General features: G+C 37.7%; 2 protein-coding genes, 1 non-coding gene and 1 pseudogene across 3 annotated transcripts; all 4 read left to right on the forward strand.

Annotated features, from left to right (window-relative positions):
* Positions 1 to 19,231: 19,231 nt before the first annotated feature.
* LOC132600820 (mitogen-activated protein kinase homolog NTF6) lies at positions 19,232 to 24,690 on the forward strand. Its single transcript, XM_060314230.1, has 6 exons — positions 19,232 to 19,577; positions 21,581 to 21,710; positions 21,829 to 21,966; positions 23,102 to 23,434; positions 23,828 to 24,011; positions 24,111 to 24,690. The coding sequence occupies exons 1-6, from the start codon at positions 19,417 to 19,419 to the stop codon at positions 24,281 to 24,283; spliced, it is 1,119 nt and encodes a 372-aa protein (XP_060170213.1). The 5' UTR covers positions 19,232 to 19,416; the 3' UTR covers positions 24,284 to 24,690.
* Positions 24,691 to 25,062: 372 nt separating this feature from the next.
* LOC132643825 (geraniol 8-hydroxylase-like) lies at positions 25,063 to 25,617 on the forward strand. Its single transcript, XM_060360351.1, has one exon. The coding sequence runs from the start codon at positions 25,063 to 25,065 to the stop codon at positions 25,615 to 25,617; it is 555 nt and encodes a 184-aa protein (XP_060216334.1).
* Positions 25,618 to 26,788: 1,171 nt separating this feature from the next.
* LOC132600819 (geraniol 8-hydroxylase-like) lies at positions 26,789 to 30,701 on the forward strand (annotated as a pseudogene).
* Positions 30,702 to 47,885: 17,184 nt separating this feature from the next.
* On the forward strand, positions 47,886 to 47,992 carry LOC132600953 (small nucleolar RNA R71). Its single transcript, XR_009567407.1, has one exon. It is a non-coding gene; the product is annotated as a small nucleolar RNA R71 (small nucleolar RNA).
* Positions 47,993 to 72,089: the final 24,097 nt, after the last annotated feature.

Raw genomic sequence — 72,089 nt, forward strand, 5'->3', positions numbered from 1 at the left:
AGCATTGGAGCCCTAGAGAGATATTTTCGTCCTTAGGGTTTTTGAGAGTGAAAAGAATGGAAGAAAAGCTAAAATTTTGCAACTTATATAATTTCAGCCCGTCAGGCACAAAGTCAAAGTCATAGAATAGATCGACGGAGCATCGATCTGCTCCGTCAAAGTCATAAAATTTCCAGTGAGCAACTTTCTCTTCCTTACTTTCTACGGTGCAAAGGACGGAGGATCGAACAGATCAACAGTACAAAGGATGACCGTCAAACCTCCTTTTCGTGAAACTGCAGTGAATTTTCATTTTGACCATCTCCTCTTAGGTCTTTAGCCTAAAGTCATGCACGCAACCCAACATATAAGGTTCCAAAGGACTCATACAATGCTTTCACACTCTATACGGATTTACGGGATGTTACACATAGAGTGAACAACTTCTTGAGCAATGATAATATTATCCACAATTTGGTGTTCCGGAACAAAGCTAGTTTGCGTCCTACCAATCAAAGTAGGGAGACAAACTTGCAACCGATTGGTAAGGACTTTCATTAAAACTTTAAAGATCACAGGAAGCAGACTAGTAGGTCTGAAATTAGAAATAACAGAGGGACTATCTTTCTTAGGGATAAGAGTAATGATAGCCTTACACATTTTATCTTCAGATTCCTTGTGTTATACCCCGTAATTTTATACGTCGAGTTATTCGCAAGAGAATCGACTCAAGTTAAAGACGGGATCATTTTCGGGCACGAAACAAAAATCTTTAATTTCCGGTCTCTATTAGAAAATGAATTGCTTATGAATTTTACTTAGTGTAAAAATATTAATGGAAAGTTGGGATTAATTTACCATGATTAGATTATTAAGTGGGGATTAGTGATTAATTAATCTAATTATCGAAAAGTGGGCCCTACGACACGTGGCGAGATTTGGTTGGACTTGAAGAAAGATGGACACATGTCATGAAAAATTGACACATGTCCACTTTGTAAAGATAAAATATATAGGCATAAGTGGAAGACTAAGTCATCACTTATACCACAAATTAGTCTTGCAAATTAGGTCTTAGAGAGAGGGGCTCTCAAGCCTAGAGAGAGAGAGAAGATCGCGGGTACTGTTCCGGCCACTGTTCACGGCGGGGCTACTATTCACGGGCGGCGTTACTGTTCACGGCGCACTATTCACGGCGGCGCTACTGTTCACGCCGCCACTGTTCACGGCCAGCCCATTTTTGCCCCCTTCTACACAATTAATTGGAGAGATTTGAAGATTAAGAGGAGGAAAAAGATGGAGCTCATGGTAGCCATGGCTTTCTTGAAGACATTTCATGGTGAAAAATTAGAGCTTGTTTCTAAGGTAAGATTTAATTCTTTTCTACATGTTTTGGAGGTAGTTTAGACTTGTATAGCTTGGTAGATGTGTGTTGAATACAAACGGGTTATGTATGTTGATGTTGAATTATAAATTGAGCCGTGTAAGGGGGGGTGTTTTGAGTAAGAATGATGAATTGATTTTAGTAGCATTATGGAGGAATTAAATGGTTAAATTTAAAGTTGTGTTGTTTTATGGACATGTTGTTATCCTTGCTGAATTGAAAGGATTAAGGGTATGATTATGCTCATATGATTATTGTTGTTGTTATCATGGATTATGTGATGAGAATGAAGGAATTTAATGGTTAGAGTTGGAGTTAAATTTGTTGTGGGTTGTTATAAGGATTATAATGATAATAATGTGGTTTACTTGCATATGGATAGATGATGTAGTTGTGGTGTAGCTGCTGCAGTATTTCATTAAATTTGCTGAAAAGATTGCATGAAATACGGTATAAGAAGTGAAAAGGGGACTGCTCTACGCTAGGGGGCTGTTTTCGGCCATAGATGGAAAAATTGTGGATTGTTGGAAATATTATGTGAATTGTTTAGAATGTTCTTGGATGTTGTTAGTATGGGTTTGGGTTAGTATTTGAATGTATAAGTGTTGATGTTGGCTTTGAGGTAAACCGTTGAATTGAATATTTGGAAAGTTGTCGTATGGTGTAAAAAAGAGCTATTATTATTTTGCCTTTCGAATTGGTTATCAATGTTACTAGGTTGGTTATTGTGGTTGATTTTGGACGAGTTAAATTCTCGGGTTGGCCTATTTACAGGGGAAGTGCTGCCGAATTTTCTGTAGAATTTAGAATTAGTTGGAATAAATGACTTAAGTACCTATGGCTAATGTTTGATATTCGTTGGCGTATTCATAGGCCTTGGGGAGCCCGAGGCGTAGGTTGGGATTAATTTTAGTTGGGAAAACTTGGAGCGCGTACGAGGTATGTAAAGCGCAACCCTTCTTTCTTTTGGCATGCCTTAGTTTTCAATAGGCTAGATTATAAACTTTGAGGAAACTTCTAAGATTCGAAATCCGAGCATGTTATAAGCCTTATAAATGTTCCTTGGCACTCTTATGTATGATTTGATGAAATATGAACCATTATGTCTTTGAAATAATCGCTTTCCGAACTTTGCATAAAAAAGTTTCACTTTAAAGAATTTCGTAATTTGTGAACGCCATATCTTTCACCGAAAGGCTCGGATTGCTTTAATATTTTTGTAGAAGTTTATATGGCATATAATGAGTATATTTTTCATAGGCGGGCCCGATTCGGGTCAATGCCCGTCCGTGGGTCCCGCGACTTTTCTTTATGTAATTCGGACGACTTTTGAAAGAATTTGGTATGATTATCATTTCGAATTTCAAGTATGGTCATTTACTTATATTTGAGTCTATGATAATGATTTTATGCATATGGTTACTCATGACTCTGCTCGTGCGTTCTGTTATATCTTTCACCGGTTCCCGGGCTGGTTCTGTTATCGTGCGCGCTTTGATATACTCCGAAGTTATGCTGTGTTTATGGTTCTCCGAGCTACTCGCAAACGAGGGTCGGGTTCCACATATATTTGGTGTTATGCTGTGTATGGCGTTATGTTGTGATGTGATATGTGACGGGGATACGGAGATTTGAAACTTTCTGGTGTTATGCTGTGTTATGGCGCCATCGACGGGTGGGCGACCATATTCTTCTGTACCTTATGCATGACTTATATTTTGAAAGTAAACATTTTGATATGTTGGATTGGTACTTATGTTTGGTACTTCCATTTCGTTTATGTCTCAGATTTGCTTTCTGTATATTCTGCTTTGCATACTCAGTACATATTTCGTACTGACCCCCTTTCTTCGGGGGGGCTGCGTTTCATGCCCGCAGGTACAGACGCACAGTTTGGTGATCTACCCATTTAGGACACCCTCTTCTGCTGTTTGGAGTGCTCTTCTCATTTCAGAGCACACATTTTGGTATATATTCGTTCGTTATGTATATATGTATTTGTTCAGGGGCACGGCGGGGCCCTGTCCCGCCATATGATTCGGTTTGTCTGTTTAGAGGTCTGTAGACGTATTTGTGGGTGTGTGTGCCTACTTCTGTACGGATGTGTTTGCATGACTCTATTCGTTATGGCAGCCTCGTCGGCGTGCATTTGTATATGCGTTTTGGGCCGTTGTGCCATTTGACAGCCTTGTCGGCTTTTGATACATTTGATAGCCTTGTTGGATTTTGATACATTCGATAGCCTTGCCGGCTTTTTGACATCTATACATATATATCCGCATACGGTTGCGTTGAGATGTGTTTGAACAGTTTGATATAGTTTGAGACGGCATATAGTAATTATGGCCGTATATGCTATTTGTGTGTGATCAAATATGGATAGGTATGTCAGGGTGCCGAAGTAGGGCGCCAGTCACGGCCTACGGGGTTGGGTCGTGACACCTTGCCATCTAGAGTCTCCTGCACAAATTTACATATAGAACGTTTAACAATCTCCCAATTGGATTGGAAAAAAGCTGCACAAAATCCATCAACACCGGCCGCCTAGAATGGTTTCATCTCAAAAAGAGCATTATGAACTTCATCAACCGAAACCTCTTTATTAAGAGATATCATGTACTTATCAGATATAGGAGGAAAACAACCCCTGATGGGATAAGGAGGGGCAATGGCCGTATCCGATGTATAAAGTGCACTAGAAAAAACCACTGCATGCTTCTCCAAAATAATTTTATCAAAGCACCACTCCGAGTCATCAATATTCAAACAGTCAACTATAGCCTTTTTGCGCCGTACCTTAAAATGAGCATGAAATTATGACGTGTTTCGATCCCCAGAGACCAACCAGTCAGCATGAGATTTTTGTTTCCAAAAAATTTCCTCCTGATTCAGAATAGTTTCGTATTCAAAACGCAAATTAATTTCAAGATTAGAGAGGTACCTTGAGTCCTTGGTTGCTAAGTATCTCTCAATACCTTGAAGACGAGCTGAAATGTGCTTCTTCCTTTTAAAAATATTTCCAAATACATTTTTATTCCAATCAGAAACTTTATGAGCAAAAGAAGAGAGATCCTCATTGATATCCACAAAAGAATCCCAAGTCGCCGCAGTAAAATTATGGAAGTCTTTATGAAGAAGCCATAGAGCTAAAAAATGGGAAGGAGCAGGGCTAGATCGCGACTGAACACCATTCAACTGCAGCAGGAGGGGCCGATGATCAGATAGAACTCTTGGCAAGTGAACAACCGAAGCATAATCAAACATCAAACGCCAATGTAGACTGCAAAGACACCGATTCAATCTTTTCTTGACTAGTCCCCTGTGCCAAGTCAAATTATTTTTAAATATAAAAATGTATCATTTTTTTTTATAAATTAAAAAGAAAAGTGTATCATATAAATTGAAACAGAGGAAGTACAAAATACCAAACAAGAAGCAAAAAATGAAAATGAAAAAAGAAATTAAATACGTAAATGATTACGTGTTGGCAGTAGCTAGTAGTAATACTAGAGATTATGAGAGTGAAACTCGTTTACCTTACATTAGATGTTTGGTGTTTGAAAATTAAGAAGCTTTAAATAGAATGAGCATTTTTTTTAGATGAGCTTTATGCAGCGTAAATCTAAATAAATCAGATGCATATATTCAAATATAAAAAAAATTATATAAAACAACATAAGTAGGAGTATAAATATTTGGTAAAAATACCTAAGAGTTATTTTTCAGAAAATAATTTTTTTAGTATTTTTTAAAAACAAAAAAATCAAACGTAATTAACAGTAGCATATGTGAGCTAAGCCAACTGTCACCATACTTGGCAACTAAGTAATCGAGTAATTTACAATTTAGCCCCTCAACCCATTGAAATTTATTATTTAAAGGTGGACACCCTTCAGCAAATCATAAAAAAAATTCTCTCATTTTCTTTACTCTTTAAGTCTCTGTTTTTACTCTGTTCTACCCAAACAAATCATTTTTTTTTCACAATCTCAAAATTAGAAAAATGGAATTGAAAATGGAAGAACAATACAAGAGCCTTCCACCTCCACCAAGAAGAGGACAAATAAAGATGAAAATCTTGAATTCTCTTATAAAATCTGCAACTGAATTTGTTTCTGGTGGATCCACAAACAAAAAAGGGAGTGGAAATGATGAATCATGCAGATGATGGTGATGTTTTTTGAATTCTTATGAATCTGGGGGAGTTCTAAGTAAATAATTAAGACTTTGGGGAATTATGTTTCCCCTGTTTTCTTCCTCAGCTTCAAGCTTGTTAACTATATATACCTTTATTTGTTTATTCTCTTTATTTTTCCTTCATTTGTAGTTCATTTTTAATTTCAGAGTATAATTGTAGTAATTTCTAGGTGTATGATATATTGATATTGAAATAGCAATGAGCCTTTTTGTTGAATAAACCTATTGTTTGTTGGTTTAATTGATAATGGCAAAGTGTAAATTTGGAATTTATTTTCTTAATTTTACTGTTTTTATAGTGAGGGGATTAGAATGAATTAATTTGGTTAACTCGCTGGATAGACTGAAATTTGGACTCTGGCAATTTAATCTTCTGATTAACTACCAAAATGTTGAAGCTTTTCTTATTTACGAAGAATTAATCTAAATTGCTGCCCAACTTAAATTAAAATAGCTGCCCTGCTTAAATTAAAAATACGCACAGGATGTATGATATATGTATAATTTATGTATAATATGTGTATAATTTATGTATATTAATTAAAAAAATATAAAATCTGGGACTATTTGTGTAAAGTCGACCGATTTTTTTATTTTTTTTTTGGTAATTTTGATCATAAGCTAGTAAGTAAACTTCAATGAGTATATTTTGTTTTTCTATTTCAAGATCAATGGTGGGAAGAAATCTTGGAATTTCTTCTATTTTTGACTGGCACTAGCTTCTATTTTAATTTTAAATTTCTGATTCACCAATCACCATGTGACAATATGTGAAAGTTACAAGACTAGAGGGTAAACTTAAACCATATTTAATTTGTGAAAGTCTCACTTTGAGATGAATTCTCCTACTACTATTAATTTCAATACTGGTTTGACGTAAGCTTGCATTATTTTTAGTACTAGTGGGATAGTGACTTTAATAATAAAATACGGAAAGGTGACAAACTTGCAAACTTGTCTTATCCACGAAAGGCCTCGTTTGGATATGATAATTCGGCTAAGATAAGTAAATAGTAAATTTAATTTTTATGTATATGGGTACAATTATCTCCGCTCTCAATGTGCCTATGATGTAGTGCTTGTAGTGTGTATCATTTTTCGAGAATAGAGGATGGTGTGGATCAACCAGAAGAGGTATGCATAAAAGTATTTGCTTCCAGGAGGAATTCTAGAATTCCGTCTGTTTTCTGGGTTTGGAAAAGTGTAAATTTTCAAGAACGAGAATCATATGATAAGTTGGGAATCTCTTATGATAATCATCCACGCTTGAAACGTATCTTAATGCTTGAAAGTTGGATGACTACTTGTGTAATGCCCCGAATATTGAAATTTTGTGAGTTAAAAAAAAATCCAATTAAAAACTCATGTTCAAAAAACTAACTAGAAAATCATTGTAATGTGTAAAGTGATTATACATGTTTATAAACATACATGGATTGACATATTTTATACCTCCCTCTAATATTTTTAGTTTAAGCGATTGAGCGGACAATTGCTTAAGTTAATTCTAAATTTTTTTCAAGTAAATGCACCATCAAATACAATTTCAATTTTTAGATATTATTTTTCAACTTCAGATACTAACTTTTCAAATGTCGCTCAATTCATGTGTAGACGTGCGCCGGCTTAATTTCAAGACGTTTATTTTTTTTTGCACTTTCTAATAACACCTTCACATTTTTTTCTATGATTAGATGGAAAGAAGTTACAAAAACCTACAACGAAAGTTTTATAAGTCGTTTTCATTTCTTTTTTCTGTTATTTTCTTCTTCTTTTGAGTTTTGATTGTGGTATCAAAGTAATTAAATTCGTCAATTTTTGGTCGGCTCCCCTTTAATTAGCGACTAAGATAATGATAACTCATTAGAGTCCGGAACTAAAATGCCCCAAAAAAAATCATTTTGAACCAAAATACCCAATAAAAAATATATTACAAAACTACCTTTAGCGCAGTAATTTACTGCGCTAAAGCAGTTCACGGAGACGGAGCCGTTAACTGCTTTAGCGCAGTATTTTACTGCGTTATAGAAGCTGTTAAAAAAAAAAATTCTATAACGCAGTAAAATACTGCTTTATAGAAACAGTACCAAAAAAAAAAAATTGGCCAATTTTAATTTTTGCAACACTTAGTGTTTTTTTTCCATACTTTGACCAATGATTAGTCGTGTGTCAAGACTCCGAAACGTCAATATTTTATATAAAACCTGATATTTTTTTCTGCGTACAATAATTTAGGCTCAATACATCAAGGATACGTAAATGTTCGGATCGTCATTTTAGGGGTTGAAAAGGTGTCCAAGTAAGTTTTGTTTGTAAACTTTAAGTTTAAGTGTTCTATATACAGAGATGTCCATTTTTGTTTGAAGACTTGTTGTCATTAGCTTAAAGCTTTTTATTTTTAGGGTTTAGATTTTAGTGTGTTATTTTTTAAAGCGTAACTTTATTTCGAATATACCCGATTTTTTGCGCTCGAACGTCCGATTTACGCAATTTTTTTTTTTGCAACATATTCGAAAGAAAGTTACGCATTAAAAAATAACACACTTAAGGAACTTAGTGTTTTTTTTTCCATAAAAAGATCGCAACATCTTATTTTAATAAATCTTTTCTTTGCAGCACTTAGTGTTTTTTCCATACTTTGACCAACGATTAGTCGTGTGTCAAGACTCCGAAACGTCAATATTTTATATAGAACCTGATATTTTTTTCTGCGTACTATAATGTAGGCTCAATACATCAATGATACGTAAACGTTCAGATCGTCGTTTTAGGGGTTGAAAAGGTACCCGAAGTAAGTTTTGTTTAAGGTTTAAGTGTTTTATTTTTTAAGATTTTGATTTAAGCGTATTATTTTTTAATCAAGACATAACTTTCTTTTTGAATATAAATATAATTCTAAAAAATATAGGGAGAAAAACTAGTTGTAAAAGTGATCAAACTTTAGATGGTCATAACTTTGCGCTCGGACGTCCGATTTACGCGATTTTTTTTTTATTTTGGGTATTTTTTCGAGATCTACGCGGACAAACAGCCACAAGGCGGTTTGGCCGAGCCAATTTTAAAAAAAAAACACCTTTTATCTCATTCAATTTCTATTTTCCCCCAAATTGGCGTAAAATTTTCAGTTTTATTTACTTATAAGATGATGATACGCAATAGATTTCAACGTAAAAATCCCGGGTTAATATAGCTGTGAATGTCAATTTCACTTCTGCGGTTTCAATTTTTAAAAATAAAGCTGACTAATTTTCTCGGCATATAAAGTTGACTAAAATAACCTTACAGTCAAACACTAAGTTTTTTCAAACAAAACTTACTTCGGGCACCTTTTCAACCCCTAAAATGACGATCCGAACGTATACATATCCTTGATGTATTGAGCCTACATTATTGTACGCAGAAAAAAATATCAGGTTCTATATAAAATATTGACGTTTCGGAGTCTTGACACACGACTAATTATTGGTCAAAGTATGAAAAAACACACTAAGTGTTGCAAAAAAAAAAAAATTGCCAAAATTTTCTTTTTTAGTGCTCGCTATTTTACTGCGCCATACAAACCAAAAAAAAAAAAAAAACTTTAGTGCAGTATAAGCAGTTAAAAACCTTTTGGCAACGGCTTTATTTTCAATAAATCTAAACCCTAAAAATAAAAAACCTTAAGCTAATGACAACAAGTCTTCAAACAAAAATGGGTGTCTATGTATATAGAACACTTAAACCTAAAGTTTACAAACAAAACTTACTTCGGGCACCTTTTCAACCCCTAAAATGACGATCCGAACGTATACGTATCCTTGATGTATTGAGCCTACATTATTGTACGTAGAAAAAAAATATCAGGTTCTATATAAAATATTGACGTTTTCGGAGTCTTGACACACGACTAATCGTTGGTCAAAGTATGAAAAAACACACTAAGTGTTGCAAAAAACAATTTGCCATTTTTTTTTAGTGCTCGCTATTTTACTGCGCTATACAAACCAAAAAAATAATAATTCTTTAGCTCAGTAAAATACTGCGCTAAAGCAGTAAAAAACCTTTTGGCAACGGCTTTATTTTCAATAAATCTAAACCCTAAAAATAAAAAACCTTAAGCTAATGACAACAAGTCTTCAAACAAAAATGGGCGTCTATGTATATAGAACACTTAAACCTAAAGTTTACAAACAAAACTTACTTCGGGCACCTTTTCAACCCCTAAACTGACGAACCGAACGTTTACGTATTCTTGATGTATTGAGCCTACATTATTGTACGCAGAAAAAAATATCAGGTTCTATATAAAATATTGACGTTTCGGAGTCTTGACACACGACTAACCATTGGTCAAAGTATGAAAAAAAAAAACACTAAAAACACTAAGTGTTGCAAAAAATAAAGTTGGCCAATTTTTTATTTTTTTTTGGTATTGTTTCTATAACTCAGTATTTTACTGCGTTACAGATTTTTTTTTTAACAGCTTCTATAACGCAGTAAAATACTGCGCTAAAGCAGTTAACGGCTCCGTCTCCGTGAACTGCTTTAGCGTAGTAAATTACTGCGCTAAAGATAGTTTTATAATATTTTTTTTTGTTTGGAATATTTTAGTTTAAAGTGATTTTTTTGGGGCATTTTGATTCCGGGCTCTTACTCATTACGACATAGCCCAGACCTTAACGCAAGCAATGACCTAAGTCAAGTACAGTATAATGTAACAAAACAGAAAAATTAAAAAGAAGAAACTATGGTACTATTGCTGTATAACGATATTCCTGTCTCAAAGTTAGCAAGTGTCAAATTCCGCAACTTAAATGACCAAAAAGTGGGGTTTGTGATCAAAATAACCCATTAAAAAAAGTAATCAAACTACTCTTTGCGCACTAAATCAGTGGGCAATAGGACTTAACTGTAAAGTTCTATTGCGCACTAATTTAGTGCGCAATAGAGGTTATATTTTTTTGGCACAATTTTAAAGTTCTTGAATTCACGTTTTTTTCATCCTCTGATCAAAGATTAGTCATGTTTCAAAACTCTGAAATATCAATATTTTATAGAACTTGATATCATTTTTTGCTCACAATAATGTCGGCCCATTACATCAAGTAAATCTAAACGTTTGGATCGTCATTTTAGTGGTTGTAAAGTGCCCCGAAGTAAGTTTTGTTTGTTTGAATGTTGTTATCTTTAGGTTTAAGTGTTTTATTTTATAAGAGTTTGATTTAAGTGTTTTATTTTATAATCAAGGCATTACTTTATTTCGGATGTACAAATAAAAATATTATATTAAAAAATAATTTATCCAATATGAGAGGTTCAAAATAATTCAAAAATAATTCATTACAATAAAAAATAATACATCATTCTGTACAATAACAAAATATTTAAAACAATAATTCAAGTACGAGCCGCTCTTCCACTACGAGAAGTATTTGCACCACCACGGCCTCGTAGGCTACACAAATGCTTATCATGGCCAAACTTCTTACACGTAGAGCACCTGCGAGAGTATGTCCTATCATTGACATCCATTTGACTGTGAATCCGACTTCGTGCTTTAACGCCCAATTTACGGATGTACTCCTTGTTAGCAACCATTGAAAATAGTTCGTTTGCCCAATAAGCTTGATCATCAAGTGGGTAGAAGTGGCCGGCATATGCTTTAAGGTAATTTTTGAAGCTGTATTCCCATGCCACATAACTTGATACTGTTTTTCCCATTGCCTCGAAACACTTGACGGCATGAGAACACAACATGTGGTATGTTTTCCACTTACCACAACTACACGTTCTCATGCCCTCATAAATGGTATGTAAGTTTCATCCCCTACCTTCATAATAACCTGTCCTGACTTCATACACACGTTCAACATGGTTATACTCGGTCATCTTATGCAGCTCACATTTTTTCCTGTTATGCTTCATCATTTTTTTAGGTTTTAGCATCCATATCCCACCCTCTGCTAATATGGCTTTGGCATGTTTTGTTCTTGTCACAAACCGCTCCACAACTTGCATGAAAGTCATTCTCACCATTGCATTAACGGGTAGTCCCTGAGCAGATTTTAGCAAACCATTGAATGACTCTGAGCTGTTTGTTGTAAGCATCCCCCATCTCCTGCCTTCATTAGCATGTAATATCCATTTTTCAACTTCAATTTTCTTCAACCAAGTATATGCTTCTGGACTCACTGCCTTGATCATCTCCATCCTTACACGCTATTTTTTTTGTTGATGCTCCATCGCCCACATCAATTTGTTGATTGTGTTGTTTTCAAACTTCGTTTGAAAATTTTCCTTAATATGCCTTAAACAATAGTGATGGTAAGCAAAATGAGCCTGCCACCCCTCCAAAGTAGACATATTGTGCAATATGCCTTGATGTCGATCAAATAGCACGCATATGCCCATACGATCCTTAATAATATACAGCCTCAAATGTGTCAAAAACATTCTGCATGTCTCGTTGCTCTCATTAGCGGCAATTGCGAAAGCAAGAGGGAATATCGACCCATTGGCATCCATTCCTACTGCAATCAGTAGCTTGATGTCGTATACACCATATACATGCGTGCCATCTATGGCTATGACTGACCAGCAGTGAGAAAAACCATCAATACATGGTTTGAATGTCCAAAACACAAAGTTAAAAATATTACCGGGCAAAAGCCTCCACTCTACAACAGTACCAACATTGAATTTTGTAGAGCTTCCATATATCTCGGCAACATCTGGAAAGAGCCCTCCCAATTTCCATAAATCATCTCAAACGCACGCCTACGCCCGAGATATCCCTTTCTCTTGCTTATCGTTTTATGATATACTGTCTTAACGTTTCTAATGCAATCTTTCATGGAGATCCTGCACAAGTTTAAACAAATAATATTTAGTAATGATAATTTAATTGATGTAAGAATTATAATGAACTAGGTCGAATAGGTTACCTTGGGGTTTCAGCAACGTCTTTAAGTAGCACTTGAGCAATCATATTTATATCTAAATTAAAATGATCTGCTCGATTCTCTCCCATATCACAAGTGTGACGTTGCTGGAATTTTGTGATAACCCACATACCATCAGGCTTAACAATTCCCCGAAGCATCCATTGACAGCCTTGATACTGTCGTCTACAAACTAGTCTCCATATTTTTCTAGTTGAATCTTCAACCCTATACTCCCTCATTCCCTTGTAACTATAAATTTTGACTGCCCTTTGCAATGCCATTTTTTATTCGAACATCATGCCTTTTTCAAGGTAGCAATCATCTTTCATAAGATCGGTCGGTTCTTTTCACACCTTTTGGTGACTTTAATCATCTTCTCTGGTGAAGACAAAGACATCAGCACAACCTTAAAGATTGTCAAGCTATGGAATATTGTCAGAATGCCACTGCATTGGGTTTTCGGGATTTGGGTTTTTCGGCATTGGACTTTGCATCGTTTCTATTAAATGTGCTTGTTGCATACCAGATTGAACATCGACCTCTTCGTCATCATCATCATCATCATTGGTTATTTTTGCATTATTCGGTTCGCTATCACTTGATGATGTCTCAAAATAATTTGGACAATCATCACCATCTAAGAAAGGCCTCTTCCTACACGAAAAGTAACATATTTTAAATACCAACATCAAATATATATGGATTATTTAATATCAAGGTGATGAACCTACCAATATTGATTTATATTGTCATGGTTTGGAGAAAGATCAACTCCACCGAACTGAGAGGATTGCCCAAAATCAACGTTTGGTACTACTGGCGAGTTTTGTGAATAATTTTCACAGTAAGTTAGATTAAATTGTTGGTTTGGAGAAAGATCAACTCCACCGAACTGAGAGTTTTTCCCAATATTACTCATATCAGGCGTATAACCCCTACAAAGATACCAAAAATGAATATTTACCAATAAATAAAATAAGCACATGCTACTACGCAAAATAATAATTTAAAAATGGATATTTATCAATTTTCAGTGTAAGTTTGATTAAATTGCTGGCTTAAAGTTTTCAGCGGCACTTAACCACGTAAGATACCTCCATAAGAACTAAAGTCCCATAAGTGTTATCATGAGTAGGCTGGACTTGAGGGACTTCTTGAGGTATCTTTTCAATATACATTTCAAGAACATTAATGGCGACTAAATCCCTATATTCTTCTGGCACCCTCAAATACTCCCTCAAAGAGTCATCATCATTTAATTTTCACCAGCCGCCAGCTGTGTATATAAATAGCGGGATTCAGTTAATTTTATGAATTATTCTCATTCTCATAAACCCTAAGGACGAAAACCTTTTCTCCAAGTCTCTAAACCTTAAGGTAAGAACATTTTTAACAATATTAATCAATCCTAGCATTAAACCCATGATTCTTGAATGAAAAAACTAGGGTTTGCAAAGTAATCCTTTTCAAGGTGACTCAAGCTAGGGTTTTGGGTGTTCTTTGTTGTAAAAGTAAGTTGTTGAATTACGTAAGGCTTAATTAAGGTATGTCTCTTTTTTAACATACTCTTTCTAATGGTTTTATGAACTCATTGGTTGTGGTTTGTGTGCGTGAGGGACAAGTCCATATTAAACCTTGTTTGTACTATATTATATATACATATTCATGATTGTATTCCTCTCTAAAGGATGATTGAAAAATTGAGATATAAAGCATGGTGTTTGAATTCGAATTACCCTATAAGGGATGTTTAAACTTGATAATTGGAAAGCTTGACTATCTCATGGGAATGATCTATGATAGTGTTGAACTTGAAACTTGTTTAAAGAAGTGAATTCGGTTTCTAAAAATTGAATGACTTGATGTACTCCTATAATGGGATGATGAACATGATCCTTAATGAATAATTTGACTATCATGATATGACTTGTGACTCGGCTTCCATGCCATGATTTGAGATTCGGCTTCTATGAGATGATTATAAATTGGCTATTTTGCTATGATTCTCTGTTGTTTGTGTTTGGCCTAGCTACTCGGGAGGAAGGATAGTTACTATGGATCCTAGTGTGGTAATTTCCTAGCCATTCGGGAGGAAGAGTGGTCACTACCGGGTTCGCTACCCGGAGTGATGTTTATGCATAGCTATTCGGGAGGAAGGATAACCACCGAGAATTACATATTCCGGTGTAGTGCGCTGTGACAAGGAAACCTGTACGGTCATCCCTTTGATGTGCTTGATTCTTGGGCATGTATTGGCATGTGTGATATTCTTATTCTCTCATGGAATTGTTGTTGATAATCATGATCAATTGAAAGACATATTTGAAGTTGTAACTTGACAAAAGGCCTTATAATCGGTTTTGATAATTCTTATTGAGATATATAAACTGAATAACTGTTCTTACATTGGTTTCACATGATTTTCAAGACTGATTCTTTATGTATTATTGTATTTTCTTATTACTTATTGTCCTCGAGGCACTCATTGAGTACGAAGTACTCAGGCATACCATTGTTGTTTTTTATGGTATGTTAGGTAATGGAGAAGAGCAGGTTCTTGATACTGATTTGGAAGTACTTGCTGTTGGTGCTGATTTGGTGAGCCCACACGTTCATTCGTGGGACACCCTATTTATTTATTTATTCATTATATTAGTTTTCCGGGCTGCGTCCCGATGAGTCAAACTATTATTCCTTTATCTTAGAAGCTCTATAGTATACATTCTTGTGCGTAGCTGTTGAGTTATTGATTAACTCTCAGGCACATTATTACGTTGACTAAGTGTTTGATTAATAAAGACTTCCGCTGATTTAATTCATATATTCATGATTTGTTTACATTTATTTTATAAACTGTTGGAGGCGAATATTGAACCTGGCGGGTTCAAGTATTGTTATTGCATCTTTTAGGTTCTTCCGATGTTGTTCATGATGTCGGATGCCGGTCACGTCTAATGTGGATTTTGGGGCGTGGCAATCTTGGTATCAATAATTTCAAACTAGACGATTTGAAACCCCACCTTCTTATAGACCGTAATGATGATTTTTGCAGCGCGAAATATTCAGATCCATGAGAATATTATTGCGGGTTACGCCGAGAATGGGCATATCGACATGCCGAATCAGAACATCTTGTTCGTGACTTGAAAATTCTCAACGCTCAAATCCCAACAAGGTACTCAATAACCATGCCTCGAGTAGGTCCAGAAACTTGCGAGCTTGCCGTACAAAGGATTAGAAAAGAATACAACAGAATGCTAGCAAGACGTTGTAGATTTTACATGCTAAAGTTGGCCGAAGAACAAACATCATTAACAAGTAGAGAATTAACATCTACAGAAAAAAGATATGTCTTAAGAAACCCAAAATATTGTTCTGAGGACGATATTGAGGACTTCTATTATGATGATGATTAGGGGTTATTTTGGTTCACTCTCTTAGATTTTAGGTCATTTAAGTTTCGGACTCATGCGGTTAATTTGTATTTTTAGTTTATGATGAAATCATCAATTTGAATATTTTTAGTATGTTTTTAATTTGCTTGATTGTTATAGTCTATTATTAATTTATATAATCTTCTTAGAGTTAATAATACATAAAAAGTTCAACAATTCACAATTTAAAAAAAACACACAAATAAATTAGTACATAAAGGGTGCAAATTACATAATAAATGAAAAAGTGCAACTAATACAAACAAAGTACATAAAAATAACAAACTAAATAGAAAATACATACAAATATTAAACTTAATAAACAAAATACATAGAAATAATAAACAATAACAACATAGCAGAAATAATCTTCCAAAATTTCAGTTTTTCTTTCAAAGCATTTTTCTCGTGTTAAGTGTCTCTAAGGTTAGCCTTGAAAAAACTTTGTTTTTCTTTGGATTCTTTTAGCAAGACCTCCGAAAGGTCAATCTTTTCTTGAGCTTTCATAAGCTTAAACTGCAAGTCAAACTTCATTGTATCTCTAGTGATACGTGAGGTCGGGGTATCTCTACCAACAGAAGTTTTCCGCCACCGTTTTATCCACGGACATGCTATCTTCCCAACGAAAATGTTTGCAACCGCCCATATCCTATAAACATTACAAGAAAATCAGTTTTTAAAGTAAAATATGTAGATAATGTAAACAAAATTTAAACCCAAAAAAATTGTAAAAACACTTACTTCGGGCACTCTACAACGTCAAAAACAACGCCCCGGATTATCTTGGGTCCTTGATGTTCTTAGCTTACAATAATGACCACATTCACAAACATCGGGTTCTATAGCAAAGCTTGACGTTTCAGAGCTTTGAGACATGATTTTGGGAGGGCTAAAGTGTGTTGAAAGAGTCAAGATGGAGAAGGTGAAGAAGAGTAAATTGGAAAAATGAAGCTGGTAGGGTTTTTATTAACCTCTAAATGGTAATTTGTTTTTTTTTTTTTAATGAGTTATTTTGATCTCAAACCCCACTTTTTGGATCATTTAAGTTGCCGACTCCAAATTTCTCTCTCTCCTCAATCGATTCTAAAGTTTCTCGATTTAGGCATTATTTAAAGTACTGATCACTTTGAAATTTGTAACAAGAATAATGAAAGCGGAGAGACTCATAACACTTTGGGGTCGTTTGGTCACAGGGACAAAGAGTTATCACAGTGTAAAATTTGCAGTTAAATTTATTTAAAGCTTAGTTATGGCCTATGGGTATCAATTATTAGTTAAAATGAGAAAAATCTATTCCCAATTATGAGATTATCCATCTCATATGGAAGATGAAATTATAATCTTGAAATAACCTATTTAGAACCAAACTAACCCTTTGTACCTTGATAAATTTTTCATGTAAAATTCTGACTTCTGATGTGATTATTACTGAAACTAACAAATTTCAATTGGGAGACATAAATTCTACTTAAATAGTTGCCGTTATGAAATTATTTAATAACAAGGATAAAGTTTAAAAAATCGCTCTCGATTTATCAAAATGAACAAGTAAAAGTTTTTTTTTTTTTTTTATACTTGACAAATAAAAATAAATTGTGGGAGCAGTAACTGAGCTAATTATAAAAGATAAAAATATTTGAAAAGACAAATGGAGTTTACTTGGTCATTAAGATTAAGTAATTTAATGGTAAAGAGTATAAACAAGAAAGGTTGTTGAATCTTGAACTGATTTAATCAGATTTTACTTAATACAATAATTTTGAACTAAAGACGTTGACTGGCTAAATGACACGTTTGATACATTTGTCATTTATATATATATATATATTACAAAAACGTTCATTGTACTGTGTACAATGGTTATGTAATAATTAAATCATAATTGTGGTATTATTTATACCAATTTTAAAGTGGGATAACAATACAAGATTAGTAATCACAAGATAAAATAATAAAATGACACATTTTCCATTCTCCAAGCTCTATTTTCAATGTCTTGTAAGAAAGTGAAGGTTAATTTTGAAAATAAAAATTTATCTAATATAAAAACTAAATACATATTTATATTATATCTCGACATCTTGTATATCTCATTTTTGTCAAATGAACCAAACACACAATAGTTCACAAGCCGTGTAAGGGTGAATACAGCATGAAAACTATGAGTTCACGTGAATTGAATATCTTTTAATGTTATTTTTTTATTTTTATTTTTTTTTATTTACTACTATTTATTTATTTATTTGGTTAGAGTTGTGTACATTTTGATTCTTTACTTATTAGAGTATGAAAATTTTAACTTTTAGTATTTGCTTGTCTTGACTAAAATGTCTTTTCTTTGATAATTAATTAATTAAGGGGATTGCTTCTGCTTTTTTTTATCAACATTTTAAGATGTATTTTTTCACCAAATTCGTATGGGAAAAGTTGCAACTTATAGTACTTTTCGTGTAGTTTTCAAATATATAATTGTAATGTTATAATATTGAGTTAATCTAATCAAATTTAGCTTTAAAGTTTAGTCAAATTGATTTTTGAAAAACAAAAAGTGCCACATAAATTGAGACGGGGGAGTGATAGTCTTAAAGAACAAAAATCAAAATTATGCTACCGAAATTTTCAATACCGTATTTACCATGAGCACCCCTAAACCAAACATACTATTACAGTCAAACCTCTCTATAACAACATCCACATATAACAACACCTCTCTATAACAACTAAGTTTTTTCGGAACTAATTTTTTATGTTATATTTTACTTTACTAGAACAACGTTTTACCAATAACAGCAACAACCATCTTTATAACAACACGATATTTATAAAATTACCCCCATATAACATTTATTCTTTTTTTTTGGTAATATAATAATTAACCATCGTTATAAAAATAGAATATCTATGATTACCACTAATAAGTGTAGAGATTTTGACAAAATATTTTGATACTTTAATAAACTATTTATGATAAAGATTATTATATGAATATATAATTTCCTCATAAAAAGATTTTCATTCATTATACAAGGTGTCATTAAGCTTATGATTCGACAATTAAAAATGAAAAATTAGATATTATGGATCTTTTCTGCCTATAACAATGAAATATTACTTAAATATCAATACTGTTATAGGTATATAACAACCATTCGCTAAAACAACAAATAAATTTCGGATACAGCTATACTGTTATAGAGGAATTTGACTGTACTTCCCACGTGGCCCGAGCCCCCCACCCCCGTTCCCCCACCGAAACCCCAAACTTTATACTAAGGTGGGAAAAGAGAGAGGGGAGAAGCGAATCCCATTCAAAATTCAAACTCAAAAGCCCAATCACGCTAAAAGACCAGCTTTTTGTCCGTTACACACTTTCCCTCCCACACCTTTTCACTTTGCTATTTCTTAAACAGAGAGATCACCCCTTGTACTAGATTCACATTCCAAATCAAATTCTGTCAGAACAAAGAAAAAAAAAGAGAGAGAGAGAGAGAGAGCAGAAATGGAAAGTGAAAACATTGAAACCTTGGTGGAAATAAAAGGAATGCCAACACGCGATGGGAAATACATTGAGTACAATGTAGTTGGTAACTTATTTGAAGTCACCTCAAAGTATGTCCCTCCAATTCAACCTGTTGGTCGTGGCGCTTACGGAATTGTCTGGTACTTCTTTCATCCCTAAAATTCTTTATTTTGAATGTTATCGAGATGAATTCAGGATTTAGAGTAAGTGCGTTTGGCTATAGAAATTTGAATTTCTTATTTGAAATCAGCATTTGTTTATGAAATGTGAACCAAATATACTATGGAAAATAACACTCTATGTCTATTTTGGAGAAAATATTTACCCGAAATCAACCTGTCGGTCATGGCGCTTACGTCATTATATGATAATTCTTTCTTTATTTCGAATGTTACATAGACGAATTCAGGATTTAGAGTAAGTGAGGGGTTTTTTTTTTTTTTTGGGGGGGGGGGGGGGGGGGGGGAGCTAGAGTATTGTTAGGGGTACATTTTGGCAAAAATCTTGTATTTATGTCAAGAAGTTCACTTAATATGTTAAATAGTTTTTGCAGAACACAATAAGCCGCCTTTTTCTAGAATTCAGAACCCATAAATTCAAAACTCTGAATACGCGTATGCATGTACATACATTTTTGGAAAAACTTGGCATGTCTATACATAATTGGATCGAAATCAATGAGTGCAGTTGAACCTGCGGCAAGACTATTTCTTTGTGTAAATGTTGGATTTTGAGTTTTGTGTGGTACACAGACAAACATGATCTGTGCTGATAGAAATGAATGCAATAATCCTGGATGAGCTCATAGGTGTGTAATTTGAAATCAACATTTCCTAAAATTTGGTGCTTTTGTTAGATCTTTTGGGCCATGGTTTATTCGCGCCCGTTATTTCTTTTCCATATTGCTTTGCACTATTTGTCCTTATGCCGAGGGTCTATCTGCCTCCCAAGGTAGAGGTAAGGTTTGCGTACGTTCTACCCTCCCCAGACCCCACTTTGAGGGATTTCACTGGGTATGTTGTTGTTGCTGTTGTTAGATCTTTTGGGATTCTGTGTTACTTTCATAGCTCAAATGTCTATATCCATATCTGATAAGCATAAAAAGAATAGAAAAAACTGTGATTATTTGGTGATCTATTGAGACCCTTTTCTGTTATGAGTAAGTAGGCGTTTGGTCATAGGATTTGAGTCTCAAATTTGAAGTATTGATTTGAAACATAAACATTTGTTGATGAAATGTGAACAGAATTTCAACTTCAATTTCAAATCATGATTTGAAATTCCATATTCTCCAAAAAGTAAGGATTTCAAATTTCAAGTTGCGATTTCAATTTTTTTTAAAAAAAATGTAAAGCTTGACCTTTTAGTCTATATTTTGCAATAAAAGACCCATCATTTTAAATTTGCAAAAAAAGACCAATGCTTGAGTTGAAGAGATTATCCGTACCATGGTGGAGGATTATATTAAAAGATAACTAGTTACCACTAGTGTTGATTTATTGGATCAATGGATCTTTATAAAATAATGTGTATTTGAAAGTTTGTAATAGCATGTAATCGCAAGCATTTATTTATAAAAAGAACATGGAGATATGTGATTTATTAATGTGACGCTTTAGGATACACCAATAACTTGTCTATGAACTATGGTTTGCTCATTTGGTTATATTGTATAAACGTTGGAGAAGTTTTGATACTTTTCACAAATTGTGGATTTTTCATGTTTATAAGAAAAAGTACAACTTTTGAGATTCAAATTGGATGTCTAAACAAAATTTCAACTTCAAATTAACCTTATTGAATCATTGGTGATTTGAAATCATGGCCAACCGGACCCTTGGTTTCTTTGGGTTCCTGTGTGTACTTCCACAGCTCAAATGTCTATATGCATGTCTGATAAGTCTCAAGAGACTAGAAAAACAACGATGATTGGGTCATCTACTGAGACCCTTTTCTGTTGTGAGTGACTTGTGCATAATTTTGAAGTCTTTTGCCTTAGTGAGATTGAGAAACAAGTGTCAGTTACACAGGATTTATTTATGTTAAATAGGATAACTATGGTGAATTATTGATTTGATTTGGATTTCTATTCTTGTTAGTCTTATTGGGTGGCAAATTGACCTTTTGTTGTGTTCCCCCGCAGCTGTGCTACAAATTCGGAGACGAAGGAGGAGGTAGCAATCAAAAAAATTGGGAATGCATTTGAAAATAGAATTGATGCAAAAAGGACCCTTCGCGAGATCAAACTTCTTTCCCACATGGATCATGAAAATGTACGCTCAAATTAATCGCCAACTAGTATAGTGGTTTATCTTCGTGTCTTTTTCAGTACAATTATTAATTTGGTTATCAGTACTCCTAGATTTTGATGTTGATATACTGGTTCTGCAGATAATCAAAATAAAAGATATAGTAAGACCACCAGACAGAGAGGAATTCAATGATGTGTATATTGTGTATGAACTAATGGATACTGATCTGCATCAGATTATACGCTCTTCACAGGCCCTCACAGAAGATCATTGTCAAGTATGTGTACTGTACCTTCTCTACTTATGCTCATTTTTCATTAAGCTTTAAATAATGTATTGCAATCTCTCTGTGACAAATAACAAAATCCAATTTTCATGTGAATAGAATGTATTAACAATATGTTATTTTGATGCTCGATGAAAACATCAAACTTGCTGGTTATGCTGCTTGTTGATTGTTGATTCTTTGTTCATGATATGCTATTAAATTGCACGCTGTGGAGTAACATTTGCATGGTTATAAGGCTTTTGAAACTGGTAGTCTTAAACATGTTATAAATTTGTTGTAGCTATAAAACCTTCTCATTAAGGGAATATAGAAATGTACCATTCTTTTTGGAACGGACTATGAAGGAAATAGTGCCAAAGAAAGTGGAATGGAGTGAGTAACTCCTTTCACTAGCATGTTTGTTAGCTGGTTTGTTTGTGGTGTTTAAGGGGGATCTATTTGGTAACATCCTGTATCTGATGCTATGTGTAATCTATGCTTGTTTCCCAAACAACTTCATGACTTCTAGTAACACATAGGAGAAAATTTGATTGAACAATCTTTGTCCTTCTAAATCAGATATGGTTATGTTTACTTGCATGCTGAAGCCTCAAATTGGATGTTTTATCTAAGTTCAGCTTTTCATTTTTCTCTTTTGTGTTGGGGTGATGGCACCACAATTTGTCAGTTTCTATACCCTCTGCTGTATAACAGGTTTTCACCCCCAAAAGAAAAACAAAAAGAACTACTTATTGCCTGACCAAGCTTTACCACATTCGTGCTGTCATAATTTACGCTTCGGCCAATTTCGATTGAATCCGTTTTTATTTACTTGTAAACCGAATGACAAGTAGTTAAGTTGCTATAGTTTTAATATGATATTTTCAGTGGGGCCGATCATCACTGTGTTTCGAACCGTGCACCACTGGCAGTATCAAAAAAAAAAAAAATTCAGCAAATGATCTCACTTGCAACTGTTTTTAGCTGTAATTTTAAATAATTCAATATTAACTCCTATTTAACAAATTCACACTTCATAGTTTTAATGTATGTGCTAGTTACATTGTGTATATTGGCACAATGAAAATATTCACTTTTGGTTCGGCAAAGTTTTGTAACATCCTTTTTATGATTTTTTTTCCAGTACTTTCTCTATCAATTATTACGTGGACTCAAGTATGTACATTCTGCTAATGTTCTACACCGGGATCTGAAACCTAGCAACTTGCTACTCAATGCAAACTGTGACCTCAAGATTTGTGATTTTGGGCTTGCTAGAACTACTTCAGAGGCAGATTTTATGACAGAGTATGTTGTTACCCGATGGTATAGGGCACCCGAGTTACTACTTAATTGTACTGAATATACTGCAGCAATTGATATATGGTCAGTTGGTTGCATTTTGATGGAACTCATTAAGAGAGAACCTCTTTTTCCCGGCAGAGACTATGCTCAACAACTGGGGCTTATCATTAAGGTATATCTGCTTACACTGATATGTAGTTATATCTTATCCTTCTAAATTAGCCGGACTAAATAGTTTAATGCCATTTTGATATTAGTCAGAGGCGGATCCAAGTTTATATTTAATGTGTTGTAAGATTTTTAGCGTTAAACTCATTGTACTTTTAAAATTATGGTTTCAAATCTAATATTTCTTGATATTTTAGTAGATTTTACATATATATCTATATTCCGTGTAGTAAGTTATGAGTTCAGATGAACCTGTAGCCAAAAGGCTTCAGCCACCTCTGATAATAGTATATACTTTCATTAACCAACACTGAGGCTCATTTACAGTAGATCTACTTTATTGTCATTGTCGTTATAGACCAACAATAAAACCTGTTTGTTCTTTTCTGTAAAAAAGTTATTAGGTTCACCAGAAGATTCTGATCTTGGATTCCTAAGGAGTGACAATGCTAGGAAGTACGTTAAGCAGCTCCCTCGAGTTCCAAAACTACCCTTTTCCGAGCATTTCCCGGATGTGTCCCCTTTAGCCCTTGATCTTGCAGAAAGGATGTTGGTTTTTGATCCAGCTAAACGCATAACCGGTACGCTCATTGGCAATCAATGCGTAAAAAAGTTTTTACTTTTCTAAACTAGTTTGGTCTTTACTCATAGATTTTTCTGTTGATGTGATGTTCATGCAGTTGAGGATGCATTGAATCATCCATTCATGATAAGTCTCCATGAGATAAACGAGGAACCTGTTTGCGCTTCTCCTTTTAACTTTGACTTTGAACAAGCATCTCTAAGTGAGGAAGACATAAATGAGCTCATATGGAACGAGGCTCTAAAGTTTGATACCGATACAATGAAGTAATGATGATCCATACTATATTTCCTCAATAGCTTGTTTCATCAATATCTGGAGTGTGATTTGGTTTTGACAGGTTAGCCATTTGTAATATCTGTTTGATTATTCTTTTAAGCTGAGATTGGACAGTTTGGTTTTCCTCCCTTCATACACGGGGTTGTTATGGGGGGAGCGCATGAACGGGGGTAATCAATGGATTCATATTCTACTCAAGAATCCTGGCCCCTCAAAATTACTGTAGAAAAAAGGCTAGTCGTGTTCTGTTTACAAACTCGAAGCTGTTTGTAAAACAAATCATAGGACAGAAGACCAATAAGGATGAAATAGAAAGAAATGAGGTGATAATTTGCGAATATGCTGTTGTATAAGAGTTTGATAATATAGTGGTATTGATATTTCAATTTTGTTGTTTATTTTTGCCTTGAATTTATGTTGATCACTTTTGAGTTATGTTTCTCTTTCCTTATCCTGCTTAAGACAATTTTTCATGTTACTATTTCTCGTTATCTCATAAATCTATTGCATTACTATTGAATGATTATGAATCATCGAGCGATAATATAGAAACAGTTTGTCCCCTTGGTTCTCTAGAGAAGATTTCCTACCCGGTACTGCAAAATTTTTCATTGCTTCCTGTTTGTAAAGCTTATGCTCAAATTAATAAATTGATAATATCCTTTCACATAAATGTTTGCCCTTCGTAGAAGCCATTGAGCAAATATAACAATCTTTACTCAAGAAAACTTGCTTAAGCAACATATACAATTGTTGCTGAGTGTGGTACCATGGAAGAGGCACTGAGGCAGTCACTGGAAATAATGGATAAAGCACAAGCAGAGCTTGCAAAAGTCACTGGAAAAGGAAAATCGATAGAAGTTGATGTTTCCCGATTGTCTTACTTAGAGTGCATTATTAAAGAAACCCTAAAAATGCAGCCACCGGTTCCTTCCTTAGTTCCGCGCAAAGTGGAACAAGATGTTGAAGTGTGTGGTTATATCGTCCCCAAGGACTCACAAGTACTAGTTAACGGGTGGGTGATTGGCCGAGACTCAACATTTTGGGATGACCCTTTAGTATTTAAACCTGAGAGGTTTTGGAATTTGAATTTGGACATGCGAGGACAAGATTTTGAATTGATTCCATTTGGTTTTGAACGAAAAATATGCCCCGGATTGCAACTAACAATGAGAATGGTTCCAGTAATGTTGGGGTCGTCGTTGAATTCCTTCAACTGGAAACTCGAGGCAGGAATTTGGCCGAATGATTTAGACATGGAGGAGAAGTTTGATGTCACCTTAGGCAAGAACCATCCTTTGCGAGCTATCCCATCTCATAGTTGATTTTGACCAAGCTATATGATGCTTATTCACTTGTTTACAATTCATTCTCACTGTTCTAGCTTGGTCTCATTTATAGTTTTTGCGACTTCTAAAGAAAAGGAGAATAAAAGTAAGAAGATTGTTGTAACGATCTAAGAAGAGATTTTTATGTAACATTAGATAGCATCATGCTGAAATCACTTAAATAAAGAAACACAAAAAACTTTTGAAGCTACAGAGAGTATCCAACATTTTGTATTCTTATTTAACACTATAGTGCAACTGGTCTACCTTTTTGCTTTGGGGGGGGGGGGGGGGGAACAGGGGAATAATTATTTTATGTGTGAACAAAGGTGGAGTCTTGATGTTTATGAGTTTTAGATTCGAACTCTTTTAAGTAAATATTACATGAATTTTTTAAGGAAATTATATTTGAGTGGGGTAACTTCAGATCCTTCAATTTCTTGAGAGATTTAACTTATTACGCTCGAATATCGGGTCTGTCGAAACCGCAAACCGCATTGTGGCTCCACCCCAGCTCTCTCTATCTATCTATCTATATATATATATATATATATATATATATATATATCTTTTCGTGATCTCATTATTATCAATTTTATATTCCAACTTTCCGTCTGAATAATTGAACACCTATTAATTATACCTAATTACTAGTACTTCAATATTGGCGTTTTTTGCAATTGGAAGTTAACCATTATGAAAAAAAGTCAATGATACAATTAAAAATAATTTAGACAGTGCTTGCGTGCTACACATGTTACGGTTACCCCTAAAGAACTAAATTAAATACGACAAAGGAAGTCAGTGATAGTACAATAATTAGAAAAGATCAACATCTCATATGTTCCCTTTAATTGTTATCTCCATTATTAGTGAGAGATTAATGTCAAGATCTACATAGCGATTTATTTATATAATATGTTTTTCTATTATTAGTAGTACAAAGTCAAGATTTCCAATTGACTTTGGTATTATTGTACTTTAAGCCCATGGTCAGAACCTGCAGATTGGCAGAATGATCAAACGTTGTATTCTACTCACAACGGGAATAATAATTCTTATAAAAAGAAAACATAAATAATACTAGTACTAGTACTATATTACAAAATATGGAGCAAAATCCCATATACCTACTTCATTATCTCACCTGCAAAATTCTTAACACATCATGGATTACTATACACTTGTTTTGGGATCATTTTTTGCCTGCAGTTTTCTTTTTATTGTTGCAAACATATGTAACAGAGGCAACAAAAAACTTCCACCAGGGCCATCACCATGGCCAATAATTGGAAACCTTCAATTATTAGGTGCAAAACCCGAGTCCGGAGCCTAAAGGGTATAAAAATACATGGTATTTACTAAAAGGGGATGACCAAAAATTTATATACCAAAAGGGGTATATCGTGGATCAGCCCACGATATACCCCAAAAAATTTTTGCGGCTGTCAACAAAAATTAAAAAAAAAACAATTTAAACGTATAACGTGGACTGATCCACGTTATACAATATATTTTGTATAACGTGGATCAGTCCACGTTTTACAAATATATTTTGTAAAACGTGGACTGATCCACGCTTTACCTCTAAATTTTTTTTTTTTTTCGAGCACTAAAAAAAAAAATTTGGTAAACTTTTTTTTTTTTTTGCAACACTTAGTGTGTTTTTTTATACTTTGACCAATGATTAGTCGTGTGTGAAGACTCCGAAACGTCAATATTTTATATAGAACCTGATATTTTTTTCTGCGTACAATAATGTAGGCTCAATACATCAAGGATACGTAGACGTTCGGATCGTCATTTTAGGGGTTGAAAAGGTGTCCGAAGTAAGTTTTGTTTGAAAATTTCAAACTTAGTGTTTTTCATACTTTGACCAATGATTAGTCGTGTGTGAAGACTCCAAAACGTCAATATTTTATATAGAACTTGATATTTTTTCTGCGTACAATAATGTAGGCTCAATACATTAAGGATACGTACACGTTCGGATAGTCATTTTAGGGGTTGAAAAGGTACCCGAAGTAAGTTTTGTTTAAGGTTTAAGTGTTTTATTTTTTAAAGTTTTGATTTACGCGTGTTATTTTTTAATCACGACATAACTTTATTTTGAATATAAATATAATTCTAAAAAATATAGGGAGAAAAACTAGTTGTAAAGTGGTCAAACTTTAGATGGTCATAACTTTGCGCTCGGACGTCCGTTTTACGCGTTTTTTTTTTTGAACTTGCGTATTTTTTCGAGATCTATGAGGACAAATGCCGTAAGGCGGTTTGGCCGAGCCGATTTTTAAAAAAATGCCTTTTATCCCATTCAATTTCGATTTTCCCCCAAATTGGCATAAAATTTTCAGTTTTGTTTACTTATAAGATGATGATACGCAATAGATTTCAACGTAAAACTCCCGGGGTAATGTAGCTGTGAATGTCAATTTCACTTCTGCGGTTTCAATTTTTGAAAATAAAGCTGACTAATTTTCTCGATATATAAAGTTGACTAAAATAACCTTACAGTCAAACACTAAGTTTTTTCAAACAAAACTTATTTCGGGCACCTTTTCAACCCCTAAAATGACTATCCAAACGTCTACGTATCCTTGATGTATTGAGCCTACATTATTGTACGCAGAAAAAAATATCAGGTTCTATATAAAATATTGACGTTTCGGAGTTTTCACACACGACTAATCATTGGTCAAAGTATGAAAAAACACACTAAGTGTTGCAAAAAAAAAAAAAAAAAAAGTTTACCAAATTTTTTTTTTTAGTGCTCGGAAAAAAAAAAAAAAAAAAACTTTAGAGGTAAAACGTGGATCAGTCCACGTTTTACAAAATATATTTTTAAAACGTGGACTGATCCACGTTATACAAAATATATTGTATAACGTGGATCAGTCCACATTATACGTTTAAATTTTTTTTTTTTTTAAATTTTTGTTGACAGCCGCAAATTTTTTTTGGGGTATATCGTGGGCTGATCCACGATATACCCCTTTTGGTATATAATTTTTTGGTCATCCCCCTTTTGGTAAATACCGTGTATTTTTATACCCTTTAGGCTCCGGACTCTGCAAAACCCCATATATCACTAACTACACTTGCCAAGATCTATGGTCCAATTATGAGTTTAAGACTAGGACAAATAACTACAATTGTCATTTCTTCACCAGCCATGGCAAAACAAGTCCTTCAAAAACAAGATCAAGCATTTTCCACTAGATTTATCCCAAATTTCATGCAAGCACACAACCACGACAAATTTTCTGTGGGATGGCTTCCTGTTTGTCCTCAATGGCCAATTCTTCGTAAAATATTGAACACAAATATCTTCTCTTCTAATAGGCTTGATGCAAATCAACATCTAAGATCTCAAAAGGTTCAAGCATTGCTTGCTTATTGTGCAAAATGTAGTCAAGAAGGTGAAATTGTGGATGTAGGTCAAGCTGCTTTCAAGACTATTCTCAATTTGTTGTCCAACACCCTTTTCTCCAAGGATTTGGCTGATCCTTTTTCAGATTCAAAGGTATCGTTGTGATCCCATTGTTCGACTTTTTCTGTACTAAATGATGCATGTATTGAATATGTTACACTGTTAATATAATGTTTAAGACTTTCTTTTTGGATTCTAAGGTAGAGCTGAAGGACGTGATATGGAACTTCATGGTCGAGGCTGGAAAGCCTAATCTAGTGGATTCTTTTCCGATACTTGAAAAAATTGATCCTCAAGGAGTAAGACGTCGCATAACTTCTCATATTGGTAAGTTGTTTAGGATATTTGATGGCATAATCAACGAGCGATTGGAAGTTACAAGAAGCAGACGTGGTGAAAAAAAAAGAAGTGATGTTTTGGAAGAGTTTCTCAATATTAGCGAAGAGAACCCTGAAGAGATTAATCATAATCACATCAAGGCTTTGCTCATGGTTTGTGCTCCTCATTTATCGGTTTTTTTTTTTCTTTACTATCAAAAGTTCAAAATTATTTTAAAGTCCTCTACTAAGCATTTGAAGGGGAGCCTTGACGTAACTGGTAAAGTTGCTGCCATGTGACCAGGAGGTCACGGGTTCGAGCCGTGGAAACAGCCTCTTGCAGAAATGCAAGGTAAGACTGTGTACAATAGACTCTTGTGGTCCGGCCCTTTCCCAGATCCCGCGCATAGCGGGAGCTTAGTGCACCGGGCTGCCCTTTTTTTTTTTTTTACTCTGCTAAGCATTTAAGAAAGAAAGATTGAATGAAAACTTAGTAATAGAAGTAGTTTTAACTGCAAACTAGAGTCTTGATGGACCATTAACGCTCAAGTCTCAAGAAGAGAAGGAAATATTAAAATTTACTGGCGATTTCTGAAAGAAATGAGCAAAATAACTGCAACCTTCACGACATAATGGAAATAGACAGTATGCACGATTACAATAAGAAAATATCTTACTAGGTTTAAGATGTTATATACTTTAGTTAATTAGAAATATTGTAGGACGTCTTTCTCGCGGGTACGGATACTGCGACAAGCACATTGGAATGGGCTACGACAGAATTACTTAAACAACCAGAGATTATGAAAAAATCACAAGCTGAACTTGCAGAAGTCATTGGAAAAGGAAAACCAATAAAAGAGGCTGATATTTCCCGATTTCCTTATTTGCAATGCATTATTAGATGAACCCTAAGAATGCACCCACCGGTTCCGTTCTTAGTCCCACGCAAAGTGGAACAAGCCGTTGAAGTGTGTGGCTATGTCGTCCTGAAGGGCTCACAAGTACTAGTTAATGCGTGGGCGATTGGACAAGACTCGACTTTTTGGGAGGACCCTTTAGTATTTAAACCTGAGAGATTTTGGAATTTGGATTTGGATGTGCAGGGTCAAGATTTTGAGTTGATCCCATTTGGTGCTGGACGAAGGATATGCCCTGGCTTGCCACTAGCATTAAGGATTGTTCCAATAATATTAGGCTCGCTCTTGAATTCCTTCAATTGGAAACTTGAGGGAGGAATCAGACCAGAAGACTTGGACATGGAGGAGAAGTTTGGCATCACCTTAGCCAAAGCTCATCCTTTGCGAGCCATCTCATCTCCGATTTGATGTTGCTCAGGCCATATGATGCTTCTAAGTGAAATTAATTATTGTTTACAATTTATCCTCACTTGTTTAAAGGGTTGTTTTAATTGTGTGTTCATATTGTATTATATTGTGTTGTTACTTTAATATACTTAATTGTATTGTTGAAACTATTTTGACATAACAAATGAATACCATTTTACGTAACAACCAATTTAGTGTTATCATAGATTGTTACATTATTATTATTTTCATTTTGCCCTTACTACTGCTTAATAATCTCATTTTACACTTTAGTACCTTATTTTTCTCTTTTAACTCCATCTTTTATCATACCATATTGATACGCTCAAATTACACCTATTAATGGTATAATGCGGACGTTGTCAAATATAGTAACCCAACGAGGTTGGGATCGAATCCCACAGGGAATATGGTGTGAAAAGGTTACTATCGTAGAATGCTTAATTTAGGTCTAATGTCTTAATCCGATGATTTCTGTAAAAGTTGGGTTTTTATGACTAATTTCTAACTAATTGCTTTGGGTTGTAATTTATGGTAAAAGAAGCCAAGGTTGTGTCCCCTTTAGATGCTGTGTATGATCATGAATATTGATCTCGATATACTTCTAATGGATTGTGATAAGAATGCACTTAACCTCTATGCTAATCTCTACTATTTCCCAATAAATAAAGACTATTTCTTTCTATGATTTTCCCAAATATAAGCAAGTGATATGAAGAACGGTTAACTATGCCAAGTAAATTCTTCTTATTCCTAAGTGAATTTATTAAACAAAGTTTAAAGCTTTGAGTTCTTGTTATTTATTCTTACCAACCCTAATTATTTTCCCAAATAAATCAAGGTTTATGGCTTTAATAAATGTTTGGAACCATTAATTATGAATGAAGAATGAAGAATAAATAAATCCTAACAATCCGTTATGCGTATATCAATCACAAAACACCCATCATTGGGTTCACAACCCTAGTAAGAAAATTTAGCTACTCATAGAGAAAGAAGAACAATTAGAAATAATTGGGATCATAATGCTTACGATTTGATTGCTTGGTGTTGAGGAAAAAGTAATTGCAATTGTTTCTAATCCAAAAGACTTCCAAAACTATGAGTATTTAGTGCTAAGAAGAATAAAAACTGAAATCTGATGTCCATCGTACAAGAAACCGATATCAGGTATTTATAAGACCTAAGTCGTGAGAAGTGAAAAGACAAAATTTCCCGTCGGGTTCATTCTACGGACCATAAAATTGTTATGCGGACCGTCAATTTGCTGCCCTTCAACCGTTAAACAGTCTCCTGCGTTTTTCTACGATGCACTTTGACGGACCGTCAAATATTATGTGGTCCGTATAATTGTTCCGCAGGATGGACCTTCGGTGAACTGCTTACTGTGATCATTATACGGTACATTTGACGTTCCGCAGAAAGTTCTGTGGGCCGTCTAATTGCTCTGTAAAAGTGCCTCTTCAGTGATTTGTTATTTTCTCCACTTCTTTCTGCATTTTCACCTAATTCTCCAACTTTTGCCATCAAAACACTTAATACCTGTAATCCAATAAAAACACGTAAAATCACATAGACTTGCTTAAAAATAAGTAAAACTTATAGCCGAAAAGCATCGATTGTGGCGTAAAATCACGCCGCATCAACACCCCCAACTTAAAGTATTTGCTTGTCCTCAAGCAAGTCATACAAAACAACAACTCAATCTAACACCTAGATCTCACAGGGTAAGAATGTCTACATTGGTTTTGACTCTCAACTACCGGCATGCATGTTTTTTTTTATTATTTTGTTTTCGTACAAGAACCACCCCATTTTTCGATTTTCAAACCATATACACAACCCAAAACGCTATGACTAACAATGAAACTTCAATGCATGACATTACATTATCGAACATATTATGATGCACACAAACGCTACTTTAGGTGGTTACTTTATTTTGCTCAATTCTCATCCTTATGCCCTCACATAGACCAACGAATGTCCCAACACACATATATACGACAAGAATGGGACGGAGACGAAAGAGAAGAGAAAAACGCTCACACTTTCAAAGAAATTCATATATACACATGCAAATACCATAGGCTTGAACTTATTTTCTATGTTTTCATCCTAAGCTCGTTCGGTTGTGATCACATTAGGACTTGTTTTGGCTTGTAATGTAGGCTTAGGGACGGGTTGGATATTTTTTTTGGATATTGGTGACTCACCCTCCTTAAATACTACAACATTTCTTCACCTTAATTCACCTCTTTTCTTTCCAAACCCTTTATTTTCTTTCAAGTTTTTCGACCTCGATGTGATTTTATTCCTAACAAACTTATAAATCTTTTTGTGTTACAATTTTCTTCTTTTTTTTCTTTATTTTTTTTAATTATCTGCAACTACCATATCGAATTTCTACTAGAAAACTCCACCACCCCCAACTTATGTTTTTAACATCTACTCCACATTTAATTCACCCCCAACTTAGGCATTTTGCGCCATCTATCTAGTAGCATCAAGGAGGGAACGAGTGTGAAGATGGATTAATTGCACAAAGGGTAAGGTTTCAAAATTGGCTAGCCAAGAAAAAGGTCAAAAGGATCGAAAAGGGAAACTAGGGATATTTCTAATTTTTGGTAAGGCTTATTTAGGAAAATTAACTATTTACACAAAGAAAACCTAAGATCATCTCACAATCAAACTAACTTTCGGATTTCAAACAAGACTAACCGGGCAAGTTCTAGATTATATATGCATAAACATAACCAGACTAACAACTCACACACACATTGGCATAAGGACAATTATTTTTACACTTGTGATCTCCTAAGTAGTCATTCATCACACACAATACCCCAATAATCATAATGTCAAATAGAGAATCAATCATGTCAACCACTAATTGTTCTAAGTATGCATTTTCCTATTTATTTTCGAGGGGTCCAAAATTTCCAACAAACCATAACAACATGCCATCGGTTACAGAGTAGCACCAAATAAGTCAAAACTACTCTATTCAACCTAAGCAATATCCTAAACATGCCAGTTTCAACAAAATAAATGACGCCCCTCAGGAAAAGAACTCTGGCAAAGAAAAGCCGAGGGGGGGGGGGGGTCCTAAACACATACATACACCATTCACAAGAAACACATAGCCCACCCCCAACTAAAGAGCATGCATTGTCCCTAAGGCATGAATATAAGCAAAACAAAGGGAAAGGGCTACCTGAAATGCTCTAGGAGTTCTGCACGTCTTGAGGTGTGATCACCTCAGTGGTGGTATCCGGTGCCTGCTCCGCTGCTGGAACTGTGGTACCAACAGCTGACTCTATTGGACTCTGAGAGCGCAGTTCCTCCTCAGGACCCGTGGTACTGGCCTCTGCCGATATCATAACCCTAGGCACTGTCACCTCAACAGAAGGGGCATAGCTGGATGACCCCCCCGTAAAATGGGTCTCCTCAAGAGAGCGTCGCTGAACCTTTCGAAATTGCCTATCCTCCTCATCATTATCCTCTCCTCCATCCCTAGGCCTTTTGATCATAGCCTGGGGCGGTGAATCATCTCCTAGCAAATTAACAACTGGCAACAGAGAGGCTAAGTCTAAAGTCTATGCTGGTGGCAGGTTTGCAGACGCAAGTCCCTCTTTAACCTTCAATGCTAGCCAATCTGTCTTCAACTGCATCAATTCTCTGTTTGCATCGTCCCCAAATTAACTGTGGGGCTTACCTTCTCAAGCTCAAGAATCCGCCGCTCAAGTCCATCAATCCGAGAATGGATGAGGCTATATGGGAATCCTCCCACTTCTTCCTTGCGGGCTCCAAGGCTGCTGTCACCCTTTTATCTATATATCCTTGCAGCTGACCCATCACGTTAGCTACCTGGCGGTCTGCCCTGTCTGCTTTAACAAACGCATCATGGAAGTTTTGAGCATTAAACTGTATCATAACGCCTCCAGGCAAGGATGTAGATACTGAGGCCACCTGGCTGCTCTGAGAGGTCGGAATGCTGTAAACAACCGGAGCAGCATGGGTAGAGGGCCTTGTAGATGTAACCGGGGTGCTTGAAATGGACTGAGCTGCTGTTCCCGCGTCAGTCGGCCCTTCCTGCGACGTCTCGGGGGCTTCCTGCTTATTCACCTGGGATGCTGGGGCAGGCTGCCCAGCTGTTAGCTCTGTGGGAACATCGGTAGCATATGAATATCCCCATCTTTGCTCTTCCAGAGATCACACACACTCTTGACTAGTAACCGGTGATCTCGGTGTGCATAGTGATCAAGATTTTCCCGTAAGCATAACGCTGTAATGAGGCAAGGACATGCGAGTGACAACTCCTTGGTCAATGCTCTCTGATGAATTTGTTGAACCACCAACTCCCCCACATTGATGTTGTACCTCGACATGATCGCAGCAACGGGTATGGCCCGCTCAACTGGCAATGTGTTATCTGACTGAGTGGGGAACAACCTGTGGATCAATACACTCCACCAAAATTTTCCTTCAACTGACAAATCTGCTTTCTTTACCAGTAATGAGGTATTTCTACTCTACTCAGGGGAACCCTTGCTATAACTGAAGCAACCCACGACAACTCAGACAGCTTGTCTTTTCGATCACCACCCAACCTGTACTTAAGCTCATCTGTGTTTGGCAGTGGTACATAGTCGGGGCCAAAGTAGAAACGATTGATTGTCTCGCTAGAAATATTGATTCTCCGGCCTCGGACTATCACTTCTTCCAACGGGGGTGGTTTCTTTTTTTTAAGCTGAACCGACTTGTAGGCATTTTTTACCTCCGCAGCATAATTAGCATAGAATTCCCGCACTAGAGACGAGATGTATTCACCTGGAGAGTGGCTAATAAAGTTCCACTTATGGTGGTCAATGGTAGCAAGAATTCGTGGAAAAACCTCCAGTCTGTCTAGGCTGATTTTTTTCTCCTCATGGATGCTTTTCTTCGGACCACCCCCTCTTTCTCTTCAAGCCCCTGATCATATATTTCTTTGGAGCCTGACATAGAAAATCTGACGCTGTGCTCGGATCTTTCTTTCATCCGGATTTCCCGTAGCCTGGAAGCTTCCACTTCATCTTCCGAGCTACTAGAGGATGTAGAAGTGCTCCTCTCTTCAGACTGGGAGGACACTTGTACTTGAGTAGCACCCCTAGCTCAGGTGACTCTTGCTAGCTGCCAGTGGCTCGTCATCCCCTGCGCCAGTGGCCCCTTGTTCAGGCTCATCACGGAGCCCCTTACGACCTTGCGCTCTGTCCCTACCTCTACCTCTTGAAGTAGTTGGAGCACCTCCTCGAACCTTGGGAGGCATACCTGTGGAAAGCATGTCAATATCACCTTCAAATTATGTTTTAAATGCAATGTATTTTCTGCACAAAAATAAAGCGTCAAATGTTTTGACGGGCTGTATAAATATTTACGGGTTGCACAATTGGCCGTCAAAAGATAACTGTCGACACTTTTACAACCAACTATTTGACGATGAAGTTTGATGCTCCGCAGAATTTTCTGCGGTCCGTCAAACCTACCGTCAAATGGTTACAGTGAACTAGTTTGTGTTGAACTATTTGACGATGAAGTTTGATGCTCCGCATAATTTTCTGCGGTGCGTCAAACCTACCGTCAAATTGTACCAATACATCATGTCTATTGAGGACTTTTGACGACACTTTTGATGGACCGTCAAAAATTTTATGGTCCGTCGACCTTGTCGTCAAAATTCCCCGACTTAGTTCTTATCTTTCAGTGTTACACTTGACTCTTCAATTCAAAACACATGTTTATACATCACACACACTTTTAGAACTCATATAAAGCCAGGGTTACTCAGACTTCACCCTTTTTTTGTCAATTTTTATGATTGAGGCATTTCATTGAAAGTTTGGCGGGAATAACAATGTTTGAATCCACAAACTTGTACACAACCATTGGAATGCCCTCCAACCCATCATACCATCATTATGAGTTCATCAATATCTAGCCTTTTGCATAAACCTCACCCCCAACGTAGATTATCAATTATGGAATACAAATCCCATTGAGAGATCATGGGAAATATATAATCAACCCATACTTTAGAAAATTGAATAAGAAAATCTTGGGAATACAAAATCACATATCTGACTTTCTTGTTGGAGTGGAGAGTTAAGCACAAACAATAAAAACTTCTTGACACAGGGATCTTGTTCTCGCTTTTCTACTTTTTTTTCTTAAAGCTATTTGAGACGGTTGGGGATTTTGGGTAAGGGAAGGAGAGAGTTATACATTGAAGGGAGTAGTGAGGGTTAGTGGGGCGTGATTCTAGGGGATGGATGGGAGGATTTTTAGGGATATATGTTTGAGTGGGAAAGGGAAGGTGACAGATTTATGTTAGAGAGGTTAAGTTTGAAACGATTTCTCAAGTTTTAAACCCAGCCACCTTTTATTAATTATACTATGGAAAAAAAGATTAAAATACCTACCGTTAAATATTCTTACGGGCCGTAGAAAGTTCTACGGACCTTTCTACGGTCTGGGTACTTACCTGGGATATTGAACTGGCAACCTTCAAACTATGACACTTTTACGCTTCGTTTGACAGACTGTACAAATTTTTACGGTCGTCAAATGTTGGCGTAGATGCGTCACAGTGAGTCGGTTTCTCTTGGACCATTAGACGTTCCATTTTACGGTCCGTCAAATTGTTGACGGTCCGTATAATGTAACGTATAACAGTAACAGTGAGTCCTATTTGCTAACTTAATTCGCGCTTTCTTTTACGGTCCGCATAAATTTTGATGGACCGTAAAATTTGGCACAGAATTTCCATCGGCGTTTTTTTTTTTGACTTTTTCCTCCAATTTGTTCATATCCTGCACCAAAACAAACATTACCCTATATGTTTTGACAAAAAAAAAAAATAACCATTACACTTGGGTTGCCTCCCAAGAAGCGCTTGAGTTAGCGTCGCGGCACGATGGTGGTACCCATTCACTCCTTATCAGCGAACATCGGGTCAGTGTTCGTTCCAAGGTGCTTCAACCGGTATCGGTCAACAATTCTATCTCCCGAAAACATCCCGTGATAGTGCTTCACCCTCTACCTATTTACCTTAAATGTCCGAGTTCCATCTCCGGACTTCAACTCAATCGCCTCACAGGGTGAAACACCTACTACCTCAAACGGCCCAAACCACCTTGACTTTAGTTTTCCCGGTAGCAACTTCAACCGAGCGTTAAATAGCAAGACAGGATCACCCTTGTAGAATTATCACTTTAGGATTTTCTTGTCATGATATTGCTTCATCCTCTCTTTATACAATGTTGCGCTCTCATATTCCTAGTACCGAAACTCATCCAACTCATTGAGTTGAAACAACCTGAGCTTGGTCGCCTTTTCCCAATCCATATTCAACTTCTTCAAAGCCTACATAGCTTTGTGTTCAAGTTCAACCGGCAAGTGACAAGCTTTTCCGAACACAAGCTTGAAGGGTGAAGTCCCAATCGGTGTCTTGAAGGCAGTCTGGTATACCCATAGAGCATCATCGAGCTTGCGGGCCCAATCAGTCCTATTTGCATTCACCGTTTTAGCTATAATACTCTTGATCTCCCGATTGGATACTTCAACTTGCCCACTTGTCTGAGGATGATAAGGCGTTTCCACCCTATGTTTTACGCCATATTTCTCCATCAATCCCGCGAAAGCTCTATTGCAAAAGTGGGAACCACCATCACTGATAATAGCCATTGGGGTACCAAAACGAGTAAATATGTTCTTCTTGAGGAACCCCATAACACTCTTAGCCTCGTTGTTTGGTAAATCCACCGCTTCTACCCATTTCGACACGTAGTCCACAACAACTAAGATATATTTCATGCCACCTGAACTCACAAAGGGTCCCATAAAGTCAATCCCCCAGACATCGAACACTTCTACCTCCATCACAAAATTCATAGGCATCTCTTGCCTTCTGCCTATATTCCCTTGCCTCTGACATTTATCACAAGACCTCACCAATAGATTTGTATCATGAAAGATAGTCGGCCAATAATAACCACATTCAAGAACCATCGCAGTAGTCCGGTTACCACTGTGATGACCCTCAATAGGAGAGTCATGGCATGCCTTTAGAATCGCCATCACTTCGTTTTCGGGAACACAATGCCGAATGCTATTGTCAGCGCAAGTTCTGAACAAATAAGGCTCATCCTAATAGTATTGGCGAGAATGTCATGACCCAAACCGATGGTCCGTAACAAGTGCCCGATCACTACTGGCCAAGCACTCCTGTGCTTGCATTTACTTGTCACTGACTGTCCTGGGCCCATATACAATCGGTAACTGTGCTATACTGTCTCCCGAACATTCAACATAAAAGACACCGTATCGGGGACTCACGACCAACACATACATATAAACATAAACACTGAGAATAACAGCGTGAGCCGATTTGATCGCCACACATATATACTGTACAACAAAATACACGCCGACGAGGCTGCATAATACCATGGCTACATATCACTGTCTACAGACCCCTATGGAATACAAACTGTAGAAATGACAGGACAAGGCCCTGCCGTACCCATATATGTACCTAATGGAATAGCATACCCAAAGGGTTATAGCTCCGGAACAATGGAGCGTACTGACTACTGTTGAGGAGAGGTCCTATTGCGATGGATCGTCCGACTGGCTACCTAATCCTGCGGGCATGAACGCAGCGTCCACAGGAAGGGACATCAGTACGAATAATGTACCGAGTATGTAAGACATGAATAATAACGTAGCAAAGGATACAAAGCATGAAAAGTAACAGGATGGAAATATAGAGCATATCATGGGATAAAAGAGTAACCAGTATATCTGAGTGCCTTTTAGGCGGGTACCATGCATGCTTAGTGCTACGGAACGTGCAGCCAGATCCATATATATATATATATATATATATATATATATATATATATATATATATACACTATATTGCTGCGGAACGTGCAGCCCGATCCATTTATATATATTATATTGCTGCGGAACATGCAGCCCGATCCATTTATCCATATATCCAGCGTCCGGGACGATACCATGTTATATTATACCAACTGATCAGGTGGTTACGCGTATATAACGCTCTCGCCTTTTTTCCCATATTACCCATATATATATATCATATACATATATCATATAAGCAGCATGCAGGAGAGCCCAAGGAAAGTTATGTCTCTATCAGAGTGACGTAAGGTCGGTAACCTCCGATTATATTATGGAATAATCATGGTCGCTTTGTCTCACCTTGAAGGAATAATTATTATAAGGTGAGACTATCAATGAAGAATAACATCAAGAGAAAACATAGAATAAGATCATAAATCTCATAAGGCGTCAATTCATATACTTTGGAATCTTTAAAAATAGTCATCATCCATGAATAAAATTGAGGAATCAAGAAATAGCTCAACATTCTTATATCGTCATTGAAATCGTAAACTTGGAACCTTTAAACCCGAAATCATCATCATCATAATCAAAGTAGGAAAATATTCTCATCTCTGACATCATAATTATGATTGTGAAAACAGGTTCATCGTTATTATCATAAGAGCTCACAGAGCCATAAATCTCTGATTTAGAAAATACGAACATTTTGGAAAACAACTATGAATTATTAGGAAAGGAATTATGCCTTGGAGTCATAAACATCTAACTTTTGAAACGAGCAAGATATGGAAACATTTATGAAGCCATAACATCGGAATCATGCCTTTGAAAGAAAGGGACGAGCTGTAACATACCTTTTTGGTCGCCTTAACTCTAACTATTCAACGCTTGGCCTCCCAGGCTCGTAAATCTATATTCAAGAAAATTTATACCATTGTTAGACTCATCTTCATAGGCCTGTCTTAAGCCCTCAAACTAACTCTTTCTAGAATCTGCTAAAATTTCGGCAGCATCTCCACTGTTTATATGCCTAGTCCGAAATTATAATTCATCAACCAACAACAACAATGACAATCACATCATTTCCAACACCAATATGTACCATAAAACATCCCACACGATGTTTTCCAATTTCCACAACCAACCAACTCGCTATACAATTATTTAACGACTTTATCTCCGTAAATAAACCAAAATTAACATTAATAATAGGAGATTCATACCTTATTCTTGTTAAAACAGAGATATCTTCAATATCTACCTTGAATCCACCACAAAACCATACTAGAATCACATCTATGCGTTTATCTGTGCTTCGATTAATACTCCGTCACTTGAAAATTGCTTACTCTTTGTTTCCCCCCCTCTCTCTCTCTTCAATTTCTAGAAATTTCTGGGCTAAAATCTGGTGAAAAAATAGGGTCTTACCCTTTTTATAAGGGTCAAATTCGGGTCAAATCGGGGTCGGGTTCACTGTAGCATTTTACTGTAGCAGCGCTGTAGCAGATCAGTTACTGTGGCATTACTGTAGCACGCGTTTCTGCTCTGTCAGCTGAACTTGTAACATCCATAATTCTCTACACCTATGTCATATCGACAAGAGATTTGTTGCGTTGGAAACTAGACTCGACGAACTTCATTTTAGGCTTTTGTTTCACCTTAAAACACTTCATATGCTAAGAGATAGGCGTCCCCCAAGTTGGACCAAAATTTTCACACAAAACATTACCCATCCTTTCTCCGAAGTCGTGCTACTTCATTTCTTCCACTCATTTCCTTATAAAACCTTCCGGTATACCTTATATACATTCTTCACTCATTAAATATACTTAATAATGCTTGCTCCTTATATTCCAAAGTGGTTTTACTTAACCCTAACTCAACGTACTTATGTTTCAAATTTGATAAGTGCTTTTTGAAGATACGGGGTGTGACAGAGAATCCCGCAGAAACTTTTTATTTTGGTAAGCTTTGATCTCTTCTGGAACTATGCCCGTTACCAAATAATTGGAAATGTCAGCATACCACGGTGCTACCTCCATTGACACAACCAACACCCTCTCATCTGGAAAGGCATCATCTATATCGAGCTCATCAGAAGGTCTCCCAGCTTCTTCAAGCCAAGAGAGATGGTCAACAACCTGATTTTCAGTGCCCTTGCGGTCCTTCACCTCAAAATTAAACTCTTGTAGCAATAGCACCCATCAGATCAGTTGTGGCTTTGCTTCCTTCTATGCCATAAGGTATCTCAATGCCGCATGATCAGTGTATACCACGACTTTGGACCCCAACAAATAGGCCCGAAACTTCTCAAAAGCAAAAACTATGGCATGCAGCTCTTACTCCGTCACTGTGTAATTCATCTGGGAAGCATTTAGTGTTCTGCTTGCATAATAGATCGGGTGCATAATTTTATTATGCCTCTGGCCAAGCACAGCACCTATCGCGAAACCACTGGCATCACACATCAATTCAAAGGGCAAGGACCAATTAGAAGCAACAATAATATGAGCAGTAGTGAGGCGCTCCTTTAACTCATCAAACGCCTTCCGACACTTGTCATCAAATACAAACATAGCCTCATTTTTAAGAAGATTGCATATCGGGTTAGTAATCTTGGAGAAATATTTGATGAAATGCCTGTAGAATCCAGCATATCCCAAGAAACTTTAGACACCTTTGACTAAGATAGGTGGAGGAAGTTTTGCAATCACATCTATTTTCGCTTGATCGACCTCAATTCCCTTTTCAGAGATTTTGTGACCGAGGACGATCCCTTCCTTCACCATAAAGTGGAACTTCTCCCAATTTTGCACGAGATTCATCTCCTTACATCTTTTCAGCACTTGACCCAGATGGCCAAGACAATCATCAAACGAATCAGCCACCACTGAGAAGTCATCTATGAACACTTCCAAGTAGTCCTCTACCATGTCAGAAAAGATAGACATCATGCACCTCTGAAAAGTGGCTGGAGCATTACACAACCCAAAGGGCATCCGGCTGAATGAAAACGTCCCATAAGGACAAGTAAACGTCGTCTTTTCTTGATCCTCCAACACAATATTGATCTGATTGTAGCCCGAATAACCATCAAGGAAACAATAATAAGAACGCCCTGCTAGCCGATCAAGCATTTGATCAATAAAAGGCATAGGGAAATGATCCTTGCATGTGTCACTGTTGAGCTTGCGATATCCATGCAAACTCTCCATTCAGTTACAGTTCTCGTCGGAATCAGCTCATTCTTTGCATTTGACACAACTGTGATGCCGCCCTTCTTAGGAACACATTAGACTGGTGTTATACCCCGTATTTTTGTACGTTGGATTATTCGTAAGCTTATCGACATGAATTCATGGACTTTAATCCCGATTTTAATAAGTACACGATTTGCTTGTAAATTCCAATTAATGTGGAAATATTAGTGGAGATTAGGGATTAACTAACCATGATTAGATTATTAAGAGGGGATTAATGATTAATTAAGTTAATTATACCTTGAGTGGGCCCCACCAGATTTATTAATTAAAAAAAAATAGCATGAATGAGGACATGCCAAGGGGAGGGGGTATGTGTCAATATGTTAAGCTACCTATAAATAGCATTTTGATGACTAAGATTAGTCATTCATCACATTGTCTTCTTCAACCAAATATTGACTTAGAGAGAGAGAGGCAAAGTTAAGCTAGAGAGAGGGAGAGTCACGACCATGGCAGCAGCCCCTTGAGCTCACGGCCAGCTGCTGTTTTGTACCATTTAAATTGCTATCTTGTCTTGAATTGAAGAAGGGACTATGACCAGCCATGGCTGCCAAGCTCACGGCCATGGCAGCCCTTGATCAACCTCAAGTGTTGCAAGAAAAATCAAGTTCCTAAGATAAGGTTTAATTCCCTCTTACATGTTTTTGTAACGATTTGGCCTTCGTATGAATTGATGGATATGGAATTGGATGCAAGAATTGTGTATGTTGATGTGGAGACTTTGTTTGGGACGTATAGGGGCTGTTTAAACTAGTAATGATGGATTAATTGTGATTATTGTTGTCATGGGTTATATGATGAAAATGAAGGAATTTGATATTTAAAGTTATGGTTGTATTGTGTTGGTATTGATCGGGTTCTGGTTGTGTTGTTGTTCTTGTGAAATTGGAAGGCTAAGTGTAGTTAAGGCTTGTATTGTGTTGTTATAATTGATGGGCTGCTTTAGGAATTATTAATGTTAAGATAATTTTCTTGCATATGGAAGTTGAGGCCGTTTTTGTGTTGTTGCTAACGTGAATCACTAATTTGATAAGAAAGAAACGTATAAAATATCGTATGCGAAGCGTATGTGGCTTGTTGGGTGTATATTTTAGATATTTGAGGTGTATCGGGCATTCTTATATTATGTGGGTTGTTTTGGAGTATCCTCGGATCTTGTTTCGACTAGTTCTTAATGCGATAACTTAGACGTGCTTTGGTTGTTGTATAGTTGGCGTAAATGTGAGGAAATTGAGCGATCTAGGGGAAGTGCTGCCCAATTGTCTTGAAATAAGCTACTAACGTTGAAGTACATTTTATGCCTTTTCGTAGCTTAACCATAGTCTTGACGTCTTAATATAGGTTGAGATATTTTGGGCAACGTATACATATCGAGTCACAGATTAAGCGCCAAAGGTATGTAAAGCTAACCCTTCCTTTTTTTTTGGCATGATCTTTATGAAACAAATAGACGACGTATATACGACTTCAAAAAAAAGGCTCCTATTCTTAGAGACACTAGGATGGCTAATGTCCTTGATTCCCAGAACTTACTTTATTATGTCTTGATACGTATCTATGATTTCTGAAGTTCTATTTGATATGTTCCACTGTGACATTCGAAGGATACTTGATATGACTATTGTCTTGCTTTCCAAATGATAGTTCGTTTGAATATTCTATTGAGTCTCAAATATAGTCTAGTTTGCATATGGTTGCTCACTACTCTGCTCGTGCATGCCTCAATATATCTTTCACCGAGTCCTGAGCCGGGTATGTTTTCGTGCACAGTTTCACTGCATTGTTCACCGAGTCCCTCACTAGAGGGCCGAGTACGATATATATATATATATATATATATATATATATATATATATATATATATATATATATATGATGATATGATGATGTGATTATGGCGCCAAGGATGGCATGTGATGACTTTATTCACCGAGTCCCATAATGGGCCGGTTATGATACATGATATTGATATGCATGATTTACATTTCATAAGGCAAGTGTATTGGTATTTTGAATGTCATACTAGTCTCCTGTGATCCCTATTTCAGTCATGATCCTCTTTATTGTATTTCATGCTTTATATACTCAGTACATATCTCGTACTGACCCCCTTTCTTCGGGGGGCTGCGTTTCATGCCCGCAGGTACATATACTCGATTGGGCGATCCTCCAGCTTAGGGCTTCTACTCAGCTGTCTTGGAGAGCTCCATTGTTCCGGAGCCTAGACTTTTGGTACAGATCCTTTTTGATGTATATATATGTTTACCCAGGGGTACGGCGGGGCCCTGTCCCGTCATATTTCACTATCGATACTCTTAGAGGTCTATAGACATATGTGTGGGTTGTGTATAAGTTTTGTTCAGCTGTGTCTGTACGATGTGCTATGGATATGTTCGTCTGTTATGGCAGCCTTGTCGGCTCGCGTATGGTATTGATATGTAGTGGCAGCCTCGTCGGCTTGCGTACCATATAATGTTTTGATTAGTTGTGACTCCTCAGGAGACAGGTTATCTGGATATATATATATAATGACGTTATGAACCTTTGGAGTTCTTTTGCAAGTTTCCATATTGTTCTTAGATTCAGTTTGACTATATTTAACAGGTACGTACACGAGTGTCCAGCTCGGGCACTAGTCATGGCTCACAGGGCTGGGTCGTGACAACTGGGCTCACCCATTTACTGTCCGCAATCGGGAAACCACTCGAGCATCTAACCATTTGATGATCTCTTTCTTGACTACCTCTTGCATAATCTCGTTCAATCTCCTTTGATGCTCTACACTCCGTTTGCTATTCTCCTCCAAATGGATTTTATGTTCACAGATCCCAGATGGAATTCCCCGAATGTCTGCTATGGTCCAACCAATAGCACGCCTATATTAATGCAATACCTCTAAAAGTTGTAGAATCTGCTTCTCGGTCAGTAGGGTTGAAACAATCATTGGAAATGTATTGTTCGGACCAAGGAACTCATACTTCAGATGTGATGGGAGCTGCTTAAGCTCCAAATTAGGTGGCTCAATGATCGAAGGCTTTGCTGGAGGAGTTGTTCTATTTTCCAGATCAAGATTTAGCTTCTTTGGGTGGTAAGAATATGAACCCAACCCAACAAGTGAATTAACTGTCTCCACATAACCTTCCATGTCTTCAGCATCAAAGTTCACAAGAATACCGACTAGAGCTTCACCTAAACTTTCTTCTTCCATCTTGAACTCCACCGCTTCATCAATAACATCAAACGAATCAATTACCGAAATGCTCTCGCAAGCACTTGGTAACTTCATCCCCTTGCTAGCCTGAAAAGTAACTTCTTCATCGTTGACTCGGAACTTGATTTCATTTTTCTCCGAATCCATCAGAGCTCTCCCTGTAGCAAGGAAATGTCTCCCAAGAATAATAGGAATGTCCCGATCAACAGCACAATCAAGAATCACAAAATCAGCGGGCAACATAAAGTCATCAACCCGCACAAGCACATCATCAACCACACCAACAGGCCTTTTGATAGACCTATTAGCCATCTGCAACCTCATAGTAGTTGGCCTTGGCATCCCCAAACCTGATTGTTTATATATAGAAAGAGACATCAAATTAATACTCTCCCCATTATTACACAAAGCACGAGCAAAATCATGGTGCCAATAGAACAAGGAATGGTGAACGTCCCAGGATCGCACTTTTTCTAAACAGTAGTAGGTGAGATGATGGAACTCACAGTGTGAGTCAAACTCACGGTTTCATGTTGCACCGTTTTCTTCTTTGTTAGCAGGTCCTTCAAATATTTAGCAAAATCGGGCATCTCCTTGACAGCTTCCAAAAAGGGAAAATTCAGAGATAATTGCTTCAATTGATCATAAAACTCCTCGAACTTAGAATCTTCCTTATTCTTTACCAACATCTGAGGAAAGGGAGGTTTAGACTTGAAAAGCTGAGTCAAAGGGCGGAGAGCCCCTTTCACAGTCTGCTTGCTCGTGTCATCAGCCTCCTTCACAATCTTTGGAATATCAGCAACCTTCTTATCAGTAGGATTCTCATCAACAATAGTTGGTGCTTCAGACTACACCTCTTCCGTTTCATCTATCGGCTCAAGATCAACAACCTTCTTATCAGCCCCTTGGAGTATTTTACCACTCCTAGTAGTGATGGAAAACACACAGTCTACACCGCCTCCCCTATTTTTTGGATTCGGAATAGTGTCACTCGGAAGTCCTCCCTTTTTAGGAGGGTGCTGCTCTCTAGAAATATCCCTCATATGTGACTCAAGCTTTTGCATAGTCGCTGTATGGGAACCCACTGTCTTTGTCATCCCAGATAAAGTTCTCTCAGACTTAGACTGATTTGCCAGAAGCTTCTCAACCATTGTTTCAACCTTTGAACTACCTTGCTATGTTGACTGCCCTTTCGGTGGTATATAAAGATTGGAACTCTTGTTCCGAAAATTGTTACTATTGTTGTAGCTCCCTTGGTTCGCACCACCATAGTTATTGTTGTAGTTCCCTGAGTTGTTATAAGCACCTTGACCTTGCTGAGGTCTCCATTGATTCTGATTCCGGTAACCACCTTGGTAGTTCTATCTTTGATAGCCCCCTTGAGAGTTATTTACATAGTTAGCATCCTCCATCTGCATGGGAGGTCCATTATGAAACAGACCTTCTTGAGTTTGGTACATTCCTTTTGGCATACCTGCATCATCCTCGCAAACATTCACCTTCTTAATCTGGGTCTCATCAAACTTCTTTGTTAGCAAGAAAATATTTGTTGCCAGCTGAGCCAATGTTTGCTGGGTATCTAGATTCTGTTTTACCATATTCTGGATCATAGCACTACCGTAAGGCACAACATCAGCATTGTTTGAGTGCCAAGCCTGATTGTGAGTAGTCGGCCTATCAAGTATGTTGGTCACTCGTCGGTAAGATTTATTCATGAAACAACCATCAGCTGCATTATTAGCGACTGATTATGTCACTGGATCTAACCCTCGGTAGAACTTCTCCATTATTATGTGCTCCGGAAAACCATGATTCGGACTCTTCTGCAAATACTCCTTGAATCTCTCCCAAGCTTCATATAGTTGTTCCCCCGATCGCTGCTTAAATTCATAGATCTTGTCACAAATTTCAGCCTTCTTGCTAGGAGGGTACCATTTCTCGAGAAAAGCAGTCACCATCTCTACCCATGTAGTAATCGAATTCCGGGGCAGCTTCTCGAACCATGCTCTTGCATCTCCAGCCACGGAATATTTGAATAACCTCAGCCGAATAGCATCTTGTGAAACATTGTTCTGGATGTGATTAGCACATACATCTACAAAATTCTGCAAATGATGTTGAGGGTTATTCTCGGTAAAGTTCTGAAAGTATCCCTCAAGCTTCAATGTCTGGTATAGAGAGGAATCAATTTTCACGCTAGCAGCTCCAACTAGAGGATGAAAAAATGCAGATGCATAGTCCTCCTCTGGAACAAGATCAGTGAAAACATTCTCATCATCTGATTCATTCGCCTGATTATTCAATCGATTCACCTGGTTACCAACACGTTGATTTTGCTGATTCTGATTCACGTTCACCTGGTTTACAAAGAATAACAAACAAGACGTGATGGAATAAGCAAAAGACTTCAATCAAAGCAAACACTATTTAGTAATTTCAAAACCGTATTCCCCGGCAACGGGGCCAAATTTGATACGCTCAAATTACACCTATTAATGGTATAAAGCGGACATTGTCAAATATAGTAAACCAATGAGGTTGGGGTCGAATCCCACAGGGAATATGATGTGAAAAGGTTACTAAAGTCGTAGGATGCTTAGTTTAGGTCTAAGGTCTTAATCCGATGATTTCTGTAAAAGTTTGATTTTTATGCCTAATTTCTAACTAATTGCTTTGGGTTGTAATTTATGGTAAAAGAAACCAAGGTTGTGTCCCCTTTAGATGTTGTGTATGATCATGGGTATTGATCTCGATATACGTCGAATGGATTGCGATAACAATGCACTTAACCTCTATGCTAATCTCTACTATTTCCCAATAAATAAAGACTATTTCTTTCTCGGATTTTCCCAAATATAAGCAAATGATATGAAGTACGGTTAACTATGTAACACCTCGTACCTTTAACGTAAGCTTTAACCACGATCTTAGACTTGAAAAATCAGATAAAGAATGTGAGAATTGGAATTTTCCTGTTCAGTTGTGGGATAGTGGTTTACGCCCATGAACAGTGGATGTATTTCAGTTTACGGGCCGTAAACCAAGTCGTAAACTGGTACCAAGGATTTCTGAGCATTCTGGAATTTGGCAGTTGAATGTCATATGGTTAAATACGGACCGTATTTCACTATACGGCCCGTATTTCAAATCTTAAACTGAAACAAAAAATTTCTGAACATTCTGGAATTTTGCATTTTGATGTCGCATGGTTAAATACGGACCGTATTTCAGTTTATGGCCCGTATTTCAAAGCGTATTTGGAATTTGGAAAAACTTCCTTGATGAAAATTGTATAGCCTTGAAATACCTTTCCAACGGTATATTATGGGCATCAAACGGACATCTGTGCAAAAAGTTATGGCCATTTTACTGAAGAGACGCAGTGCAGTCCATATTGCAAAATACGACCCGTATTGCAGTTTACGACCCGTAAACTGAAAATACGGCCAGCACAGTGCTGAACGTAAACTGCATTTTCCCAGGACAGTATATATTCGTCCATACCAGTTTAAATCATTATTTTTCATTCGTTCAAGCCCTAGAACGACTTCCTACTCTAATTATTCCAACTCAATTCTAATACCTATCCTTGTAATCTAAACAAGAAATTATCATTCTAAAACTAGGGTTTTCAAGAAAACCCATCTCAAGGTTCAAGAATTCAAGATTTTGGAAATCTTCTTCAAAGCTCAAGTCTTTAATTCAAATTTTAGAGCAATTAAGGTATGTAGAACTTCCATCCACATGTGGGAATCTCTACGTTCTTCCCCATGCTCCGTTTCTTGATATCCATGAAGTTCAAACCCTAGGGCATTAAACCCATCATATTGGTAGCCCGTATATTGTACGATGGGGCCAATATTGCCGCATAGAATGGGGGAATGACTATCTCCAAGATGGTTGCTTTCGTACAGGGAAATGAGACAAGGCTGAAGGAGGAGGAAGCCTTGCAGAAAGAGAAAGACAAGGAGTTCAACAAGAGGGCCAAGTCTACCGGACAGTTCAGCGGTAATGAAAACAGGAAGTTCTTTAAGAACAGGTTAGCCGGACCTACTCCGTCCATGGCAAGTGCTCCAGTTTCCGAGTTCAAGAAAGATAACCGTCAACAGAATTTCAGGTGGTCAGGCTCCCAGTCTCAGGCCAGTGTGATTCAGAGTAACTTCACCAATCCGATTTGTGCTAAGTGTGGGAAGAGGCATCCTGGGGAGTGCCGCTCTGGATCAAATATTTGCTATTGGTGTGGCCAGCCGGGCCATGTTCAGCGAAATTGCCCTTCAGTCAGACAGGGCACAGGAGGTAATCGGACTCAGTCAGTAAATTCATCAGTTCCTCATAATAACCAGACTCAGGCAGGACGTGTACCAGCTAGATCTGGCAACACAAGCGATGGACCAAACTGTTTGTATGCTTTGACCGGGCGCCAGGATATCGATAACCGTACTGATGTTGTCACAGGTATACTCACAGTTTTCAGTTTCGATGTTTATGCTCTCATGGACCCTGGATCCACCCTATCCTATGTCACCCCTTATGTTGTTAGGAAATTTGGTATTGAACCTGAAAAGCTAAAAAAACCTTTTGAAGTGTCAACTCCAGTTGGTGAGTCAGTCATAGCCCGACGTGTCTATAAGGGCTGTCCAATCAGAGTCTATCACCATGTTGTTCCAGCTGACCTATGTGAGTTAGAAATGGTAGATTTTGATGTAATCATGGGCATGGACTGGTTATATTCATGTTATGCGTCAGTTGATTGTAGAACCAAAACTGTGAATTTCAAGTTTTCTAATGAGCCAGTCTTAGAGTGGAAGGGTGATTCTGTGAGTCGTAAGGGTAGGTTTATTTCTTACCTCAAGGCAAGAAAGATGGTGTCTAAGGGTTATATCTATCATCTCGTTCGGGTTAGGGATTCATCTTCCCAGACCCTAACTCTTCAGTCAGTCTCTGTTGTTAATGAGTTCCCAGAAGTCTTTCCCGAGGATCTTCCCGGAATCCCTCCTGATAGGGAAATTGATTTCGCAATTGACCTACTCCCAGGTACGAAACCTATATCTATTCCACCTTATAGGATGGCTCCAGCTGAATTACGCGAGCTTAAGGCTCAACTTAAAGATCTTTTAGACAAGGGTTTTATCCGACCCAGTCTCTTTCCATGGGGTGCCCCAGTCCTTTTCGTTCGCAAGAAGGATGGTTTTTTGCGCATGTGCATTGACTATCGACAGCTCAATAAAGTCACGGTCAAGAACAAATACCCTCTTCCACGAATAGACGACTTATTTGATCAGCTTCAGGGTGCCCAATGTTACTCCAAAATAGATCTCCGATCAGGTTACCATCAGCTTATGGTTAGGGGACAAGATATTCCTAAAACAGCCTTTAGAACCAGATATGGTCATTTTGAATTCTGTGTCATGTCCTTCGGTTTGACCAATGCCCCAGCAGCATTTATGGACATCATGAACAGAGTCTTCAAGCCATACCTCAACCACTTTGTCATTGTCTTCATAGATGATATCCTCATTTACTCCCGTAGTGAGGCCGAGCACACAGAACAGCTTCGTATAGTTCTTCAGATTCTTAAGGACCGCAAGTTGTATGCAAAATTCTCTAAGTGTGAATTTTGGCTCAAATCAGTAGCCTTCTTAGGTCATGTGATTTCTGGTGAGGGTGTTAAGTTTGACTCTCAGAAGATTAAGGCCGTTAAGAATTGGCCCAGACCCGTATCAGTTTCAGATATCCGCAGTTTCTTGGGTCTAGCAGGCTATTACCGACGTTTCGTAGAGGGGTTTTCATCTATTTCAGCACTATTGACCAAGCTGATGAAGAAGGAAGTTAAGTTTCAATGGTCAGATGCTTGTGAGCGAAGCTTTGAAGAGCTGAAGAAGAGATTGACTTCTGCTCCAGTTTTAACTTTACCAAAGGGAACTGAAGGGTTCGTGGTTTATTGTGATGCTTCGGGAGTCGGTCTCGAATGTGTCTTAATGCAGCATGGTGAGGTTGTAGCCTATGCATCTCGTCAGCTCAAGGTTCACGAAAAGAATTATCCGACTCATGACCTAGAGTTGGCAGCTGTAGTTTTTGCACTTAAGATATGGCGTCATTATTTGTATGGAGTGCATGTTGATATTTTCACAGATCATAAAAGCCTGCAGTATATCTTCAAGCAAAGAGAGCTGAATCTTAGGCAGAGGAGATGGCTCGAATTGCTTAAGGATTATGATGTGGATATTCTCTATCATCCGGGGAAAGCGAATGTTGTAGCCGATGCTCTTAGTCGGCGCTCCATGGGGAGCTTAGCCCACATTGATGCAGATAAGAGAATTATGACCAAGGAAGTTCACCGTTTGGCTAGTCTTGGAGTTCGACTTTTAGACTCCGAGGATGGCGGCGTAGTTGTTCAGAATAGAGCCCTTTCCTCCTTAGTGGTTGAAGCCAAAGAGAAACAGTTTAGTGATCCCTACTTGTTGCAGATGAGAGAGGGAATTCACAAGCATAAGAAGACGGCTTTTGAACAAGGGGGAGATGATGGTACCTTGAGGTACCGAGGCAGATTATGTGTTCCAGATGTAGATGGGCTCAGAGAGCGAATCATGTCAGAAGCTCACAACTCCAGGTATTCCATTCACCCAGGTTCCACTAAGATGTACCATGATCTTAAGGAGATTTACTGGTGGAACGATATGAAGAAGAATGTGGCGGATTTTGTAGCTAAGTGTCCGAATTGTCAGCAAGTGAAAGCCGAACACCAGAGACCTGGTGGCTTGGCTCAGAATATTGATATTCCTTTCTGGAAATGGGAAATGATCAATATGGACTTTGTATCAGGTCTACCTCGTTCATCTAGGAGACATGACTCTATTTGGGTGATCGTTGACAGGCTTACTAAGTCGGCGCACTTTTTGCCAGTCAAGACCACAGATTCAGTAGAAGATAATGCCAAGCTGTATGTTAATGAGATTGTCAGATTGCATGGGACACCAGTGTCCATTATTTCAGATCGTGGTGCTCAGTTTACAACGAACTTCTGGAAATCTTTTTAGAAAGGATTGGGTACCAAGGTGAACCTTAGCACAGCTTTTCATCTGCAGACCGATGGCCAGGCAGAGCGTACTATTAAGACTCTGGAGGACATGTTGAGAGCATGCGTCTTGGATTTCAAAGGTAATTGGGATGATCACTTGCCTCTTATCGAGTTTTCCTATAATAACAATTATCATGCTAGCATTGGGATGGCACCGTTTGAAGCTCTATATGGGCGAAGGTGTAGATCACCAATTGGTTGGTTTGAAGTTGGTGAAGCAGAGTTGTTGGGACCAGATTTGGTTTATCAGGCTATGGAGAATGTCAAATTAATACAGGAGCATTTGAAAACGGCTCAGAGTCGCCAGAAGTCTTATACAGATGTGAGGCGAAGGGACTTAGAATTTTCAGTTGATGATTGGGTGTTCCTTAAAGTCTCACCCATGAAGGGTGTTATGAGATTTGGCAAGAAAGGGAAGCTCAGTCCCAGATATATTGGACCTTACAGAATTCTACGAAAGGTCGGTCTAGTAGCTTATGAACTTGAGTTGCCACAAGATTAGGCTGCCGTACATCCCGTGTTTCATGTGTCCATGTTGAGGAAGTGTGTAGGAGACCCGTCGCTGGTTGTTCCTGCTGATACTATAACAGTTAAGGATGGGTTGACTTATGAGAAGATCCCCGTAGCCATTCTTGACTGTCAGGTTCGCAAGTTGAGGACTAAGGAAGTAGCCTCAGTGAAAGTCTTGTGGAGGAGCCAGAAGGTTGACGAAGCTACATGGGAAGCCGAGGAGGATATGAAATCCAAGTACCCATTTTTGTTTGAAAAGCAAGCAGAGAACCTTCAAGGTAACTTTCCGTAGCCCATCTCATGTTATGTCTCATGTTTCACGCTCATGTCATGTATCCAGTGCTCATGTTTCCTGTCTCATGCCAGAAGTATCTATGTTTTCAAGTAATCACATCATTTCAGGTCTCATGTTTCATGTCATGTTTTCTTTACGTTTATGTATTCAAGCCATGCTCAACGATATTCTTAACCATGACCCATCATTCGAGGACGAATGATCCTAAGGGGGAGATATTGTAACACCTCGTACCTTTAACGTAAGCTTTAACCATGATCTTAGACTTGAAAAATCAGATAAAGAATGTGGAAATTGGAATTTTCCTGTTCAGTTGTGAGATAGTGGTTTACGCCCATGAACAGTGGACGTATTTCAGTTTACGGGCCGTAAACCAAGTCGTAAACTGGTACCAAGGATTTCTGAGCATTTTGGAATTTGGCAATTGAATGTCATATGGTTAAATACGGACCGTATTTCACTATACGGCCCGTATTTCAAATCGTAAACTGAAACCAAGAATTTCTGAACATTCTGGAATTTGGCATTTTGATGTCACATGGTTAAATACGGACCGTATTTAAGTTTACGGCCCGTATTTCAAAACGTATTTGAAATTTGGGAAAACTTCCTTGTTGAAAGTTGTAGAGCTTTGAAATACCTTTCCAACGGTATATTATGGGCATCAATCGGACATCGGTGCAAAGAGTTATGGCCATTTTACTAAAGAGACGCAGTGCAGTCCATATTGCAAAATACGACCCGTATTGCAGTTTACGACCCGTAAACTGAAAATACGGCCAGCACAGTGCTGGACGTAAACTGCATTTTCCCAGGATAGTATATATTCGTCCATACCAGTTCAAATCATTATTTTTCATTCCTTCAAGCCCTAGAACGACTTCCTACCCTCTCCCATCATCTAGAACACCAAGGTAAGCCTACTCTAATTATTCCAACTCAATTCTAACACCTATCCTTGTAATCTAAACAAGAAATTATCATTCTAAAGAAAACCCATCTCAAGGTTCAAGAATTCAAGATTTTGGAAATCTTCTTCAAAGCTCAAGTCTTTAATTCAAATTTTGGAGCAATTAAGGTATGTAGAACTTCCATCCACTTGTGGGAATCTCTACGTTCTTCCCCATTCTCCGTTTCTTGATATCCATGAAGTTCAAACCCTAGGGCATTAAACCCATCATATTGGTAGCCCGTATTTATGTATTTATGTACATGAATTTTGTATCTATATTCGTTATTGTATTCCTAATCTTCCATTACGATTATTAGGAACCCTAGCTTAATCCATGAATCATGAATTCTTCCTCATGTATTCTTATTATGTTTATATGAAACTTTATGATTTTATGTAGCAAGTTACAAGCATGTTTTCAAGTAAATTATATATATATATATATATATATATATATATATATATAATTATGAACTATTGTTATTACTCATGAATCAAGAACATGTTTGCAAGAATATGACAAGTTATCTCATGAAACCATATTACAAGATATTTCATGAAACCATGTTTACAAGTTATTTCATGTAATCATGATTACAAGTTATTTCACGAAAATCATGGGCTTATTAGCCAAGTAAATCATGTTCATGTTTTTGGGAATTGCTTAGTTAACCGAGAAGGCTCAGATAGCCTGAAACTACGTTGCCACCGTAGGATAAGGGTTGTCAGCAAGGAGGCAACACCTTCATTATGTAGTTTGGATCCTTACATGCTATTATTACTTAAATCTCATATCCCTAGCAAGGTTGTGAGTGTTCTGCTGGTAGGACGCCAGTACCAGACCATGTTGTCGGTTATACTATAGCATTCCCCACGTTACAAGTAGTTTTACATACAAGTATTTCTATTGATTACTGTTTTAAGACTTCACTCACGTTTCATGTTCATGTTCAAGTTACATTCAGTTTCAGTTCGTATCCTATATCTAGGTTGTGCCATGTTTTTCATTTCAGCAGGTTTTACATACTAGTACTATTCACCATGTACTAACGTCCCTTTTGCCCAGGGCCTGCACTTCACGGTGCAGATACCGGTTTTCAGGAGCATATATCTGCGCAGTAGGATCACTTCAGATATCAGCTTATTGGTGAGCCCCACTTCTCTCGGGGTTCAACATGGAGTCTGCATTAGTATTCAGTTTATGGTAGTCCAGGGCCATGTCCTGGTAGTTAGTATTCAAACATGTTTTAGAGGTTTCATAGACATATGTTAGTTCACAGAGTCAGTTATGCTTTTATGTTTGCAAACTATTGTGTTTCCATGATATTTCATGCTATGAGATAAATTTCAAGACTTTATTCCGCAAATTACATTTTCATGATTTATTTAAATTGCATCATATAGATTATATTGTTTTGATGCCCATGTTGATAAGCAAGCCATGAGGTTCGCTCGGACACATGCAAGCAAGGCCCGAGTGCTGTGTTACGCCCAGACCATGGTTCGGGGCGTGACAAACTATGCCAAGTAAATTCTTCTTATTCCTAAGTGAATTTATTAAACAAAGTTTAAGACTTTGAGTTCTTGTTATTTATTCTTACCAACCCTAATTATTTTTCCAAATAAATCAAGGTTTATGGCTTTAATCAATGTTTGCAACCATTAATTATGAATGAAGAATGAAGAATAAATAAACCCTAACAATCTGTTATGCGTAGATCAATCACAAAACACCCATCATTGGGTTCACAACACTAGTAAAGAAATTTAGCTATTCATAGAAAAAAAAGAACAATTAGAAATAATTAGGATCATAATGCTTACGATTTGATTGCTTGGTGTTGAGAAAAAAGTAATTGCAATTGTTTCTAATCCAAAAGACTTCCAAAACTATGAGTATTTAGTGCTAAGAAGAATAAAAACTGAAATCTGACGTCCATCGTACAATAAACCTATATTAGGTATTTATAAGACCTAAGTCGTGAGAAGTGAAAAGACAAAATTGCCCGTCGAGTTTCTACGGACCGTAAAACCGTTATGCGGACCGTCAATTTGCTGCCCTTCAACCGTCAAACAGTCTCCTGTGTTTTTCGACGATGCACTTTCACGGACCGTCAAATATTATGCGGTCCGTATAATTGTTCCGCAGGATGGACCTTCGGTGAACTGCTTACTGTGGTCATTATACGGTACATTTGACGCAGCAGAAAATTCTGTGGGCCGTCTAATTGCTCCGTAAAAGTGCCTCTTCAGTGATTTGTTATTTTCTCCACTTGTTTCTGCATTTTCACCTAATTCTCCAACTTTTGCCAACCAAACACCTAATACCTGAAATCCAATAAAAAAAACACGTAAAATCACATAGACTTGCTTAAAAACAAGTAAAACTTATAACCGAAAAGCATCGATTATGGCGTAAAATCACGCCACATCACATACCCCCTCCGTCCAATTTATGTGATATAGTTTGATTGGGCACAGAGTTTAAAAAAAAAAAAAAGGAAGACTTTGAATCTTGTGGTCTAAAACAAGCCAAAGATATTTGTGTGGTTATAGATCATTTCTTTCAGCGTAAAAGGTAAAGTTTAAAGTTAAATTGTTCTCAAATAAGAAAATGTATCATTCTTTTTGGGACAGACTAAAGAGGAAAGTGTATCACATAAATTGGGACAGAGGGATTATCACATTTAAGAAATCCTTCCTCATCGGTACTCCTCCTCCTCCCCATATATATATATATATTCAAAGAACTTCTCCATCTACCCCATTTATTATTTCTTCGGTAGTTGTTTTCAGCTTTTTAGTTTGGTAATGACTGATAGTAGTGGTACTTCAGGCATTATTCATCCGACCTTCGGTACACTATACCTGGAATGTAATTTGTGGCAACAGTAGCTACAAGTTAAAACTTATTTCCTAAGCAGCAACAAGTTATATGGTGACATGAAAAGTGAGTATTACCGCTTCACTCCTTAGTAGCCTTATGCTTGAGCCGCCCTTGCTTATATTTTATGGAGGGTAACATATACTTAAGCCGTGTCCAAATAATATTGAAGACAACAGGACCATTATTTTGTCGTAGCAAAACATGGCACCAAATAATCAAATAAGGTTGAGCATAGAATATCAGCAAACAATCTAAAAACTTGAATCTTGCGAAGCCGTCATATGGAATTAATCTAGCAACAACTCCGTCTTCAAAATAGATTAAACTGTTTTTGATTTATGGACCATTCGCAAGAAGGCTAGGAAAACATATTCTTTAATCTTTCAGAGACAAAAATCATTCAGTCTTTTTTTCTCTTTTTTCGCCGCCTTAGATATTATACACATCCCGGCCTTACGTTTTCTTCCAACTTTTCTATATTAAATCAACAATCTGTAAAGCTTTAGATTGTTAGTTCAGTTTTTTGTAAGTATTTTTATGTTTGATTCAAATATGTGTTCTTAGTTGCCTATCTCTTGACGCGTGACTGCAATTGCGAAACCTTCCTTCAATTTTCGTGACCTTCTGTTGTGTATTGATAAGTCATTGATTTGTGGACTATTTACATCCGCTCCTTATACTCTTTAGGAGTCTTTTAAGTATTATTCTCTATTTTTATAGTGTTTTCTTGTGTTTTTAGTATTTGAGAGTTCAAGAACAAAAAAGGAGCAAAATAGCAGAAAAAGACCAAAAATCACCAGTTGTGAAGAAGAATTCGACACCGCAAGGTCAGGATGCGGCCGCAAGTTGAGCTTGTGTGCTTAACAGAGAGGTTGCCAAAAATACTTGTATGCAAAGAGTATGCGGTACCGCATACTTGAGATGCGGAGCCGCAAAATCCAAATGCGATCGCATACTTTTTCCCTTTGCAACCAATGAGCTTGATAATTTGAGGTGAAATGCGACGAAGATGCGACACTGCATACTCTATATGCGGCCGCATATGTGAGGTACAAGCAAATCAAGTGAAGAAGTCCAAGTGAAGGAATACGACCGCATCTAGAGAATGCGTCACCGCAAGTTGGCTGCATAATTGACGGGGATTGAAAGTCGAAGAAGTTAAGACGTGAGAATACGGACAGATTGCGGTCACATGTCCCTGTTGCATAGTGTCATTTAGGCTATTTTCTGTACCTTTTGTCCTCCCGCTATAAATACCATGTCTAGGTTTTTGTGCACACATTGAACATTCCCTACTCAGACTTTTCTCTCTTGGCTGTTAGCATTAAAAAAGAATCTTTTGGGTCAAGAATTCAAGAAAGCTTTTGGTTTTACTCCAATCAATCATTGTAAGACATGAATACTTTATTTATTGATATTTTTATTGCTTTTAATATGAGAAGCTAAATAATTAACTAGAGTTGTGGGTCCAATGGGTGTGTTATGTGTTTGGGTTTGATAATGTCAGTTTAATGGGTAACCATGATTGCTCTCTAATAGCTTTTCATTTTGCCAAGTTAATTAATGGTGGCCAACACTAATGGTGCCTAAATTCTTGTCTTGCTTGGAAAAAGGGATAAGGAATAGGAAAAAGGCTATTAGCAAGGATTTGGGGCTTTAAACCCCATCTAACAGCTAGAGCTAGGAATAGAATAGCTAACTTGAGTCTAAAATTGGGTTAGTTGTATCTCACATCATAAGGCTTGGGAGAGCTTGTGATGAAATTTATTGCTAGGTTGGAAAAATAGTGATAAACTCTTAGCCCACTGACTAAAGCATGATAATTGCCTAATTAAGCCAAATAAGAACCCATTCGCATAACTACCCTAAGGTACCACGACTCGAGTCCTCTCTTTAACAGTTAAAAACTTAACCATTTACTCATTAATTTAATATTACAATAGTTTAAATCAACCAATATTATTCCCTCCTTTTGGAAATCTAGACTAAACGTTGAGGCTTACACATTAATTAGTACTTTTCTTGTCGTATTCCCTGTGGGATTCGATCCCAACCTAGTTGGATTCTATATTTGATACAATGACCGCTTTGCACCTTTTAGGAGGTGTAATTTAGAGGTATCAAATTTCCTAGGTTGCAGTGGTAAGAGTCGCTGCCGATGAGTTCCAGCTGCCAGAGTCTTTGATAAGAAAGAGGCGTCTGAGTAAACAATAGTGAGATCTTTCTAGTTCTTGAACTAGCCTTCCCCAGCTTGAAGTCAAGTGAGGAACTCTTTATCTTATATAGGCTATTTTTCCTTGAAATCCCATTCTGTTCTAGAGAAAATAAGGGAGCTAAAGGAGTACGAAGTTCGATCAACGTCTTAAAGAGCATGATTCTATCAGAAAGCATTTAAGAGGCCAAAAGGTCTGATGAAGTTGTGCAACTGACCTCTATCCTTTGGCGCCGTCACCGGGGAATATGTTTTAGAAATTTATTGATTAGTGTAAAACTCTACATTTAGTCTTTTTTTCTCTCTTACTTGTTGTTGTTGTTGTTGTTTGTGTTATTCAGGTGAAATGTCAGACAACGAATTTGATGATGGGATTGTGGGGGAGACCGGGTACGTAGCCGCTATCCGGCTGCCCCTACTTCAAGGAAATGCGAGCTTTCATGTCATCAACACGATGTTGCACATGCTTGACACTAAGGGCCTATTTGGAGGTCTACCCACCGATGAACCGAATTGGCACCTTAAGAACTTTCTTGGGGTTTGCACCACTAATGTGCATCCGAATGATTTAAGCAAAGCGGTAACATTGAGGGTTTTCCCTTTCTCTCTCATGGGGGAAGCCACCGCATGGTGGGATGATCTTCCGTCGGGGTCCATCACTACATGGGTAGAATTGACCAAAGCATTCTTCTGTCGGGGTCCATCACTATATGGGTGGAATTGTTCGAAGCATTCCTCAAGAAGTTTTTCTCTCCACCCCGAATGTTGCAACTCCGTGACCAAATCAACAACTTTCGTTAGCTTCCTAATGAGGCTCTTCATGAAGCTTGGACTCGATTCATGAAGAAAGTCAAGAGTTGTCCAAAACATGGGTTGCCCGAAGTGTTCTCCTCCAAACATTCTTTCGGTCACTTGACTAAGTCAATAAGTCAGTGGCTAACAATATTGTGAAGGGGTCTATTATGAACAATTCATATGATGTGGTGAATGCACTACTCGATAAGTTGACCGAGACTAATGAGGCTTGGCACACTAGAGAGACGGAATTCGGTAGAGGAATTTCTTCCAAAATCTTACTATCTAGAGAGGTGAGTAAGAAGGAAGAAGTGAGAGATGAAACAATGGCAAAGTTGATCACTCAAATGGAGCTTCTCACAAAACATGTTATGGGAGTGGGTTCTAAAAAGGTGAATGTTGTGGGGTCTTGTGAAGGAGGCTCTCAAGATGAACAATGCTACCAAGTCTATGATGAGGAGGCCCATTTCATCGAGAATCAAAAGGGGGGTTCTTGGCCAAACTACCAAGGTCCTAATTAAGGGGCTTGGTGGCAAGGTAAATGGAGTCAAGGTTGGAACAAAGATCAAGGAGGTGCTCAATTGAGGGACAACAATTAAGGGGGTTACAACAATAATTATAACAATCATCGAAGCTCTAACCCTTATGTTCCCCTGAAAGGTAGCCAACAAATTTTGAATCAACTATCCACTAGTGATCCCGCTAGTTCAAAGATTGAAGATATGCTATAAAAGGTGTTGAGGAAAGTTGAGTCAACCGAAACTTTTGTCAAAGAGGTGAAGGATGACAAGAAAAATATGAGGGATGGCATGAGTAACATGGGGAAGCTTGTAACCTCTAACTCAACTTCCATTAAGCAATTGGAATCCCAACTTAGCCAAATCTCGACTTCCTTAAACCAAAGGCGAAAAGGTACACTCCCTAGTGAGACGATTGCAAACCCGAGGAATGATGGTGAACATGCTTGCAAGGCAATTACTACTAGGAGTGGTAAGGTACTTTAGGAAGATAAGTTAGTGCATGAAGAAGAGGTAGTTTATGATGACACACCTATTGTGGAGCCCATTGTTGTTGAAGAAGTTAATGTTCCTAAGAAGAACCGGGCGAGCATTGAAACGCCCATTGTTATTGAAGAGATACCAAGCAAAGATAAGGTCCCGAAAGCACTAGCACCCATTCCTAAACCTCTACCGCCATTTGCTCAAAGATTGGCAAAGAAAGTAGATGATGGTAAATTTATCAAGTTTATTGAAAAATTGAAGAAACTCACAATTAATATCCCATTGGTAGAAGTATTTGAGCAAATGCCGGGTTATGCAAAATTCATGAAAGATCTTGTGACCAAGAGGAGGCAAGCTAGTTTCGAAGTGGTGGACGTTACACATCATTGTAGCTCCATGGTAACAAAAGCCTTGGTTCAAAAGAAAGAATACCTCGGAGCTTTTACTATTCCTTGCACTATTGGGATGTATAAATTTGCTAAAGCCTTATGTGATCTAGGTGCTAGTATCAATTTGATGCCGCTTGTAATATTTAACAAGTAGGGTTTGTGCACTCCCCGGCCCCTAACATTGCGGCTACTAATGGCGGATCGAACCATGAAGAGACCAGTGGGAATTATTTTTATGTGCTTGTAAGAGTGGACCGATTCATATTTCCGGCCGATTTTGTGATCTTGGATTGTGAAGTTGACTTTGAAGTTCGTATAATCTTGGGAAGGCCATTCTTAGCCACGGGGCGAGCTCTTGTTGATGTTGAAAGGGGAGACCTTAAATTCCGGATGAACGATGAGGAAGTCACTTTTCATAGTTGTAAGTCAATGAAACAACCGACGGATATGGGTGTGGTGTCGATTATCGACACTATTGATGAGGCCGTGGAAAACACTGTTGCTTATGAGTATGTTGGTGAAGTATTGGCTGCGGTTTTAATGAATTATGATGGGAAAAACTATAAAGAATTCGAGGAGACAGTTAATGCCTTGGTTGGGTTGGGGTCATACAAGTACAATCCCAAAAAGCTTGATCTTGACTTAGAAAAAATCGACAAACCCCTCCTGCAAATCCATCAATTCTTGAACCACCTACGCTAGAACTCAAACCTCTCCCTTCATATTTGAGGTACGAGTTTCTAGGACCAAGAAACAATTTGCCCGTCATAGTGTCCTCCCATTTGACGGAACTACAACTTGAGAGATTAATGGCTATCTTGCAAAGATTTAAAAAGGCTATTGGGTGGTCGATTGCGGATATCCAAGGAATTCCTCCAGGAATTTGTACTCATAAAATCCAACTTGATGAAGATTGTGTTCCTAGTGTTGAGCATCAAAGGAGGTTAAACCCTTTTATGCAAGAAATTGTGAAAAAGGAGATCATCAAATGGTTGGATGCCGAAGTGGCGTACCCAATTTCGGATAGCCCATGGGTTAGTCCGGTTCAATGTGTTCGCAAGAAGGGTAGTATTACCGTGGTGCCAAATGAGAAGAATGTGTTGATCCCAACTCGTACAATCACCGGTTGGAGGGTTTGCATGGATTGCCGAAAGTTGAATAGTTCGAAAAAAGGGATCATTTCCCAATGCCGTTCATGGACCAAATGTTGGATAGGCTTGCGGGAATGGATTATATTGCTTCCTAGATGGATAATAGGGGTATAAACAAATCACTATTGCCTCTGAGGATCAACAGAAGACTACTTTCACTTGCCCTTATGGTACCTTTGTTTTCAAAAGAATGCTCTTCGGCCTTTGTAATGCTTCTGCCACTTTCCAACGATGCATGATGTCTATATTCTCCGATATGGTGGAGGATTCCATTGAAATCTTCATGGATGACTTCTCCGTAGTCGAAGACTCTTTTGAGCATTATTTGGAGAACTTGGTACAACTGTTGAAACTTTGTGAAGAGACAAACTTGGTGTTAAATTGGGAAAAATGTCACTTTATGGTCAAAGATGGCATCATTCTTGGGCACAAAATCTTGGAAAGGGGAATTAAGGTTGACAAAGCCAAAATCGAAATCATTGTTAAACTTCCTCCTCCCATTACCGTCAAAAGTGTCCGAGGTTTCTTAGGCCATGCCTGCTTTTGTAGAAGGTTTATCAAAGATTTCTCTAAAGTGGCCAACCTCTTATGCAAGTTATTGGAAAAATAAACAAAGTTTGTGTTCGATGAGGGGTGTACAAGAGCTTTTGAATGTTTGAAAGAGAAACTCACATCCACGCCCATTATTATTACTCCAGGTTGGTCGAAATCGTTTGAACTTATGTGCCATGCAAGTGGGTTTTCTATGGGAGCCGTTCTTGGCCAAAGAGGAGAAAAAAAATTTCACCCTTTCTATTATGCAAGTAAAACTCTTAATGGGGCTTAAATGAATTACACTGTCACTGAATAAGAGTTGCTTGCTATTGTGTATGCTTTTGAGAAATTTTGAGCATATTTGTTAGGAACTCATGTTATAGTTCACACCGATCATGCGGCACTTCGATATCTCATGGCTAAGAAAGATACTAAACCTAGGTTGATCCGTTGGGTGCTACTTTTGCAAGAGTTTGACTTTGAAGTCAACGACCGAAAAGGGTGTGAAAACTAAGTGGCAGATCATTTGTCACGACTTGAAGAAGGTAACCGACAAATGGATGGGCTTGAAATCAATGAATCCTTTTCGGATGAGCAAGTGATGGCGGAGTCGCATGATATGATCCCATGGTATGCCGATTTTACTAACTATCATGTAGTGACATCATGCTTGAGGAATTGAGCTCCCATAGGAAGAAGAAGTTCATATGTAATGCCTATAAGTTCTTCCCCCTGGATCGCCTGGATCCCATGAGTGAATCAAAAGTTGGATCTATCTTGGATCTCACCCAAATCGCCCCTTCTATCCTCCTAAGGAGGATTTTGATTTCAAACCCCAGTTCGAACATGAGCCCTATCTTTTTTGAATTTGCGCCGACAATATCATAAGGAGGTGTGTGTCCGAGGTCAAGATGATTCCTATAATTGAACCTTGTCATTCTTCTCCCGTGGGTGGTCACCATAGCAGTTCGAGTACCACGGCTAAAATTCTTCAAAGTGGGTACTATTAGCCGACTATCTATCAAGATGCCCATGACATGTTGGGATCAATGTCAAAGGCAAGGAGGTATCTTAAGGAAACATGAGCTACCGTTGACACCGATCCTTGAAGTAGAATTGTTTGATGTTTAGGGCATTGACTTCATGGGCCTTTTTGGGAGTTCCTATGGCAACAAGTACATCCTTGTGGCGGTCGATTATGTGTTTAATTGAGTGAAGGCTATTATGTTTCCAAACAATGAAGGTAAAAGTGTCACCGCTTTCTTAAAGAGGTACATATTCTCAAGGTTTGGCACTCTAAAGCAATCATAAGCGACGAGGGCTCTCACTTTTGCAATTGTTTGTTCAAATCTCTTCTAGAAAAATATGGAGTCAAGCATAAAGTTGTCACACCATATCATCCCCAAACTAGCGGATAAGTTGAAGTGTCAAATAGGGAGATCAAGAGCATCCTTTCCAAAAAGGTCAATGTATCTAGGACCAATTGGTCAAGGAAGTTTGATGATGCACTTTGGGCCTACCAGACCGCATTCAAAACCCCTATTGGGATGTCTCCATATCAATTGGTGTTTGGGAAAGCATGTTATCTCTCGATAGAGCCTGAGCATAAGGCCTTGTAGGCTTTGAAGAAGTTGAACTTTGATTGGAATGATGCCTCTAACTTAAGAGTTGATCAGTTAAATAAGCTGGATAAATTCCGACTTAGAGCCTGTGAGAGCTCTTTCCTCTACAAAGCCCGCATGAAGTATTTCCATGACAAGAAGATCCTCAAAAGAGAATTTAGTTCGGGGACCGGGTCTTCTTGTTCAATTCAAAGCTCCGGTTGTTTCCCAAAAGGTTGAAGTTAAAGTGGTCGGGTCCTTTCGAAGTCACACAAGTGTTTCCCTATAGAGCTATTAAAATTGCTCGCCCAAGTGGCAACCAGATAAAAGTGAATGGGCAAAGGGTGAAGGACTACTTGGGAGTGCTAAATGAAGTGAAGATGATTGAGGTGATCTACCTCGATTGATCATCAAAAATGTTACCTCCGTCGCGTCGCGACATTAAATCAAGCGCTTCTTGGGAGGCAACCCAAACTTTTATTTTGCTTTTGTGTTCATCGTTTGTTTAAGTGTGTAGGATGCATAGTTGCAGGGAAAATCGAGGAAAAAGCTCAAAGGAGGCACCCAAAACATGAACACTTAGTGTGGGAATTGAAAATCACTAAAAGAATCAAAATGCAGAGCCGTATACGATCGCATTCTCTCAGTAGTCATTAGGCCAGGTAATTTAAGTTGCGAACATAATGCAACATCGCATGTCCTTCATGCGACCGCATTCTCTTCGTATATCGGGCAGGTATAAATGTCAAGTTGAAATTCAATTCCCCATTTCCCCCTTCAAAGAAAGCAACTGTTACACTCCCTCACTATCTCAATTGGACGGTTTTAAGCGATCTTAAAGACCACCACACCCTTCTAATTGTCTCAAACATACCCTAAGGGCCTCAATCTCATACACTTTTACACGAATTCTAAGTTGTAAGGTATGTTCACATGGGCCTTTGTTGTTTTTCCACTTTCCTTAATTGTGAGCATAAATATCACACTCTTAGGAGTTTAGTGTGTGCAATTTGTACGACTAGGTCCCATTGTTTAATGAATTTGACGATTACAATTGAACTTTAGGGTGAAATATGCAGGTATGAGGGGGGGTTAAGAATTTTCATGCCTATTCTTGCTGTTGTGAGGAGAAATTAACAATTGAACTATTTTTTTTGGGTATCAATCTAGTTAGGGGGTGGTTTTGGGTCGTTTTGATAAAAAATGTGAGTTAGGTTGTATTTTGGGGAAGACGATGCGAATGCGGTCGCATTCTTGTGATGCGGTATCGTATTCGCATCGCATTTCCAGGGTACCCCAACAATAAGGAAATAAAAAAGCTTGAATATGCGATAAAATGCGTTATCGCATCCTCGATATGGGGTCGCATCTTGCCTCACATATTCAGCGCCCTGAAAACCAGTGTTGAAGGCAAAATTGGCACAAATGCGTCGAATCTGTGGCTCCAGATATAGCGTATGCGGGGTCATATTTGGAGAATGCGATGCATCTTTTGTTATTTTCCCCTGTTTCTTTGATGTAGTTAAGTTAAATTCCTTGCTTTCATCTAAATAAAAAACACCAAAAAGATTTCTTTGCTTTTCTTTAACCAAAAACAGCAAAAAGATGTTACATTTTTTTTATTTCTACTCTGTTTAACGGGTGTTGGTTGTACAAAATGACTCGTGAAAAATCAATTGCCCAGAGAAACACCTCCAAAGACGTGAGAAAGTCGGGGCAGAAAAGAAAAACAACCCCTCGAAGCTGAGAGACAAGAAGCAGTGCCCCATGTTGAGGGGCAATCCATTACTCCCTCTATGCCAAGACCTGTAGCACAGTCTCCGGGGACTAGTGATTCCACCTCCCAAATGTTGAGGGTGAAATTGGAGCAGTGGGTTAGATATGAGGATGGCCTCCGGTTCAAAATTGAAGGGGTGAAGGAGCGTTATAAAAAGGAACGCTCCTTCAAATTAGAAAAGTAAATCAGCATGAGAGGGCTAAAAGAATCATTCCCTCACATTCTTGAGCAAATGAAAAAGAGGAAGTGGATGGTATTCACTGAGTCTCTCGGGGTGTTTGTTCCAATAGTTTTAAGGGTGCTCTATGCGAGCTTAGGGGTGTCAATGGGTAAGAAGAAGCAATATGTGGGTGATTACACTGTTCGAGAAGTAGCGGTGCCGTTATATCATAAGGGGATCAATTATATGTATTTCAAAAACCATGGCCAGCCACATCGTGAATATGAGGAAAAGATTCAAATAGACAACATTGAAAGTCACGCCAATGGGTGGCTGAATAAATTGCGGCACCAGGCACTACTCCCCCATGGATTGAACCTAAAGTTTAAATTCTGAAGGCAAACTTGAACATTAAAGCTAAGTTTTGGTTATCTTTCGTTAGCAGCCGTTTCTGGCCTTCTCAGAATGTGACTTTGGTTGGGTTCCCCAAGGCAGTGGTGATTACGTGTATCATATCGGGCATCCACTTGAATGTGGGTAAGATCATGTACTACCACATCATTGACAGAGCATGGCAGATCACCCGGTCCATCCCATTCCCATGCTTGATCACTGCCATTTGCCGGAAGGCATCAGTCATTACGTGTCATCGTGTAGATAGAGATTGCACTCCGAATGGCACAGTTGATATTTTGAAGCTCGAGGATGAAGAGAACCCTGAGAGAAAGAGAAAAAAGGCAGAGCACAGACTATTGATTTGACAGTCGAGTTTGAGGACTTAGTCAGGCCTTCCACCTCCACATTGCCTACATCTTCGGGGGCATCTTCTGGGAAGCCTCCACGAGCACAGCTGCGGGGTCCGTCTCCATAGGTACCCCTACCACCTCGGACATACCTTATCAGGGACTCCGTCCCCCATCAGTGGTAGATTTCTGGACTTTGGCACGCACCATGGGTGTAGTGGATTCAAAGGTTACAAAATTCATTCGGACCATTCTACACATGATTAAAAGAGCAGTGGAGGAGTCTAACAAAGAGTTGAGGGACAGGGTAATTGCTTTAGAGAAGAAGGTGGAGAAGATTAAGGCTGGTGAGATAGAGCACTTGCAAGGTATCAAGAAAGATCTTACCCAGCTGAGGACAGACTTCTTTGTTTATCGTACTCTGATGTTTGAGGCCATGGGCACTGGAAAGGATATGGGTCGAGAGACTGGTGAAGGATCGGCAGAGGCATCTGAGAGATCTTCAGCAGATACTACAGTGGGAGGTGAGTGTTACACCTTGGAAAAGTCCCCGTACATGTACAATGAATAGACCAACGAAGGGCATGAGTGTGCGACGTTTTACTAAGTAGGGAATGATGATTCGTGAATATTTGGAAATAAAAAAGTTGTAGAATTTCAATTCAGCCAGTGGTCGTAAAATAGAATACGGCCCGTAAAGTGATTTACGGACCGTATACTGCCATCATCCTCCAACGTTCCAAAAGTTTCAACCTTCTGTCCAAAGTTTAAATGGTAAAATACCACCCAGTTTATGAACCGTAAACTGAAATACGACCCGTAAACTGTGGCCGTAAACCATCATGACCTTCAACAAACCTTTCTGTTTTTGATATGCTTAAATACGACCACATTATACGGCCCGAAACTAGTATACGGTCCGTAAACTATGGTTTACGACCACTGTACACACCGACGACTGTTAATTAAAAATAAGATTTTGTGATTATTATAAGTGACTTTCTCATTCATTTTCATTCATATTTCATCTACAACCTTCAAGAACCCTCTAGAACTTATCCAAACATTTCATCCACAAAATTTAAGAGAATCAAAGGGAGATCAAGATCAACAACACCAAATCCATGAAACAAAGTATGTGAAACTCAAGTGAGGTTCATCTAAATCAAGAAATTCCAAAAGAGGTGGAGTAGGGTTTTGGAGCTAAAGGAGAACTCCACTCTAGGCTTGTTCCACCACCATCTAAGGTAAGTTTCATGACTTTATCATGTTGTTTAAGGTATTGGAATGCCAAGATGCTTGAATTGTAGAAAGACATGGAAAATGGGTCTTAAATGGATGAATAGTGTCACAATTGAATGGTAGATGAATGGAATCATAAATGTTGATGTGCCATGATTATGAATATGTTGTAAATGATGTTTAGACCAGGAAATAAGCATTATATATGAGAAAACGCGATAACGAACTACTACCATAAATGTGGAGAAAATAGAGAAAAATGGTGGATTTTGCTCAAAGTATATAAATGACGATTGTTGATACGATATTGTGAAGTGCTGTTGTAAATGTTTGGGAGTTGATATAGACTATGATAAAAGTAGTATAAATAAAGGAAGTGCTGCCCAATTTTCTCTAGAAATAGTGACGCATTCCCGTAGTCGATTAACTAACGTCAATACGAATTCTTTCGTGAAGGTAGCGACGTGACATTAAAGGAGAGCAAGTGAACGATAGCCTAGCTAAACGACAAAGGTATGTGAGGCTAGTACTTTATTTCTATGGCATGAATCCCATGATATGATTCTTCTTCCTTTCCATGATTCTCCTATAACCCGGAAAGCCAAGAGACTAAGATCATGAATAGCTATATGAGTCAAGAGATATGATATGACGTTCTTATAAAGTAAATGATGTTGTTCCTTGTATACACTCACCTTATATACTAATCCCTTCAAGGTGAGGCAGAATGTTCATATATGTTCATAATGAAATCGAGGGTTCACGACCTTACGTCACCTCGATAGAGTGCAATTGTTCTAGAGTCTTTATGCATGTACGATGACAAGTATATTTTGATAAGAATAATTATTATAAGTATTTTATGATGAGCATGTCATGATTACATCACACCGGGCCTAGTTGGCCGGGCAGTCACCGCGAAAGCGGGCAGCTATACGATACACCATGGTCGGTTGGCATGGCCAGACACCACTAGTGGGCGGCATGAGATGGTTGATACGCTCAAATTACACCTATTATTGGTATAACGCGGACGTTGTCAAATATAGTAACCCAACAAGGTTGGGGTCGAATCCCATAGGGAATATGGTGTGAAAAGGTTACTAAAGTCGTAAATGCTAAGTTCTAGGTCTAATATCTTAATCCGATAATGTCGGTAAAAGTTGGGTTTTGTCTATGACTAATTTCTAAACTATTGTTTTGGTGGAAATTTATGGTAAAAGAAACTAAGGTTGTGTCCCCGTTAGATAGGGTGCATGATCATGGGTATTGATCTTGATATACTTGTAATGGATCATTATATGAATGCACTTAATCTCTATGTGAATCTCTACTATTTCCCAATGAATAAAGATTATATCTTTCTATGATTTTCCCAAATATAAGAAAGTGATTATGAAGAACGATTAATCATGCCAAGTAAATTCCTCTTATTCCTAAGTGAATTTATTAAACAAAGTTTAAAGCTTTGAGTTCTTGTTAATTATTCTTACCAACCCTAATTATTTTTCCAAATAAATTTAGGGTTTATGGCTTTAATCAATGTTTGCAACCATTAATTATGAATGAAGAATGAAGAATAACTAAACCCTAATAATCCATTATTTGTATATCAATCACAACCCAATCACAAAACACCCATCATTGGGTTCACAACCCTAGTAAGGGAATTTAGTTACTCATGACAAAGAACAAGAAATAAGAAATTGAAGAATTCATAATTGCTTACTTTGGAATAAAAAAGGAATTCATAATACTTGAATTGATGTTTGAATCTTCAAAAACTAGAGAGAATTAATATCCTAAGTCAAGAGACAAAAATATAATGAATGCTGAATATTAAAACCCTACAATGACTATTTATAGGTTTTGAAATTACATAAGTTACAGATTTTGCACTTCAGTCCCGTCATGATGAAATACGGTCCGTAAATCACTTTACGGACTGTAAAGATGGTTTACACCCTCGTCGTCTTCTCAGCTGTGTGGAACTCAACCTTCCAAAATACGGACCGTAAAGTGGTTTACGGTCCGTAAACTTCTTGGTCGTCTTTCACTTTGCTAATCTCAGACTTTCTGCCAGACGCTTGAATGACTAAATACGTGATGGAATACGGACCGTAAACTGAAATACGGTCCGTAAACTAAGCTCGTAAATCACCATCTTCTCAGCTTGACTTTCTGTTTCTGAAATCCTTTAATACGACCACGGAATACGGCCCGTATTGTAGAATACGAGTCGTAAACCTAAATTTACGACCTGGTTCTGCACTTCAACTGCGATTGTGCCAAATCTGTTCCTTTACCTGAAAAACACTAATAAACATGTAAAATCACATCGACTTGCTTAACAACAAGTAAAACTTATAGTCGAAAAGTATCGATTTTGGCGTAAAAATCACGCCACATCAATGGTACCTCGGACGCGGGCTAATGTTACTGATTATCACACCGCACCTATATGGTCGGGCAGTTTATATATATATATATATATATATATATATATATATATATATATATATATGATATGCATACATGAGATGATGATAAGCTTACAAGTAAGTCACCATGCATTACTTTTTATGTAATTCCCAGTCAGGTACAGTTGCTCCATACTTGATGCCTCCCTTGTTTCCTTGATGCATTATTATTGTTCATGCCTCTCATACTCAGTACAATA

The sequence above is a fragment of the Lycium barbarum genome, chromosome 6, assembly GCF_019175385.1.
Source record: "Lycium barbarum isolate Lr01 chromosome 6, ASM1917538v2, whole genome shotgun sequence".
Taxonomy (NCBI): domain Eukaryota; kingdom Viridiplantae; phylum Streptophyta; class Magnoliopsida; order Solanales; family Solanaceae; genus Lycium; species Lycium barbarum.

What these genes read in the sequence shown, in the direction of transcription:
- LOC132643825 (XM_060360351.1), top strand. Translation starts at nt 25,063, where the DNA reads ATGGAAGAGGCACTGAGGCAGTCACTGGAAATAATGGATAAAGCACAA.
- LOC132600820 (XM_060314230.1), top strand. Translation starts at nt 19,417, where the DNA reads ATGGAAAGTGAAAACATTGAAACCTTGGTGGAAATAAAAGGAATGCCA. An exon ending in AACTGGGGCTTATCATTAAG is followed by an intron (nt 23,435 to 23,827) that starts GTATATCTGCTT and finishes TCTGTAAAAAAG; the next exon opens with TTATTAGGTTCACCAGAAGA. An exon ending in TCCAGCTAAACGCATAACCG is followed by an intron (nt 24,012 to 24,110) that starts GTACGCTCATTG and finishes ATGTTCATGCAG; the next exon opens with TTGAGGATGCATTGAATCAT.